Here is a 72,089-nt window from a genome sequence, read left to right as displayed (position 1 = left end):
AGCACTGCCAGCATTCCCCATGTTCCCAGTGATGCTCCCTTGCCCCATTTCCACTTTGAATGGGCTTGTCTGCAGCTACCACATCATTTGCAGCTTCAGTTTCCACCGAAAAAGGGATGACTATGACAGGAAGATGATGACTTTAGAGTTGTTTTTGTCCTTCTTGAACCTGTCCTTTGAACACAGTCCTGTATCTCCAGCTTTACAGCCATTATCCTTATCTGCACCAGCAATGTTGTGCCAGAGCCCCTTCTGGAAGCAAGTGGGTGATTGATTCCCTGCTACATGAAAGCTCAAGAAAATACAGGGTGAAAGTTTTCTCAGGAGAACCACCCTAATAATTTTCATTGATCATTTCATAATTTCCATTTAGTAAGAGCTCTTTCAAAACTCAGTATACGAGCAACAGGGGCTCTCCCATCTCTCACTACAGTCGGCACACACAAGTGGAGAGTCAACTTTTAGGTAAGGCTGAGCAGAAAAAGCTAATTCCTTGCTCCTTCCCAAGGACAGGCACTGTCCCATGGGTCAGCACCAAAACCAAGCTCTAAGCTCACCAAAACCTTCACCCAGTTTCTGTATCCTTTGAACTGGAGGTGGAAATAAAACGTGCTGCAATTTGATTTTCCAGCTCCAAGAGATCTACTCAACCTTCTCTTATCCTTCTTTCAAGTTGGTCAATTTTCAACAACATCCTGTTGTCCAGCTTAGTAGCAGTAAGAAATTAATACCTCTCATCTGGTTTTCTAAGTACTTGGTCCTCACTAAATCTCTGGCAGCCAGTGATTATGAATGGCTCAATACAGTTACCTTGGTCTAGTCCAGATTTCAAAGTCCTTGAGAAGGGAAACATCAGATAATCAAGGTATCAGCATCCATTTCATCACTATTTTGTCCCTATCACCATGGGCATACCAAGAATGTGAGCGTGAAATCATTGGCAAGGTACCATGGAGAAAATCCTCAGGGCTGAACCCCATAGACAGCTCAAGAAAGCAAAATACTTCAACTTTATTTTAATGCTTGATATGCTCTTGGTCATACATCTTCAACAGCTCAAAAATTGCTATTTAGCAGCAGTCAGTGTGATTGTTCTTAAAAATATTGTCAGGGTCTGAGAAGAAAAGGCTGGTGACAGCAGAAGGAATGTCTGAGTGTGTAACATTTCTTCATTGTGAAGCATTGCCTAGGGAGTTACAGCCTAAAAAAATGAAAGGCCCAAAGGCCAGGCTCCTTCACAATTTATTTTTAAAACTCAGTTTCTGCCCCAGTCCTTCAGCTTCCATTGTAAAACTGGAGTCATTCCAAAATGAATCATTTGAGTGATTCCCACAGGAATATTCGACATGCTAAGATTTGTTCCCTCTGTTTGACATGAACATGAACCAGAGCTGTGACCTAACCTATCCTTCATGCTCCAGGGAGTGCAAGCAGACTTTTTAAACAACACAAACTTTCCTAACCATCACTTTCTCCCAGAGGACACAGTCCATTGGAGAGGATGAGTTAATTTTGTTAGGTCTTCATGACAAAAGAGTCATTTCATCCCACACAGATGCTGCAGAAAATGGCTGGCAGTACATGATTTCTGACATTTGAAGCAGCACTCTGATTCTGCTCATGTGGACAGTTGGACTGCATTTTTTTGCCAAGGCCTGAATTTGGCTCTGCATAGACCAAGAAGCAGCAGCAGAGCCCCTTCCATCCCCTAACATCTGCCCTACCCACTCTTGGCAGGCTTTCCCCATCTGATCCTTTGCCTGGAAACAATCTCCATTTCTTCAAGATATCATCATGTTAAAGCACCACTCCTTCTCTTGATAACTGGCTGAGCTGGGTCAAGGAAAGGCCAGGAGAGCCCAAGAGGAGGTGCCTGATTTTATAGCTCTGCTCCCCACTGCAAACCACTCTGAATCCTGAATTCCTGAATTCTGAGGCACTTCATTAAGATCAACTTATTCATCTCAGCCTTTCACTCTACATTAAACTTGTACAAAAATATCCATCCTTATCCCACAAGTGATTGAATGTAAAAGCAAAGGATGGTTTACAATTCACAGACAATTGTTTTACAGCAGGGTGGCAACTCAAATTTTAGTTCAAATGCTGAGTTTTCTGCTACAGCCAGTGAAAAAAGGTAATTATGTCTTGGTCCTGTGAGTAGCAGAAACCTTTATGTTCAACTGAGAACAGATATAGACAAGAAAGTAAAATGTTGTCTCTACTGGTAACACAGTGGAGTAATTTTTTTGTTAATATATCTAAGTCTACACAAAATATTTGAGTTTTTAATTGCAACTTGATGGGAAGTTCATATCTGATTTAAAATGTATCTAATTTTAAAAAGTAAAGCACTCAAATGAAGCCTGAAGTCAAGGAATGCTGCATTTTAAACCTTCAGCACCATTGAAAAGAATATGCAAGACCAGCTTTTATTCCAGTGAATGTTAATTTGTAGCTCCCCTTTCTTCTTCTATCAAATGGAAACAACCTCAGAAAACAAGACTGCTTAAAAGATGTGAAATATTATTTTTGTGAGTGCTTCCATGATGTCATAGAAAGGCTGTAGAGAAACCCCCGTTTTCAGAACAAGTTTGGAAGTAAGAAAACTACAGAGTGCATATTTTGATAGCAATTTTAAATGGATAACTAATTCATAAGCAACATTTGACTGAAGAAAAGCCCTCTAAAGGCCATTTTTTTTTACTGCAAACTGAGTCCTCAAGTGTCCCCTACCCTCATGCCAGTGTACCCAGCCCCCAAAGCAGCCCAGGACAGCCTGTCAGCTTCCTTTACAGAACTGAAAGCTCATTTCTATTTTGCTGCTCTTCAATGCTAATCAAACAAGAATGTAAAATCCCACTTCCACATCAGCTTGTAGCTTCCATTCCTGGATATTATCAAAATGCAGTTTAGGGCAATGTAATTAATTATAGTCTCAAATAAAAAAATTAAAAAAAAAGGAAGTAGCAAGAGACATGCCTTCATTTTATCAGTCAACCACATTTGCTGAAAGACATAAAGCATTCTTTCTCTAAAAGCCTCTGTCTGGGTGGCTTTCTTCTCCCTCTGGGTGGCCTCTGCCCTAAGAAATAAAGGGACATTGACTCTGTGTAATAGTTTGCACAGGTACACTATCAAATCCAAAGATGGACATTAAATGGTTCCCTTAGCAACAACATGTATCAGCATTCTTTGAATAAAAGAGAAGATTTTTTTTTATCCTGTAGAAAATTTCCTTCTGCTTAACAACAGCAGCCAGAATAATGTTTTGAAATCCCTGCCTTACATAGCATTCTTTTTTTATTATTATTATTCCAGGCTAGATTAGACAGTAATGGCACAGTTCAAGTGGTCTGAAAGCAAAGATAGAAACTCAGCTACAGACCCTTGCTGCACTACTGTTCCCATTTGTGGGGATGTCTCAGGCCACAGCATTTCCCTCCCAGCACACAAGAGCTAAAGAATAAAGAACAGAGAGCAGAGGCAGGAATGGCTGTGTGGAAGGAGGGAACCTTTCATGCTGGCTTGTTGGGGACACTGCAGTGTCAAACTGCACCTGAATTATTTCTGCCTGGTGAAGTGGCAGGCATCAGTATTTGCATCAGACTGAAAGCCCAGATTTCACATCAAGCAGAAATACAAATTTTAAATCAAGACAGCGTGCATCCTCTCAGAATCAACCCAGCCTTAAAAAGAAAACCCAAAAATATGGATTCTTCCCAAGTAGTACTGCACAGGTGCCATTCATCTGTAAATTCTTGGCACACTGAAGCCTTTTTTTAGGGATTTGATCAAATAGCTCTCATCAGCAAGCCACTGCAGTGGCTTATAATTATACTTACTTCTGTTTCTTGAACTTAACTGCAATTGTGTCTTTTTGCTTCTAGTGCACCACAGCCAAGCACATGGACATGTCCTTTAAGCAGCTGGGTTATTGCTGCTTTCAAGTCCCTTTCACTCTTCCAAAATATCTCCCATTTATAACTCACAGAAATGTAAAAGATGCTCTTCTGAGCACAAAGCCCTCTTCAAAGTTCTAATGCCTAATGTTGTGCTACTAAGTAGAAACTTCTTGTGATAAAATAAAGACAGACTCTTAACTGCTGAATGCTGAGCCTCATGCTGGGTAGAATCACTCCATGCATCTGTCAGCATGGGTGCTTTGGGCACATTTTAATTCCAGAGCACTTCAGGTGAAAACCATTCTTGCAACTTCCCTGTCCCAGTGCCCAGAGCCCTCACCCCGAGGCTGTCCCACCTGAGCTGGGGGAGTGAACAAACTGCCCTGGCATCAGCACATCACTGCCATGCCTCCCTCTGCACATTCTGCTCCCTTCTCCTCCAGCAAGGGTGACAGCTGCTGCAAGGAATGGCAACGGCATTCTCCTGGACAGATGGACAAGAAGCCTGTTCTCTGACACTGGAAAATACTTTTCCCCCTATATTTAGTAGTTTTGCTGCTGACAAGAACAAAACATACAGGCAGAATAGAACAGAGTCTGTGTGAACTGATCATTGCCCAGAAACCAATAGAGCTGGCAGGTTTAATTATAGTGCACTAGCCCTGGCAGTGCCCTGTTAAACCACCCAGTGCCAAGGAAAATGGTGCAGAAAGGGCTTTTGCTAGAAGCTGGTAAGAGCTTTAAATTGGAATTTAAAAGGATGTAAAATGGTAGAAAGCTGGGTAAGCAGCTGGTGCTAACCTTGAGAGTATTGAGTTAACAAATACACAAACACCTCTTGAGTAGCTGGCCCTCAGCTGTGAGAGCATTCACAGAACCATTTTTCCACTGTGTGATGTCAGAAGTGAGAATTCTCTTCCACCCTCATCCCTGAACTTTAAGATTCAGATACAATACATACCATGCTTCATCAAAGCTTTACTACAGTACAGTAGCTACAGAGAAAAGCAGGATAGAAAACTCAATGTCACAAATTAAGAGCAGTGGCCACCTTTTAGTTTGATCCTTTGACGGGAGCTGTCTCCAGTCCCTGCTAACCTCACGTGCAGGACAGCAACCTGGCACAGATCCAGGGCTCCAACAGCAGCACCAGCCCCTTGACTGTACAAAAAGGCTGCTTTTGACAAAAGGCATCAAAAAGAAGATCTTGTAGTGCAGCAGAGTTCCTCAGAAATTCCTCAAACACAGGCAAGTACCAGAGCAATTTTTCCTACCAGCTTGAGCAGAATTGAGCGCTCATAAACAAGGGCAGCCACTCCTTCTTTCATTCCACCATAAAAGCACTAGAATTAGGACATTCCTGATGGATATTTGTCTAACTTGTCCTCAGAAATACCCATGATAGATCCTACAGCTTCCTTGAGCAAGACACTTCCTCGTGTATTTCTTCTAGCATGAGGGGTCATCTTCCATCAAGTTTTAAATAAATCTTAAATAAATCCCTTTAAATATCTTAAGTATCTTTAAATATCTTCAATAAATCCCTTAAATAAATCTTATACAGGACAACTACTTGACCCAGCTACCACAAAATAGACTTCTTCATGAATTTTGCAGCATAGATCACTCAATCTAGTTTCAGAACCCAGCCTTTTCCACGTTAAAAAGAGGTCTAACATACTTAATTAAACTAATCTGAAAACATGCTCACTGCAAACACGAGAGAAACATCTCCAGCTTCCCAACCTCAGCTGCTTCCAAGACCACAAGCACACCCCAGAAGCTGGCAGAGGATCATGGCACTTGCAGAGCCTTGGCCATCTACAGGGAACATAGACTGGTGATAATGGACAAGAAAATGCCCAGAGTAACCAACTGAGAATTTCAGAGATTTGGTGGCCTCACTCTCACTGTTGGCATGTTTGGCTTCACACAGGTCTTTAGAACAGAATCTGAGAATACCTGTGCACATCTTTAGACCTGTTAGTGATTTGATTTGATTTGATGCCTGAAGGACTGGCTGTCTCCATGTCACGTGGAATTTGCCCTCTGCAGTGATGTACCAGCTAGAGAGGGTGTGGGCAGGGGACACCAGCTCTCCTGATTCTCTTCAGCTTCAAATGCTCAAAGAGGGAGCACTCAGGGAAGTGCAATTCAGAAATCTGAGCTGAAGGCATGCTGCTGGCAATCTGAAGTACACAAAGAAGTTCAAGGCATGAGGCACTTACAGTCACTTGGATCTTGTCCCTTTTTTTGGTAAGAGAACTGAGGCAAAGTTGCATCTTGGAACATCTGAGATTTCTCCTGAGGCAAATTTGCATCTTGGAACATCTGAGATTTCTCCTAATCATGCCATGAAAGAGCACTTAAAGCTTCACCCTGAAAACCAGACATGCACCCAACAGATGGAAATTAACATTTAATTGTACAGGTATTTTGCCACTTTCTTTTTCAGGTAGCCTTTCACCAAGTGCAGAGTTTAGCAAGCTTATCTATTAAAAAAGTGCCCAACTCCCACAGAAATTTCAGGAATTATTGTATCTTTCAACTGATGTAAAATAAAACAGATTGACTTAGGGCTTGATTTTGTATTTTGCATAAAAATCTAATGGGTTTAAGGAAAGTCTGTATCATATTTATCGTTCCCAAAGAAAAAATTATTATAGTACAGTCTGATTTTAAGAAAAAAAAAATCCTTGCAGGATGGTGTATAAGTCTCATTGTTTGTGCTCATTAAGTTTCCATTGAAATTCAATTAGAACAGTGGATAATTATGTCCACTCACCAACTGTTAGTCTATGTGCAAAACTAATGTAATTATAAAATATTAAATCCTTATAGCAATCTAATCCAAAATATCTGCTTTAGAAATTACATTTTCCATTAGGAAAACCTAACACTAGAAAAGATGTTATTTTTGCAAGGGTATGTAAACAAAACAAAATTCCCTACAAAACTTCATGCCTCTTTACATGCATTGATTTTATTAGACCCCTTGGCAAGAAGAAAAATGCATTAGTAGGAATTAAATTTGCTCCACTTACAGTATAATTGATTTCAGAAAGCTATTGAGTTTTGTTTGATATGCTCTGACTTGTAGAAAAATGAGTCCAAACTTTCAAAAACTGTGCAGATCACCACTCTGGCAGTAGTGGGGGCTCAGCAGGACACAGGCAGGAGCAGCTCCACACAGAACTGCATTTCTTTAGTGAAAATTAAAACCCATGAAGCCCCATTTCCTTCATATCTCAGCAGAGTGGATTTCTTTATAAGTTACATATATCATCCTAAGTGCAGGTTGAAGACTTTCTCTCCCTGGCAAAACCTCTTGGTTCTAAAACTTCTTAAGTGGCTGTGACAGAGGGAACCTTGGTTTTTAAGGATGAGAAGCACAGAGCAATCCCCTTTAGGAAACCTGTTAGTCTGCTTCACTGTGAAGGTTCAACTAACCCTCAAAAGAGAAGCTACATGTGAAGTCTTTTAGACTGCACATTCCTGCACCTTCTACATATATTTTAATTACCTCTTAATTTGCTCCTAATATTAAAGGCTGGTAGCTCACTGTAAGAAAAAAAAAAAAAGAAAAATCACTGCACATATGAGTTTTCAACTCTAATTTTGCTGATTCTTTAATTTAATAGAGATGGAAAACAGAAATTAAAATGTTAAATTTGCTACAGTTTTATATTACAGCTTATAATGTGTAATATATAAATGTAATATATAAATACATAAGAAAAACCACTCAGATTTCCATAACTACTTGCCATTGTTACATTTAGTAATTTTATAATATTTAATAATAATATATTATAATATATTGCTTATTATATTAATATATTAATTAATTATAATAAATAATAATGTTAAATAATATTGCAACTTAACAGGAGCTACAAAACTCCTGCAGGTGACCTTCAGATGAATGCAGCACTCCATGTCTTTAGAGTGAAATTTGGAACCCACACCTAACAGTGGCTGTCATTCAGCAATAACTTTTTAAACAAAAATTGCATCCCACTCAGCCACACAAACCTCAGACTTTTGAGTCATCTTTTAAACTAAGCACCTTTCTTCATTTCTAATAAAATTCCCAGCACAAGTCCTGCATTTCTCAATTTCTGGGAAACACCAAAAAACTGTATGAGTGATTTACACTCTGCTGTTCACCATCAGCTAATTGTTTTCTAATTATCTTTTGTTGCTTTCTTTCAAGACCTGCAACCTGGATAATTTTTTATTTTTATTTTTTGGTTTATGTAATATGCCCAGCAAGTAATTCTCATTCTTTATATATTGAATTTTCACTCAAAATTGACCTGATAGAACTATTTCAGTTAATCTGTTCTTAGTATGGACTGAAAATGAAATTGTAACCAAATTTTTCTTTGCCTCATGCATTTTTTTTCCATGTGCTGCTGCTGAAAATCCCCAAGATACATAAAAGCCTTGCCCACATGCAAAAAGCATACTTATCCTTAGAATTAGCACTTATTCTAAAGAATCAAAAAGTTGCAGCCAGCCCATCAGAAGCCTCATGTTTAAATTCTTCAGTTTAGAGGCAGTATCCTAAACATGAGCTGAGGTACAGAGACATCAGTGTGTTTTCCTGGAAAGCATTCCACTCTGAATTTATTTGCATATACATTAAAACACTTCAGGAAATAAAAAAATATAAATAAAGGAAAAGAAAGGGAATAATGAGTTTAATGAGCATTAATTTTAATGCCCTCTTGGTTAGCAGCAGCAGGACATCACTGCTGTCATGGCTATTCCATTTCTCCAAATATTTCACTCTCACTGCATTGGAAAACAACAGCTTGAGTAAACTCCACTGCTGCTGCAAGCAGTGTGCAGTGTGTTCCAACCATCATATTTATATGGAAATCAGACTTCATTCCAAAAAGGCATGTTTCCATAAGCTCCAGTCACTGTCCACTCAACCTAGGCATTTCCCTTCAAATCAATGCATTTAAATTTGAGATAATATTTTTGGCTTTTGCTTTTCCTCACAGGTTGTTTGACAAAAGCAGGGGCTGGTTAGGGGTTGCAGATTGACCTTTTCCCTGAAGACAAACTGAAGGCAATGGAGTATTTTTTGATTTTGCCTCAGACTCGTTCTCCAGTGCAAGAAGCTGATCAGAGCAGGAGTGGAAGCGTCACAGGCTTGGCAGAGACTCAGCCAAGTGTCCCAGTAGGGGGGAACATTAAATTATTGTTTTGGTCAACAGCCTCCTGCTTTGGGGACCTACATGAGGCCACAGGAGTATTCTGACATTCACTACAGAAACAAAACAAAAACAAACAAGAAAACACTTGTATTATCAGTATTTTACAGTTACAAACTATTCTGTGTATCACACTCAGGGAAATTTTAACATCCAAGTAGAAATTACAGTGTACTTTGAGCCTCACTGAAATGATTTCCAGGATTCCTGCCATCTTTGTCATCCCTTTCATAACATCCCAAATTATCAGCATTTTCTACATACACAGAGCAACCACCCAAACTGGAGAGAAGTTTTAAAATTCATTTGCTGTGCTTTCCAACATGCTAAACTTCTCAGGACACATACTGGACATAGCAGTGCCACTTGTGCCAATACATGACATAATACAAACACTTGCCACAATGCATATGCAAATTAAAATAATGCCATTTGTAAAATTGCAATTTAAATTGAGGTAATTAGGCTGGGGAGAAACAATGGCAGAACATTATCAGAGGCATTTACAGCAGATTTAAATTATACCAAGACACACAAGCTGGTAAGGCACACACAGCAGTGACGAGGGCTCTCAAGCAGTGGGACAGCCCTTCCCAGTGCAGAGCCATAAATTACATTTCAGTGAGCCCCTGTGCAGAAAAAGGAGAAAATTTTCCCACTCTGGAAAATGGAAATCAAAGGGAAGAACAAAAATTGAAGGAGCCAGAATCCAGAGATGTGCACCCAACAGAAAAAGCCTGAACAAACAGCAAGAGTGGCTCTGGCAGGAGAGCATGGCAAGATACTCAAGGCAAAGCCAGAACAGGACTGACCTGCTAGGAAAAAGCTGAAAAGGTAGGAAAAAGGCTGGTATTTTTTCTAAATGGAAAGCCAAGGAAACAGTTGAACTGGGCTGGGAGCAGATGTCTAGAATTGGGAGGGAGTATGAGGCAGGAGACTTAAGGCTGAAAACAGCATGAGGGAAGAGGAAGCAAAAATGCAAAAATAAAGGTTCTGAGCAGGTAGAAATAGGAGTTAGCCTTGAGAGATATCACCACTGCTGGGTGATAGCTGCTCCAAAACCCAGCTTATCCAGCAAGGAAAGGCTCAGTCATCACACACAGCTATTCCCACGTGTGGATCTTACCCAGCCAGTCTGACAACAACAGCCTCATCTGCTGTGATTTTCTACCTCTGACTTCTCGGGACAGCAGGGGGGAAGGAGCAGCAGGGAGAGAAATCAATGAGCAGTTTTTCTTGTGATAATACAGAGGTCTTCTTGTCTTCACACAGTTCAGCCACTAGCTGCAGCTACTACTTGAGTTTCTGGCCTTGTTAAACTACTCAGAGAGACCATACAGTTAATCTGCATCAAAATACCCCCAAATCTTGATTTGTATGAAGGGCTGGATAAAACCCAGCTAAAGCAAACTTGTTCTTCTTAAGAACAGGGAGACTACTTCTGTTCTCAGGTCAGTGCCATTAGTCTGCTCTTTCTACCAAGAAATCACACTTCAAATCACAAGCAAACCATGAGGGAATAATCAGAAGGTGGGGCAGGAACATTTTTAAACTTCTGCCATTCTCATAAGCTCTTCATTATGCCTAAGTACTTTTTGTGACACTGACTTTAAGTGACCTTTCCAGAAGGCAGCAGCCACTGGCCAGTGACCCAACACTATCAAGCACATAAATGTTAACATTCAGCTAATTCTACTTTATTATTCTTCTAAGAATATTCTTCTAAGAATGCACCTTATCTTTTTAGAAACAAAAAGCTCAGAACTACCAGAACTTCAAGCTTCCAGATTATTCCAGCAATCGATGTTTCGTTATGGTAAACTTGTTTAATGTTTTAATCCTTTAAAGAAATATTTCATGAAAGGTTAAGAAAGTGTACACATGATAGTTTAAAACACTTCAACAGGCCTAATCCATAGGGTATAAGCAATAAATTTGTTCTCAAAGTGACTCAGGCTTTTAAGAGAAAGAGATGAATTGTACTGGTGCCCTTACCTGGACAATCACCTGTGAGGTGACTGCACTTGGCACATCCTGACACACCAGGGCTCACTGCCCACAAAACCCTCCCCTGGGGCACTCTGGTCTCCCATGCTCCAAAATTAATCAATTTAAAGCAGGAACTATTGGAAATGCCTTTCTCCTAGCAAGGTGTGATGACACTTCTCCTCCTGCAGAGCTTCTTAGATATTTAGAGCTAAATCTGCAGCTTGGTTCTGCCATTGCAGAGCTCAGTATTTTTATACATTACACAAGCCCTCCAGCTAGTTTCTCAGCCTCTTTTGCTGAAACCTGTGCCCTCTTACACTCAAAGAAAAATTCTTTCTTCAAGCTCAGAGGAAATGCATGCTTTACTTTTCTGCATTTTGGCAATAGCACCAGTAAACAGTGAAGTCTTTGAAGAAGCTAACTGAATTAGGAGGGAAAAGTGTTATAAAACCCCTGAGCCTTACATAAACATATAGAAATCACTATTTTTCTTCAAAGTAGTCACCCAAATCACCCCTCCTGCTTTATTCACTGGAGCACATTTTACAGAACAAAAAAACAGGGGGTAAAATATCTTTCCAATGTCAAGACTACCTTGATGCACACCCAGAATTGGTCCAAAATACCTCCTGTGAATCAGTATTGGTTTTATACTTAATAATTCAAAGAAAGAACTCTTGAGCCTTGTATCCTTTGCTAAAAATTTGGTAGTAAATGAGGTTGCAGTAACTCTAGACAGAAACAATTAATTTTCCTATTACTTAGACCAATGTTAATAGAGTACACACAGTCTCAGTCAGACATTTTATTTCCATCTGAAAAGCCACTATGGCAAATAAAATCAAGGATTCATCCCACAAGAATCAATGATCTCCATGTACAGACCCTAGACAAACAATTGAAGTGGTCTGGAAAGTAGAGAAATACGGTGTTTTCAGCTCAGCTATGGCCAAAGATCAGGGTTCTGCACAATTACCTGCATTCAAACAAGAAATGCACAATATGCAGATTTGGGTAAAACAAAAATAGTATTAATGATTACATGTTTTTCATATTTCATGTGTGAGCTGTGGAGCTTTCAAATCAACACCATCAAGTCACTTTAGAGTTCAGAGAGCAGATATGCAACAATTCAGATTTCAGACAAGGTGGGAAGCTTCAGTAGTAAGCAGCTCTATTTCCTTCCACCATCCCCATCTGAAAACTGGCTGCAGCTCTGCTCACTTCTTACCAATCAGTTTAGGCTGCCTGACTCTTGAAAATAATCCAGTTAGCAGTCACATAAAGAAAAATACTTTTTTTGGTTGTCCCTAGTATTTCCCTTGTCCCTTCAGTGTTTATTACTTTCTGATAACTGACAACAGCTACTACTAACTCTGATTTGGAAAAATTAATTTTCTCAGGCAGCTCTTGAGAGATTTAAATTGCCACTATGATACATCAAAGCTTTGATGTGGATACTAGGGTTGAGTGAAACTCAAGCTGTGATCATGACAGACTTAAAGCTTCTGTTATCTGAACTGCAATGTCCACTATAACGTGGTGTTGTTCTGCAGGCTTTTTTGGAATTTTTGTGGGTTTTTTCTTTTGTTTTTGGATGGGGTAAGCATTGGTAGAGGATGGGGAGGGTGGTTTGGTTGTTTTGAAAAAACCCACATGATTCCAGGAAATTTTTGCCATCATCCTAACACTATTTTTCTTTCATCAACTTGCCCATTGGATATGTCTGTTAACTCACCATCTTAATATTGTCAGTGACACTGAATTCTTAATATTGTCAGTGCTAACTTTGGACATCTACAAAACATTCTGCAGTATTCTAGTTTACCTCACAGCAATGTCGTCTCCTAATTTGGGCTTCAGAAATCTTCTGAGGAGGACAGAATGAGAACTGGACTGGAAGAGGACACTTGTCCCTGACCTCTGCTACACTGAGTGCATCATTTCCCTTCTTCCTTTCCTCCCTCTGACATTGCAAGTTCTTCCAAAGAAGCACCAAACCTTCACAAAATTGCTACATTAGTGTTAGCTCAGACTTCTGGAACCACAAGAAATGCCATTTGTCTGAGACCCTGTACTGCAACTGATGAGGGGTTATTAAAGCCAAAATGTCTTGATGGGGATAATTAAGACAATGTTAAAACCAAATCAGCCAGTGACCAGCTGCTGAATTTCCAGTGGAGGGAACAAATATATGTTACAGGATAGCTGGAAGAAAAAGCAGCCAAGTCAACAGCTGAAATCTTTCACAGCAGAACAGGATTACATCATGGCTCAGGATAGAAAGGGCAGTTTCACCAACTTGATAAGGACAAGAAAGAACATCACATCTCAGCATATCTTCAGGAAGCCCTTATCTCTCTGCTCAGAACTTAAAAACATTAATTTTCTGCACTCTCAGTAATCAGCTTATAGCTCTCCCTTTGCCATGTAGTAGCTCAAATGTCCCAGTGATTAGTCAACTCTAGGGTAAATTAAGTAGCAGGGCCTGCATTTTGCCTGAAATATCTTAATACAGCCAACTCCACTCAAAAAAAAACATGAAAAGAAAAACAACAGTGGCTGGTTTATCATCAGAGAAATAATTGAATGCAAGCTGGATTTAGCATTACAACAGAGAAATCAATTAGATCTTCTTGTTCTCTCCCAATTTACTTTATTACATGAGTGTTCCTGACTCCAGGACATCAAGGTGAAGTATTAAATGGCAATAAGCCTTCATTAGAGTGGTTTAGGTTAAATTTTTACTTTAACATAAAAGAAAGAAATATCAGACATGAGGTTGCTATTTGTTTTCTATCTCACCTTGTAGGGATGCAGTAGAGCAAACAGAAAAACAAGGCAAACATGATGAGTACCCCTCACAACTATTTCATCTTAAACTGTAAGAGAAGCCAAGAAAAGATGCTAAAGGCACTTCCAGAAGTATTCCAGTCTACCTGACCTTGGTATAGCACTTACCTCTCTCCCCCCTTCAGGAGGAAATGACAATTTTGAGATGTTTTAGAGGACTATCGTGTCAGGGGAACACAAATAATTAGTTTGAGACATCAATACAAAGCTTGATATAAAGATGACAGTAGGAAAGGGAGCAGAGCAGTCCCACTGCTTGGGTAACAATGTGCCCATATCACAATTCTTGGAGCATGGGGGAAAGGTGGAGAGGGAGAAAAACATTCCCCCAACTCTGCTGTCCTTCATTCCTCCTGAGCTTCAACATTGCACCATTCCTTAGCTGCTAGTTTCCTCATTCCTATTCTCCTCATTTTGACCTCTAGACTTTTCAGATCACACTAGATCTGCTTTTTTCCTTCCTTCTCTTAGAGCTGTGAAAATTCCAACCTGCATATCCCATGTTCTGATTACCTCCAAATATGTGCTGTTCACTACAGCCAGCTAAGCTCAGCCCTGGGCTTGTCTGCCCTCTCCAAAAGTTGGGACATTGCTTTTGGAAAAGAACTGATAAAATCTGGACTCTGGCAGCCCCTGCCAAAAAATCTGTGCAGTAGAGCAGTTGCACAAGGAACCAGATGTGATAGCTTTTAGAATCTTTTTAAACACTTCTTCCTCTTCTTGAGTCAGATCAAAGCTGTAATGAGCAAACAAGCTTTATTTTTAAGGAAAGGATGACTTTTATTCAGATGGAAACTAGATTCCATGGAGTTTTAAACAAAAATATTTATACTGAATGCATGGAACTTCATTTCTCCCCCTTTCAGGTCAGGCTATGTTAACAGAAGCATCCAAATATTCATCTCAGATGGCCAGTTTCTATTTGCCTCAGCAATGGCTACAGGCTTTTTTTGGTTGAAATTTTACACTATTTGCATTGTGTAACTCAAAATCAGCTTTATTTTCACCTCTAACCTTAGATTTTGCTGCTTTTCCATCTTTCAGTATTGGAAAAGAAACTTGATTTCCCATGGGAACAAAAATTTCCTGTAGTTTTTTGCATACTTACACAAAAGTTGATTTCATAAACGATATAGGACGGGTCTCCAGAGAGAAAATACCATCTTTGGTACTCTGCATGGCTCTGTCTTTGCCTGGAGACATGAGAATTACACACAGAGGCAAAGCCTAGAGCACCTTGACACATTTCAGCTAGCTAAAGCAATGGAAGGTCGTTAATCTCTTACTGGCAATGACAAAGACTTCCACACCTCAATGGAAGCTTCAGCTCGCCCATTCTCTGATCACAAGTGATCATGGACAGGGTTCCAGAAAAACCATTGGGTTAAAAAAATAAATTAACTAAAAAATACTGGGCTTTATTGACTTGCAAACCCTTAGAATGCACCTGAGCTGTGCATGGTAATTGGATGATGGGCACTTAAGGATTCGGATAAAATGTGCTTTAGGAACTAAATTCACTGTAAGATGCATAATTCTTCAATGGCTAGAATGATGTACAAGTTAAACCCTAGCTTTCTGTCCCCAGCATGTTCAGACAGCATTGTCAGGAGTGTTGCATGGTTACATAACTCCCAGGTTAATAACCCCACGGAGGAGGGATGAGCTTGATAAAGCCAGGGATGCCTTTGCATGTTTGGTAAAGCTATACTGAAAACAAAAGCTCTTATTTCCGAGGTCTTTCTCACTGCTTCGTTTTAACTAGGGCTGGGGGTGTTATTTCATGCTTCAGTAGTTGCACTAATTGAGCTGCTCTGTGCTGGCTGAATGAGATTTTCCTCCTTGTGAACACCAATGGCTTGAACAGTTGGGCTAATCTGAATTAACCTATACAGCATAAATACACTTGAGTCCACAAATACAAGATGGCATTAGCATAGATTCCCAGCAAGCTAACTCAAATTTAGACACTGTAAAAGCCTGGGGGGAGTAGGGAAGAGAGTTAATTCAAAAATTCAAACCTACATTTATATTGAGAGACAGTCATTAATTTGTGTGGATGAATGCTAGCTAATTGTCTGGTAGAATTCTCACAGGAAAATAAAAAAACCAAAACAAGGAAAATAAAATTAGCAATATAAGGATGCCAGCCTTCTTCAGGTGTAATTCTAGGTGAGAACTAAAATTTGCCAGAAGAAACTGAATTAAGTTTGCAGTAGGGTCTAAACTGGTTCATGTAATTGCTCAATATCCTAAGCTTGAACCTGAGGCAGGAACAAGAAGGACACTGCACTTGCTGCAAAGAACAGCAACAATCCCTTTACTTGCAGTGAATAAGAAAAACTACAAAATTCTGCTTTTACAGTGGCTTCAGTTGCCATCTGTTATTGTTTCACAATGTATAAACCAAGGTAGACCTGGTGATGTAATTAACTGCACTCTCAAAAAGCAACCAGAAAAGCACCAACTGTGAGCAAGGTAACAAGGAGCAGCACTCTGCTTCTTCCTTCAGAGCCTGTCTTACTGGGATTTCTGCCACAGCAGCTGACACATTGCTGCTTCCCAAACTGCACCTCTCTGGGAAAAGGGTAGTACAAACACTCCTCTGAGCTGTGTTTTTGGAGAAAAGCAACTCCTTCTTTAAACTGAGACCTTTCTTTCTCCTCTTAAGAAGAAATTCATTGTTTGTGATGACTGAAATAAGAGTCTAGGATCTCCAGGGTGACATCCTACCAAAAATCTGCACACTGATCTCTTAACCCCTTAAAGTGCCTTTCCTTCCATCCTTCTGTGCTCCCTTTGAGGAATGAACATTCATTTACTCAGCCCTCAGGTGATCTTTCTCCCTGGAACTGCACTTAAAATAATCAAAACCACCATTTTGGTAATTATATGCCTTTAAGTCTAATTGGTGTTTGAAAGATGCTTCCTCTTGTGCTGGAAAAGGAGGTGCAAAGTGTTCACCTTGTTCAAGGGGAACGTTTGGACACCCAGCTCTAAGTTGTCACTGAAGTTTTCACAGCAGAGAACATCCCAGAAACTGAATGGGTTACTACCCACAGCCCTGTCCTTAGGGCACATTTACAGCCTCATTAGCAGAGCCAAGCACCTTATGTATGCAATACTTCACAAATAATCATTCAGCTTGGTGCCCGTGTGAAGGATGGTCCATAGAGGTCATTCAGGCTATGAATGTTTAAGTTTCAGCTGCAACTGTTTCTATTGCAATCTATGGCCTGTGTGGCTTTTTTTAAAAAAAAAAATCTGCATTACTTACAGCAAACACAATTATTTTATCCTTCCTGGATGACTCCTGAATTTACTAGGATGATTCTTAAACTGAGATAACGCAGTACAGCACAAATCCTTGCAAACACAGTTGTTTATTTCAGCTGGTATGAAAATGAAAATCCGGTTTCTTTCCTTCAGGGCAGTAAAAGCTTTTAGAGCCTGAGTGATCACAACACCCAGAAATTTGATCATACCCCTAATATTAACCACGTAAGTGGAACCAAAGAGGATGGATAAAGGTAGCAGAGCTGCTGCCATGCTCTTTAGGTACCTTTCAGTAAATAAAATTATTTCACACAGGTGACATGAGCTTGGCAGCTTTACTGCAAGGAAGAACCGACGTGTGCATTTTTTTTCTCTTGCTTTAATTCAAGTCAGATCATCTGGTAAAAGTTATGCAAATGTAAAAGTTTAGATACCCATAAGTTGAAAACAAGCAACAAGAAAGGGTTACAAGAGGTTCCATGTAGCAATTATAAAAATATGTGCTTTAACTAAAGAGATTTTCTGGAAAGGAAGAACTCAATCACATTTAAGATACAAAATAAGAAACTGATTAAGATTTGACATTTACTTCCTTAGCCCAAGGTCACCAATTAGATTAAACAACAATGAAGAAAAGAACAAAGGGAAATTAAACCAAGCTGCAAAAGAGCAAAAAAGTTATAAAATGTAGAAATATGCAATTAAGCTACTGAAAAATGTGCTTGGATAACATTAAATCTATGCTGCAGTATGAGAACTTAAACCAAGAATTCAGAAGTCTGACAATATACACAGAGTTACAACTACAAATTGTAGTTTGTCTGTTTTTACTCAACAAGCTAATCCTTAATTAAGTAATTTTATAAAGTTTAGGGGTTTTTTTCCCCCTGAGTGAAGAATAGATATGAGCCTTAGACTGTGTTCCACCCTAGTTCTCCATGACTAGGAGAACTACACTCAGCTCCATCCCTTTCAAAACACAGATTCTCCCTACCTTAGCACTTTGGGGGGATAGTGATGCCATTTAGCTTTTACCTTTTTTTCCCTTTTATATTCTTCTCTGTAGTTATCATATGACTAGCTCTCCCAGTATTTTCCCATGGCCTTTCCTGAAGCAGAAAGACAAAACAAATTCCAGAGCTCCAAGCCCTGGGAGGTGCCAATCCTGTCCTGGTTCTTGCTGGGAAGCAAGGCTGAGAACTCTTTGAGATGCATTTCATGGCCAACTGCAGGCAGTGTGAGAGGGGACTCCAGAGAAGGGGCTTGACCTGGCTGGGGGCAATGCCATCCCCTCCTAATTGTCCTCCTAATTGGTGCTTTTTATCAGTTATGCTAATTTCCTAAAACCTATTAAATGTGTTCACCCCTGGAAAGTTTTTATTGTTCCATAACTGCTCCTGAAGGCCTTCAAATAAAGATCCCCTTTTATATTATCTCCTTACTAAAATTATCTCGAGGTTCATTTCCAGGTTGGGAAAAAGGCAACAATAGGATGTCCTGGCTTTTTCTGTATCACTGGGCAATAGTTTGCTGTACAGAGAATACAAACTGCAGCCCAGTTTATGCAATAGGCAGTCAAAACCCCCACAACTTCTGTGTTCATAATCAGCAGAAATTGAATTCAGGATTTTCTGCCACTGTGCTGAGCAGTGAATTAAACTCCAGGCAGTGCAGTGGGGTTTCTCATTCACTTCCAGTAAGGAATACTTTGAAGAAGGGGACATTTACCTTGTGTGTCAGGAAAGCATGAACCTCAAGGTCATTTCAACCATCCTCCACCATCAGAAATTAGATATTCAGCATCTTCCAGGAGGAAGACTTCTAACATTGGTTACACAGGTAAGAGAACAGAAGAGATACACTTGTTTCTGTCCATAAATTGAGCCACTATCAGCACAAAAGCCTTCAAATACACAGGAATGGAGCATTTATCAACCTAAAAAGAATACTGCTTCTCTGTTTTGTTGCAAACAATTTTTCCTTAAATTTCCATCTGCACTTTTAAGAAAGATTAACATTTATACTTCTGAAAAGACTGGGAAGAGGTACAATTGGAAATGTGATGGTGCATGGATGGAGAGGTGCAGTTCTCACTCTGATACTGATAAGGCTTCCCAGATTTCTATACAATGACAATCCTCTTCTACTTAAGGAGGTTCTGCACCTAAACAAAGAGCACTCAGCCTAATTTATTTACCTTATTTTGATATACCTTGTTTAAACCACAACTCTTCAAAGCAAAGGCTGTAATGTATCCCTGTGACACTGAAATCTGAACTGTAATCAACTTGAAGTCAAGGTATTATAGCCCAACAAGTTAATGTCTCCAGCCTTGCAGAGATGGAACACCACAGTAAAGCTCTTATTTGTATGAGAAAAAAGGGAAACTAGAAAGATGGCAAATCTTTGGCTTATTTAAAAGATATTGAGAAGGGAACTGATAAAACCTTGTCAGGACTTCAAACAATATGGAAGTAAAAATATTTTTAATAGCTAACAGACAGAGTGTTCAGGAAGACTGCCAGCACAGGTATTTAATCTTTTCTGTAACACTTTTACTAAAGTACCCAGTGATCATGTGAGCCTTGCCTCACAAATCACATACAGGAAAGGAAGAAATCATGAATTAAAAGCAGGTAAGTTATGATACCTCCTCTATTGATTCTTCACACAACTCACAGCTGACATCTTCAAGAATGCCTGGATCATGAGGCCATGAATCAGTCTCAGAGCAATTCAGGGATTTACATTTTGTCCATGACCATGTATGCCTGTCAGATTCCACACAGAATTTTTAATGCTGTATTAATTTGATATGGGCTCTTTGGAAGCAGTTTATTTAATCTGTATGAATCAGGGGGACCCAAAGGTAAAATCCCTGATCAGTATTCTTCAGCAGAGTTAAAGGACTCTTAGCCAAAGTAAATTGCTTGGCAGCTGAGTCACAATCCTTCTTCAAAACAGATCATTGGGAAAGCTTAGGACAACACATTCCCCAGATAAAAAGATGTCACCTCAAAAGTAAATGAAAAGTAGTCACCTTCCTTCAATAAAATACACATTTAAATTATGTAATATAATATAATTTTCATTATATTTGATACCAAAATACAGAAGCTCCTGCTATCAAAAGAACATTCCTTTTGTTCCATGCAAAGTACAGTACACACCAAGAAATTAATTTTTAAGAAGACTGCATACAGAAAAAACTCCTGAAGTGCTTCCCATCTCAGCAGGCAGGTATGAGACTGGAGAATTTTGGTTTGAGTTGGCAATTGTGAGGTACATGTGTGCTCAAGATTTAAATTCAAAATGAGACACCTAAGCCAGGTTTATATTCCAAGCAGCCAGTGTTCAAATGCCACCATTTATCTCCCCAAGCTTTTCATCCAGGCACTTTTTGAGCCTTGACTTGTACAACATCAAGTGTTTTATACTCACAGGTGCAGTGTTCAAGCCTTAATTTATAACTCAGGATCTTATACTCCCTAGTGCACTGCTCAAGCCTTGATTTATGGCTGGGCTGAGGGAATCAATTCAGATAAAATACTATTCAGACAAACCTTCACTCTTTTGGGTGAGCCAGCACAAAGACTGACCTCTGCTCTGTCATCACAGAGAGCTTTGCCCAACTCTTTGCTCCACTTTTGTGGAAGGCATTTCATTCACCAAAATACCAGTTTTGCTCTAGTCTCCTCTCAAGAATCTGCACAAAAGAGTTGATTTGGCTCCTTAAAGTTTCAGCAAGTTCATTGAACTTAGGTTGTTTGCTTTCTTCTTCACACCCAAAGGAGATCAGTGAATAAAGTATCATCTCTGTAATTCCCTATTCCTTAAGAAACATCATTAATGGCAATGTCTTCCAACAGCAATAGTTACACCTATCTTATGGTAAGACCATCTGGGCTTTCCAAGAAAATCTCAAAGCTTTGGAACATGATGGCATTTAATTTTTTAAAATACTTAATGAAAAAGTGCATTATACTCATCCTTAAGCCTTTGAACCAGAAATTTTACCCTCAGCCAAAAACTGAGAATCAGATGAAAACACAAAGAGTTGTGACCCAGATTTGTTGTATTTTTCTAACCATGAAACCTTAACCATATAACCATTAGACCTAGAAGGAAGTCATTTTGGTTTCCAGGAGAGCATTGGCACAGGTATCAAAAGCCCCATGGCCACACACACAATCTACACTTACTCCCAGCAGTTTCTCCCCTCAAAACTCAGGCAAGGCAGGCTTCCAAGGCTGTGCAGGAGGTACCTGAAAATCTAAAATTGGCAAGGATTGAGTTTCACAGACACCAGTTCCTGCTTATGGAAACTGCTCATCTGAAGCCTCAAAATGCTTATTTGAAATGATGGGGTACTGAGGGGAGTGGTGTTAGCCAGCAAGCCCAGTTGTTTTCTCAGGTTTTTTAAATATTCTTCTCCAGATAGAGAGCCTTAAGAGATTCTCACTGCTGTAAGGTGGTTACAACATCCTGAAACCTTGACACTACTTTTGCCCTTTTTGTTGCTTTAAGTAAAAAAAAGTAGTTCTATATCCTGAGCAGAGCCTCATGTAAAGAAATGAGCAGAAAGAAAACAAACTCCTGGAAAAATAAAGAGGGACTTGAGTCTGAAAAGAGGAAGGTCTAGCACAAACTTCCCTAGCTCTAAAATACAGCATAAAACCATCCCAGCAATCCTGAAACAGAATTGCAGATAGGCCTCTTTGATCTTTCAGTTTTTCAGGAGCACTTGTCTTACACAACCATTCCATGGCAGCTCCTCACTGCTGACTTCCATCCCCACTGGGCAATTCCAGTTTGACAGAAGAGGAAAGGTCACCGAGAGATGATGCTCCTGCAAGCCTCAAGCCTGATGTACATGAAAGGGCAGATATCCCTGCTGAAGGGAAATCTGCAGCCTCAGCCATCTCTTCACCCTGCACCAATTGTCTTTTTCAGGACAAAAAACCAAGCAGGTTTTTCATGAAGCAGGATACAATCATGAGAACAAAGCCACAGGTAACATTTCACTAGCCCTTGCTGAAAACAGGTCTTAAATGAGCTCCAGAAGACTGGGCAGTGAGGATGAAAGGTGTGGTGCCCACAAGAAACTCAGAGGAGTTTTCTTCCAAGTAGTGTTTCCACACAAAGCACTGAGTTGTCTCAGCCTTGGTGGAACTGAGAGGATAGAAGCCATCCTACACTAACTGGCCCCACTAAAACTCATGCTTCATCTCAGAGCTGCTTTCAGGGCTTTCCATCCCTGTGCTCTGCCATGCATCACATATCAAAACAGAATTGCATTCCTCAGTAGCAGAAAGGGAGGAATGACAGCAGAGACTCTGCCTGTGTTGCCTCAGTCACAAGAGACTGATGGCCTGGGACATGAACAATGCCCTCAAAATTCCTAAAACAAAATCCTAACTGGAAGGCCAGTTTATTGCTATCCTGATTCCTCTCCAGCAGTTCAGTTCCCCAATTATAAAAGCACCTTTTATGTTACAGCCTCCTCAGTATTTTCTCCTCAAAGTGCTTCTGAAGTTATTTAAGTCTATATTCCATAAAAAACCTCTGAATGAAATCCAGGTTATCACCATAGAATAGCACTCCACTCAGATAGCACTGTTTCCTCCAAGGTAATTTTCATACTTTAATTATCTCATTGCTTGAATCATCTTCCATAAGAAGCCCACAACAGAAGCACAACTCAAAGTGGTGCACTTAAAATAGAGAATAATGCAAACTATATTCACAGGAGTGTCCTTCACAAAACCTCATTTACAGACTTGAAGGATGGAAAAAATCTAAATTTTGCTTTTGTCTTCCCTAGTCACATTAGTTCCTTTTAGACATTTATAAAACTATTTATAATAACATATTTGAAAGATCCCTGCAGGCCATTTTATCTCAGTTGAAACATCTTAAAATATTTTTACTTACTGAACTTCTAAAAGTTGCATTTTGTTGGGGACATTTGTTGCAAAGTGCATGGCCTGATGGGTTTGCACATTCTTCCTCTTCTTGGAGCACACATTAACAGGGCCAGAGAAGGACACCACATACTAAGAACACAAGCCAGGAGTTAGAAAGTCTACACAGGAAAATAAAAATTAAAATCTGCTTCCAAGCAGCTGATTGTCACTCACTGAAGGTAACCTGCAAGTGGTTGATGCAGAGCTACAGCAGCAAATAGAAAGGAAACAAGTGCATCACCTTCCAGCCTGTCTGTTTCAATTAATAAGGGAAAGTATCAGCCTAATTCCCAATTGTCATGAGGATGGTTTATATCCCATATGCATTTTTGTTTTGTGTCAGGGATCACCAGTACAAGGGACATGGTGGCTCCCAGCCAGTCCTGGGGGAATGGAACTGGAAATCTGGAAATCCAAAAGCCTGATTTCCTCCAACATCCACAGAGATCTAACTAAGCCCCACGTTGTGAAGTGCTCTGTGTCTGGGGTGCAGCAGGGACCCTCTGCAGCTCCAGCATCCCAGATGGGAACATTGCCTGCCTATGGAGACCTGCAAAGTATTTCTAAATGTAGTTTGCTGAGCCCAGTGCTTCTCTTCCCTGGAGGCAGATGGGAAATGCACAGGTGGCAGTGGCTCCAGCAGAGCCAGGACACTGCTGCAGATCTGTCCCAAGGGAGGAGCAGGGGGACAGAGGAGCAGGGTGACATCCACAGGGGGACGGGGTCGTTCTTCTCACAGCACGAGTTGGCTGTGCTCACAGCACCAGCAGCTTCCAAAGCTCCCTGGGCACAGGGCTGTCATCAGGAGTTTATTTATCTGCTTCAAGTGCCACAGGTGATCTCAGTGTCTGGCAGGTACCACGTTTCTCTCTGGTGCTGCAGTTTACCACCAGGCAGAAAAGGGCTGGGCCAAATTCTGACCAGTGCCCCTGGCATGGGAATGCACTGGTCATCCACTGGCAGCTGTGTGGGCTGGAGGCACACACAGAGTGTGAGCAGCAGTCATGGCTCTTCAGAATTACACAGAATTTTGCACAGGATTTTCTAGATTCTGGATATTTTGACACATTTTTGCTACAGACAGTTTCAAAATTCCCCAGACCAGACAGTCAGCGTGTCATAACATCAACAGAAAGGACTGAACCTTGCTGACACCAATTTTAATGTCAGGAGAGTGTCCTCAACTTCTCTGCCATATAAGTAGAAAAAAGTTCTACTAAAAATTCTGTATAGTATTCTATACAGTATTTTAGGTAGAACAACTCATTTTCTAAGCTTGCAACAGAAGCAGAGGCAGGAAAGAATAAACAGAATTCAATATCAAGAAAATTAATAACCTAATTTGTTTTTTTTTTACTTTGATGTTATCAAACAGAGCATTTACACTTTGTTTTGCACATAGATCTCTGAGAACAACCATTTTCATGACAATGAATAAACACATCTTCTGCAGAGCAAACTGAAAATTGAAGATAAACCAAAACATAGCATCAGAGAAATAAAATTCTGTGATGCATTATTTAATAGCAGGAAACTATTTCACCCAGTGGCTTATCTTTAGTTTTTCTGTATAAATTGACCAGATACTAAAACATCAGAAAGGAAGCTCCAGGGCCAAAAACTTGCAGATCAGAGCTGCAATGGAATACTCCAGGGATCCCATCTTGCTAAGAACGATGGGATTTGGAAGAGCAGCTAATAGCCTGGGTTTGAAGAGGCTGATAGCTGAATATTTATCTGTATGAAGGCACAAAGTGAAGCAAACTGGGCTGCAGCCTATTTGTACCATACCAGAAGTGCAAGGCAATAGTGATAGCCTCTTTACAAAGCTGAACCCAAGAAAAAGTTTAGCCTGCTTGGCATCTTTAGGCTGTTCACTGGACATCTGATGAAGCATGGTGCAAGTGATAGAAGGTAGACTTGTGTGTGTGTGTGTGTGTGCACGGGGAAAAATATTGTACAAAGTGGTCCAACACTGAAAAAACAAGGCTTGTATGGATTCACATCCATATATTCTCCCACCTGCACCAAACTTCACCCTCAAACTTCTTGCTCCTCTTCTAGTCCAGGGAAGAAGCCAGTAACAACACACAGATGTCACCATGAAGAAATAACAAGTTTCATAACTCCCATCTTAGTGTCCCTCTGCTGTCTGAGATCCATCCTTGATCGTGCCCCACATTTCTGCTCATGCACACATTTAGAGCCCCTTCCAAAGCAATCCCCATGAACACTGAACAAGCTATTGTTCAGCAGGCAGCTTCAAATTAAGCCTCAACCTTCACCAAGCTAAGGAAGCATTTTGTCTGGAGCAGAGCCCAGTGTCCCTGGTGGGGCTCAGTCACTAATGTTCTTCACCTAGCTCATCTCTAGCAGCTTTCTCTGCTGCAGGAACCTCTCACATTAAAAGGCAGAGTAGAATGCCATGGCAAACTTCAGTCTCCCCTGTTCCTTCCTCTTCCTTTAGATGACTCCCTCTAATACACAGCTGATGCAGTCAGAGCATGGATTGGGAGCCAAGAATCCAAGTCAAAAGCAGGCTGGCTGGCCAGTCACTTCTGGCACAAGTCCTTGCCACACCAGGTTCCCTGTGCTCTGTGCCTGTCATATCCCAAACTGCCTGCACTAAAGCAATCTAACATTTTCTGTGTTTAACACCTCATTTCATCACCTTCCCCTGTCCTAAGTCACTTTGGATGACATTCCCCACAAAGATTTTCTCAGACTTGGTATTTTTCTTCCAGCCATGCAGGAAGAGTTTATTTGCTCAATGCAAAAACACTGTTTTGTCAACATTTTTAAACAACTGTTAAGTCTAAAAGCTTTTATATCCATCTGCTTTTGAGCACAGTCTGAAAATTATCAAGCTGTCAGGAATGTTTCTTATTTAGCCCTATAAAATCTTTCAAATTTGGCAGTGTTAAGCCTCTATAAAGCTGCAGCATGCCCATGCTCTGAAGTGACAGGTTAGAATCTGGCAGCTCCATTTCCTGAAGTTACCATCTGCCCTGATCATTCTGCAATCCAAGACTGAGTAGCACTTCCTTCACAGTTGCTGCTTTCAGAGCCTATCAAGCTGGACAAAGGAAAGCAGACTGGATTCCTGTATTTTTATACTCATATCAAAGTTCTGGCTGTTTCTGCACTGGAGAAAAAGGGCAAGTCCTTTCAAAAACACACTTTATGAACCATAAATCAGAGTCAGAGTACAAAGCTAACTTTCTCAACTGCACCTTCCTATTCCTTTGTACATTCAAATCACTTTGAAATTCCTCCATGGACCAGCTGTTACCTGCAGCTTCACTGTAACTCGTTCTCCTGCCCTTGTGGAATGGACACTGACTCACAAGGCTGTAAGTCAGCAAGTAAATGATAAAATATCTGCTTTAAGTGTCCTTGGTACACAGATGCCAGAGCTTTGAAATCATGGGAGAGTTCTACATCAAAAAGAGCAATTTTTTTTTTTTTCCAGTGCATGCAATTAAACCCAATTACATGTGCACATAGTTTCATAGTGCAGAATTACTGATAAAAATAACACACATTCCAAATGACACAATTATTTTAATTGGCTCTTTTCAGCTTATGTTTCTATTGTTCAGCAAGTCTGATGGCTTTAGTAGAACTTCAGAATAACATTCTCTATCATTTGTGACTGTCTTTACTGGAGGGAAAAGGAAGGGATAGGCCAGATATTCAAATTCCTGTACTTATCAGGAGTTTGGAAAGTATTCCTTGCTAGTCATTCACCTGACCTCCTTTCTCCCAGGGCTGTTTTGTGTCCAGGACTCCCTAGACTGTGGTGTGACCAGACAGCTTCACCTCTAAGTTCAGAAAACTCACTAACAGGATGGGGTTTTTTCCCCTCCAAACTTTCAACAAGGTGTTTAGGGTGGATAATTTGCAAGTTCCTTCTTGTTTAATCACATTTACTGACAAAATCAGCAAGGTCTCACTGTGTAAAATGGAGCACAGCACTTCACCATTCCAGAGCAAGTCTTTGGAAAATGCAGTATTTGAAAGGAGTTTGGTTATTTTATCTCAGCTCAAGTCTCAAATGTGTCTTCTTCACACCCTTTATATGGCTGGTCACATCCTGTCCTTGGACACCTCTGAGAACATGGGTTTCAGTTTCAGAAAGAAAAAGGCAGCAGAGGAGAATAATAAAAAGTACATAATCTACTGGAATGGAAGGACAAAACCTAAAGCAAAAGCCTGAATTTCAGATGCAGAATCTATTGGTCTTTAGTAGAGATTATGAGTGCCCCCATTCCTTCTTACTGCTATAGCATTCCTCTATAGTCAATACTGAATCCAGGTAGAATACACCAAAAAAACCCCAAAAGTCATTTTTCCAAGTCATTTGTTCTTGTGACTTCACTGCTAGAACCCTTCAGCTCCTTCAAAATGAGAGCTCAGTGGCTGCACATCAGTTATCTGCCACCAGGAGAACATTGCACATAATTGAGCAGTTTGAGGAACATCTGCTCAGCAAAGAAACATCTATCTCAGCTAATCAAAGTGCTCCAATAAAATGTTTCAAGGTTATCGTCTCTGAATAAGTTGGATTTTCTATCACACGTCTTCCCTCTCCCACAAGGATTCAGGAACACAAAATGCTCATGAAATCTATCCAACCTACAGTCTGGATCAGCATCCAGAACTGAAAGGTTCTCTTGGCATCATTCTGTGTGTACTCTTAAATAGATACTTATGTCTTGACAAAAGAGCTTTTAACAACACTTACTCATATCTGCCCACAACAGGAAAGAACTCGGGGAATGTAGAAGGTTTAACCTTTGATAAGGTTTAACCTTTAGTAAGGTTTAACCTTTATTAAGGTTTAACCTTTAGTAAGGTTTAACAGCATTTAACACCTTTTGGCCTTTGCTTATGACCAGACCAAGGAACGGTTTGAATTCAGTGTTGTCCACTGAAGACAAATTCCCTGTTGTTCTTCTGAACTCAGAAGCTAAATCCATGATCCCACAGCCATAATATTTAATCTAAGATCTTTCCTTCTCCATGATAATTTATCCAAAGAGTAATCAGCAAATGCTGATTAAAGGCTCCCCAGCACTGAAGGCCACAGTGAATGTGCTGGGAGCTGCAGAAGGACAAACACAAATGCCAGCACAGATTCCTGCCTGGCTGGAGTGCTAGCACTGATGGTAAGAGCAGTTTGGTGACCCACACATATGGAGAAACTTCACACTTCTCATTTGTCTTTTCTGAAAATAAATTAAAAAAAAGTGATAAAACGCCAAACCCCCAAATTTTCTGAACATGTCTCAGCTTGATCATTTGTGGATTGGAGCTCGAGAAATGCCAGGCTTGGCATGGAAACCAATGACTTCTGTGACCTCTGACAAAGTCAATCCTCTTTTACAGCTCTGTCTCACTCACAGGCCTTTTTTTAACTGCTCTGTTCTTCAGACAGAATTTCTCTTCTAATATGCCTGTATACAATGTCCCAGTAAAGTAAAGTCAGGACATCATCAAGCTCTAAAACAGGCTTGAGCCTTAAGGCATTCTAACACTATTTTTATTGAGACAAATTCATTTTTACTTTGAGAGTACTGAAGACTGCTGAGACTCATTGAACTGTGAGAAAATGCAAACTTGCTTTAGAGAGAAACACCTGAAGTTTTATGAGCTGAGTACAGAGTGGTAAGAAATCCCCCCAGCTACAGTGAGTTGTAAAATTAAATGTTTATTTCATTTGTACATATGCTTAACTGTGTTGTCTGTTAGTTGTTGCAGTTTGAACTGTTCCATAAAATAACAAATTCTTTTTATTATCCCTTTGGAATGTTCCATAATTATTCTATAAAGGCAAAAGCATTTATCAATCCTATGTTTAAATTACTTTTAATGTAAAGATGTATTGGTGAAAATTAAGATTTACTGTTCAGAGAATGTATTTCTTCTATTCCCTTGCTATCACACTTACAGAGCAATCATACACAGAATAAACAAATCCATTTGGAAAACTTGGATAGGTTGTCACAGGCACCTCATGTTTTCATGTCAAAAATCCTTAGGCTTTTATTGGATCTCTGTCCTAAATCTTTCTGAAGAGAAAATGCTGTTTGGTCAGTTTTAAAGGCCAGAATTTGAGGCAAATAAACTAAATTAGCACATCCTACTCTGGCCATCCCAGTCTGATGCCCTAAAAACTATGGAAAATCCCCTCCTGCTTTTTAGCCAGTATACACTGGCACAGAACACTAAGTCTGCTTGCCAAATTTCATTTGCAAATCAGTGCCTTCAGCTGACATAATGAAAAAAACACATATATTTAGAGTTTATGTATACTTCCATACACACACTCTTCCTACAGTGGTAATTTCTGCTCCTGGTTCTGACTGATTGCACACCCAAGGATCAAATAATTCCATTTTTCTCTGGGTTTTCTATTTATTATTTTATTACTTCATAAGTTCAGGGTGAACCTCAAAATATATAAAATATATAAAGCAAGAATATAGGGGAGAAACAGCACATTAATAAAAAAAGAAAAAATAATAAATAATAAAAATAAAACTGCTGCTATCTATTTATCACAAAGTCTGCAGTAAGCATGGCTTTTACCAAGGTGTTTAGTGCTGGTACCACAGCTCATGTGCCCAACAGCTCATTCTGGAATTTCCAAGAGCCCACTGTCCATTAACTCCACTTTGCAGAGTAAGGCAACACGTGCAGGACTGGCCTTGAGATACCCACTCAAGGTCAAACAAGATTTCAAAGAAATCAGCTCAGATCTCCTCTGATTTCAGGATCAGGGCTTGGGATTCAGAGGGAACTTCTTGAAAATCTGACTGTCAAGGAATATCTTCTCAACAGCCAGGAAGGAATCCAATTAAAATTCCTGAAGTATTTTAGAAGCACCATGGGCAAGGAGCCTTTGCCTCATAACCCAGGGTGTTAGACCTCATGTAGTCAGGAGAAAAAAGACAGTGCAGAGAACCAATTAAGGTGTTGAAAACCATTCTCTGAAGAATCTCTCCTTGAGGTTTACACATACCCCAGGGCAGGAGTCTCATTCCAGCAGCTAGGAAAATGAGTGCACAGAGAAAGCATGCCTGCAGTCTGCAGCAAACACAGGGGGGGCAAGCAGCATAATCACTCCCACAATTTCAGTGCCAGGAATATTCTATTTCATTTTGCTTAACTGGCAAAAATCAGCACCGATTCAAAAAAAGTAGATTTGAGCATGAAGTTTGATTTCCATTGAAAGGGACAAGGTGGTGAGGAATGAAAAAGCTGAGAAGCAGCACAGACTGGAAACACAAACAGGGAAGTGTTTTATCTCTGTGTCTTCTCACTGCCTTCAAATAGCACAGTGCAGAGCACCTCAAGGTGTTGATCATGGTCACACAAGTGAAGAAATTTCATCAGTGATCTTCTTCCCTAAGGCTTAGAACTCATGGCCATCCTAATCACTTGCCCTCCTCCTTCTTCCTCTTTCTTTTGGGGGTGTGAACAGCAGTGCAAAATTCCTGTGCCTCTTTACCAGTGCAATATTGTTCTTGCTTTTTATAAAAAACCAGACAATAAATGTCAGCATGAGACAGCAAGTCCTCAGTGAATTGGTGACTTTTAGCAAATGCTTGTGTTGCATAGATTCATGTATCTAATTTGAAACAGCTTTGTGCCTGACTGGGAGAGTATTACCTGGTAGAAGATAAAGCAAAAAAGTCTCACCCACCTCCAAGTCAGATTCCAGCTCCAAATAAAAAGCTGCAGTTCCTTTAGAAGCAGAGGCCAGCACTTGGCACCTCCAGCACCAGGACCTGAAGCATTTCACATGCCCCTGTCTGCTGGCTTGCAAACATTCCCTGGGAAGAAGAGCATCACATTGCTCTGTTCACCATTTCTGTACCAGCTCAGACTTTTTGAGCTTGTCTGGGGTCAATTATAACAAAAGCAAAACCCCTTAGTTGCAGCAGGAGTTTCCAGACCACTTTACAGAACAAGTCTGAAGAGTTTCACTGGTAATTTTGATCAGCCTAGTCTATATAATTTGAAGAGTGAAAGCCTGAAGAGCCTCAGAGCTTGGCTCAGAGCTCACTGGTAAAGGTAATTCAACAAGATATCACAATCTGGGTATCATTTTGACCAGGATAGTTTTTATAGCTTAATTTTTTTATTTATTTACTATTATTTCTCCTCCTAGCAATAGCAGCAAGGATGATTTTTTTGTTGTTGTTTTATTTATAAGCAACAGACATATTTCAGTGCCTTCTATTTTCTCATCAGGAACAAATGTTTATCACTTCAGAAATTTGAATACTATTAGTAGCACCATTTAGTATTCAGACCAAAATCTAAAAATTAAACAAAAGAGCAGCTAGAATCAGGCTTACAGCAAAAGTAAGGCCCCTTTTCCATGCAGCCAGGAAGGCATTCAAGGGGAATAAAAGACAAGCTATAAAAGCCCAACTTCCATTAGAACTTGCAAGAGATGAATCTTCAGCAGTGGTTATTCAGAGGCTGATTTAGCCAGTGTTGTTTCATTTCTAAAATAGAATGTAGCTGTGAGTTACCAAATGGGACTCTGACATTAGTACAGTGTTAATGAAATTCCACTTTTCCAAATGCTAGCTAGGAAAGGCATTGTAGAGAAGTGATAAAATCCAAACCACAGCTTAGTTTTTCAATCGTTTAGAGATACATATCTCAGAAACAACCAACATTCGTAGAACTTCCTCAAAAGTCAAGATGTAGGATTCACTTCACACATCCTTCCCCACATCCAAAAGTTTCCTATTGGTTTCATAGCATCACAATGAGAAGTCAGACTTAAATTAAATTATTCTGTTTGCTAGAACATCATTGTCTTACAGCTTTGAGACTGCTAAAAAGGCAAGAACACTAAGAACAGACTGCAGCAGGTTGTTATAGCTACATATTATATTGCTGGCTTTTTGCAAATATTAAAATGAATGTTATGTGGATAAGAATGGGAAATTTTGTTGTATTAATATAGTTTTCTTTATTTCTGTTAGAAATAATGGTATAATACATATATGTTAAGCTATGACATAGCATTAAAACAAAAACTACTTTTGTCTGTATAACCCAAAGACTGAAAGAGATAGCTGGAGACTTTTTTTTTCTTTTGTAAACTCTCTTATCCAGATGAAGCCAGCAGTGACCAGAGCTCTGGGGGGAGGAATTTATTGCATTTCTGGTATCAGGGAATGTAAATCTCAATGACACCAAGAGGATTGATCTATTGGGAAGGGGGCAAGAGAAAACTAAATAGAAGAACCCCAAAGATCCTAAGAAGAATGTCTGAATATGTGTGAGAATTTATGGATATGTAGTAGGGTTCTGTTTTTAAGGGACAATCCTTTGTCAGTAAGGTGTGCTCTCTTGGCTGAATGCAGAGACACCTGGCTGTATCTGTGTACTTTACTTTATTTTTCTCTCCTAATTGTTTTTTATTAAACTTTTAAATTCTATAAAAATTATGTGAACCTCGTTTTTCACAAGGTAGAACATTCTGCAGTTTTAATGATCAACACACTTGTGCATAAATGCTTCACTCTTAGCTTTAGTCCAACGAGACTATTGGCTGGTGCATTAAATGCTTTCATTTTTGTGTCTAGCTAAAAGCTGGAGGACCATTGCTGTGAATTGAAAAACACACAACCACTTTGCTCTCCGTTACTTGTACTTTAAATGATGCCTCTTCTGCCTCTGAATCTCCATGCCAACAATCACAGCTCACTTGGAGGAGGAGGGAGTGTGAATTGTTAGGAGCAGAGCAAAGTGAGGACTAAACCTGCTTGTCTCAGTAGCTCCTGCAGCTTCTGTTTGCCTGCTGAGCCATAAACTCCAGACCTGACTTTTCTCTCTGCAAGGTGATGTTTATAAACAGCCAACCCCTTACAGTGCTATCAGCTTCCCATACGCTTTTTTTGACTTTACCATTCTTATCTTCAATTTTTTTTTCTAAATTTTAAGGTAGCAGGGGTTTCACATATCAGACAATATTCTATTTTACATCTTTCCTCTCCTTCCTCCCCTTGTACTGTGGGGTAACCTGGATGCCAGGGCTGTTGACTTGTTCTGGAATCTGTTGGGGTCAAAATAAGGGGAAACTACACAACTTAAATAATGTAAGTAAACCAGCAAAGAAAGTTTGACTTTGGTGATCTGTAGACTTGATTTTGTCTGAGCTTGAGAGAATTACAGCTTATCAGTGGTTGATCTGTTCTCAAGGGAAAGTTTTTGGGGGGCTCTCTCATTCAAAGATGATATTTGTAAAGCATTTTACTTTCTCAAAACAGTTCTGCATAAGTGCAGATAGTGTGTTTTTCTCTTGTCCCACCAAGGGGACAAGAGGTGGTGTTCCCTTCACCAATCCTGTTAAACTTGTAGTGTTTAAACCTATAAAATCTGAAAAGTTCAGAAAATCAAGACCCCTTTTCCTAACAACTCATTGAACCCACACTTCTACATCGTGTCCAACACTGACAGCGATCCAAGAAGGGTTTGTACCAGAACTTACCACTGCTCCCCATCCTTTTTGGTTAGAAGAAAAAGGACCTGCATCACAAACATAATCCTTTCTTCTCAGGGAGGCTGACAGCAGCTTGTAAACGTTAGCCTGAAATAATGTCACATTGCTGATAAGCCTTAAGGCAGGGAACTCCCAAAGACAAATTCTAAAACAAGGCTATGGATGAGTGGTCACATATTGTACTAGATAGTTTTCCTTCATAATAAAACTTTATCCTTCTCAAGTCCTCCTTTTCAACAGCTCTGTCAGATGTCAGACATCTCATCTCAGACAGTTTTAGCAACCCTTTGTAGTCCTGGATTGCAAACACTCATCGAGGGCTGCCCAGTCATCGCTGACAAAACACTCTTTTCTTCAGAAAGGAAAGAAAGTAGACAAGTTTATATCTGCCCTCAGGACTGGGGCTTCTGTGCTATCGTGGGACAGCCAACAAGTGAACCCCTCTGAGAGAGCCTGAATTCCACTCATCAGATTTATTTCAAAAAACAATCGGAAGCATTTGGAATGCCAATGCTGCCCCTCTGGTATGGATGCTAAATCTGAACCAGAGTGCCTGTAGTTATTACAGGCCACAGAGCTCAGTCTTGCCTGAGAGCTGGCCTGGGAAATTCATGGGAGGATTTGAAAACAATCCTCAGGGACAGAAAACAGCCCTTGCAGGTGCTGTTTGTCTGTCCCTTGTCTTCTTTGCAGGAGAAGGTCAGGAGATGGTGAACCCCACTGACCAGTGATGGTGATGTAGTGATTTACTAACCAATAAGAGCTTCCTTTCTGTACTTTCCATGAACCAGTCTATAAAACAAGGCTGAAGCAATAAACTAAGGAATGCTCCTGTTCTGACTCCATGAGAGTCTGTGTGGTTCTCTCCTTGCTGTTCCCAATAGAGCTTCCCTCTGCTCCATCACAACGCTGCAGGAAGTGTCCCATCCAAATGCTCACACGTGCAGACACTCAGCCCTTTCCTGCTGGCCTGCCAGCCCTCAGCAGAGCACTGAGCACAAGCAGAAGGCTCAGGCTCCCTCCCTTGCTGTTATTTGCACATGAGTGGCCATTCTAGCTGGCCCTGCATCAATGCAGAACCTTCAGTAGCACCATGCTGCTGCTTGCCAAGCTTTGCCCAAGTATTGGAAACATTAATTTTCATTCCAGAACAAAACCCTGCAGTTTTCAATTCCTATGGAAAATCTCCTGTATGTTTCCCTTGAAACTGCACACAAAATAAACCAGAAGACAATGAAATCTAGCAAGAGATCAAACTCCAGTTTTTTATCCCTTTGCCACCACTTCCCTAGAAAATCAAAAGGAAGTCTTCAACTCCACACTAATCAAACTAGTTGAAAAGCATGAGAAAAACACTTTTTTTGCCTGAAAAGAACTATTTTTAACCAGTTTTGATTCTAAATGCCATGGGAGCAGAAGGCTAAAGCTAGGATTAGGTTCAAGCATGTACATCACATTCCTTTGGTGCCAAAACTCTGCAGTCCTACAGCCAGCCAGGTTATCCTCACAACAATATTGTTTCCTTGGGGGAGTCAAGGCCAACAGATTCAGCAGCAGCTACATTCCACATTTAAACAACTATCCCTCCCAACTCCTGGCTAGCTGTGGAAAGAACTACTGCCTTCTGAAGATTTTTCTATAAAGGAATAATGTGTTTGAATACACAGGTGAAATACCCTAAAATTGTGATTGCAGTGGCAGAACTGTGGCAGATTCCAGATCACTCAGCTTGCTTCTCTTGATGCCAGTGGATATCAAGTTAACCTCACCTTTGACATGCAGCCTTACTAGCTCAGCACAGGAGCCTGGGCTCCAGGCAAAATTATGTTCTTATGTAGAAAGAATGACCTGAGAATTTATGAGACTCTTTGTCTAGTTGTTAAGAGGAAGTTGCTAAAGATTTAATATCACAAGGATATTCTGAAATGGTAAACTACGTTGCCAAATGAAAAGGGTGACATTTCAGAGCTGTGGTAAGCTCTGTCCCCAGGCTTTCATCACTTCTCAGCTAAAACAGAGGTTTGGCTTCACACACATGAAAATGAACAAACTTCCTCTACAAGCACACACAAGCTGTACCAACAATCATCACAGTTTTCACAGCAGGCAGATCAGAAAGTGGAGCTGTGGAACCCTGACTTACAGCAGCAGCCCAGGTAGAAGCCTGCAGCATGGTCCTGACTGCAGAGCTCCAAAAAACTCCTCTGGAGCTTAAAGCAAGAGTTTCCTTTAACTACACAGGTATGGTGGCTCAGGTGCAGGCCTGACAACTGCAAAAGCCAAAGCCCAGATTCACTAAGGGCTCTAAACATCCTGAACGATGCCTGCCTTTACAGAATCATCATTAAATAAAAGATTCTCCATTCCAAGATTAAATAAATCATCTTGTCAAAATCTCTTCACTCTGTACAGCAAGACCCTACTTTGTGTGGCATAAAATTCCTGATTCAGCACAATTACATCTCACAGACATAAAGAATAGATTTTTACAAAGTTCTTCATTTTTTTCAAAGCTGATTAGGTCCACTGCATCCCAAATAATTTACCATACACAATTACCACAGCACAGCATGCTTCTCAAATCATCCCTCAAGTCACAAATGTTTTCCAAAGAACAAAGTTTGGCCCTAGTCCAGTGAAGCCAGCCTAATTCAGCTCATCAGAATTAGCACTGTAAATCCGCTTTCTGATTTGCCACAGAGCTGTTCCTAGCAATTTGACACCTGGTAACAGAATCATGCACATGCTTGAACACAATTTGAGCTTTGCTCCAGCTGCTGCCAAAAATGAAGTTAACATATCTGAATCCAGCTCGTGCAGCAGCAGCACAGAGGGAACCAGCAAGTTTCATTATTCTGTGAACAGCCCAGGTTGCTGTGAATAACACTCTCCCTGGACATCTGCTGGAGATTTGATCTGCAGGCCTAGGAGACAACTAAGGGGTTAGAGCATGACAGAATCACAGGATATTTCAAGTGTTCAGATGTTACACAGGCTTTCATGCAGCCTGGAAAGCACACCTGGTAACTGTACTAAGGCTCCCCTTTTCAAGGGGAAGGGTAGAAGTGGCCTGGACCTTAAAAATATTTGCTAGAGTTACATAATAGTACAAAGTCTGGTGTAAAAGTGAGAATCTTCCATTCATTTAGAACATAATGCTCATTCCTGGATTATTTTTTGCTGTAGCTCGTGTATCATCTGCTAACTATGCCCTTCCCACCTCATCTGGTTACAGCAAAACCACAGCAGATTAATTAGCTTCAGATTAATCAGATTCAGAGCTCTGAAATTTGACCCAGGACACAGGCATCATGCACATCTTATAGGAACAATGACTGATTTTTAGATGTGATATCTGCTTACTCAGAGCTAACTGTTTAGATTTCTCCTTGAAGCTAAACTTTGCATTCAGTGAAAGCATCTCCAGCTTCTTTCTGTCCCTTTCTGAAAGGGAAGAATGCAGAAATACTTGCAGGAAAAACAAAACAAAACAACAAAAAAGAACAAGCTCTTCAAAACAACAGCATGGTCTAATCAACTTGGTGAAATGGGCACTGGACAGTTCTCACCCATGTGAATTTCTAAGCACTTTTCCACATGGTCAAAATGAATAATTCTGGGGACAGACCTAAACTGTAGTACCCAAAAAAGTTGCTGACTAAAATGAAGCCAAATAATTTAATTAAGTTACTTGAACTGATGTAATAGAGATCAGAGTAGATGAGTTAATGCTTTCCCTGCCTTTGATCCAGGTAAGGTAAGATCTTAATTAAGATGCTCCACTCCTTCAGTCTAAGAAATTACTGGCAGACCAGTTTATCTAGAAAACAGGTGGCAAGGCTAATAACAGATAACATAGGATCACAATTACTAAAACCAATAAAGGTTTTATTTCAATGATCATCAAGTTCTACACCTGTAGCCACCTGAACCATCTGTGACTGAGGACACAAGAAGGCAGAGTTGAGAATGCTTGAAAGTTCAATAACCATGAAAGTTTAAGAATGGTGTCAGGGTACAAACATAGGATGTTGATGTTTCTGTTTAATTCTGAAGACAGTTTGACTTAGATTTTGGAAGAAAGCTCATGGTGCTGAGGAAATCTCAGCTCAATGATGAAATTGTGACCTCCTCCACAGGTGTTAGTTGCTCTGTAGCCATCTTAGTCACAGCTATCAGAGTCTTGTTTAATCAGAATATCCTTGACAGATGGCTGAAGAGGGTATATAGTGCAGCTGTATTTGAAATAGCAAAACAAATACAGGTTAACTGCATTATTATTATTATTATCATTATTATTATTATTATTATTATTATTATTATTATTATTATTATCGTTATTATCATTATCATTGTTATTATTATTAACAAAAGTTAATGAAGGAAGAGAGTCTGTCAATAAAAGGAAAAAAAATCCTGCAAGGTATTTACAACATTTCATCAAAATGTTTCAACATGACCTGTGCAGGATAAAAAGTGGCAAAGGCCAGCACATTCCATGCAGTCTGAGTGGAGAAGGGAGGTCCAAACTCAATAAAAGCATAGACAGAGAAGGCAGAAACTGCTGTGACTCCTGGGGCTGAAGGATGAGCAAAGAAAGCCCTACCAGGAGGTGGTAGAAAAGCAAGGGTTAGCCAAGTACATCTTTTATTACTGCATCAGGTGCAAGGATCTAGCAGACCCCACAGGAAGGAGAGAGGAGCTGCTGCAGAAATTTGGTTTCTACTGGGCTGCAAGTTCCCCTTGCTCACAAAAGCAGATCAACATAATACCAGGTGAGTGCCCAATGTTCATGTCACACCACCCTCCTCTGGTCCTTATTTCCATCCTGAGACTAGAAGATAAAGAAGATAAAGAACTTCACCCTCTCCTTAGCTTCACTTCTAGTGGAAAGAAGTCAGGGGAAACAGAAACTTGTAAACTCTTCCTTTCCAAAAGGAGAAAAGTACAATGCAACTACTGAATTAGCTTTTCCTGCAGAATTTGAGAGGTGTGTTAACCCTTGATATGAGGGGATCAATCTCCTTGTGTCTTAAATATTATGCTTAGTACAAGATGCACTAAACTATTCCCTGTTTTACTGCTTCTACAACAAACCTGTCAGGTACTCTAGACAACAGACAGCTACAATTTTTAAGTTGTTGAAGTAAAACTCCTACTCAAGAGCCGCTGATAAAGTGAAACAACTGTGAGTGCCTCCTGGTCCTGTTGTTTCAGGCAACCTTGCTTCTGTAAATGTTCCATGGCACAGCCAGGTACCATTGTGCTGTGCAGAAAACATTACAAAAGCACACATTAAGCAGGAGTCTTCTAATTTGGCACCAGATGCTTCTTCACTTCACTTATTTGCTCCTGTATGCTCTTGGGCCATCTCTTTACCAGTTCCCTTCATTTTCTTCCTTTCTCAGTTATTCTTAATGGTTTGCAGTCACAATCCAGCACTCATTGCACTAAACTAAATGTTTTTAACAAGACTAGTTTCTCTTCACTAATCAGATCTGTTCCCTAGGATACCTTAACAGCTTTTCTCATCATTTATTCTTACTCTGTTTGAACACTTGGAAATAATTTACCTCAAGTTATATCCCATATTCCAGACAACAATCTCAGATGTAAATAAAACTGCACTAATTCTTTCTACACTTCTCTAAAAGCATCACTTCCATTCAATGACCACATCAACTCCTTCCCAGAGCTTTCATTGAAAAATTGCATGGTGGGAGATGCTCCCATCCCAGTAATTCATCAGATCACTGGGATCATTCAGCAAAATGCTCTACACTTGTGCCTACAGACCTCCAGCTCAAAAAGGTCTTTTCTGTCTCCCTCAGTGTGCAGCCAGCTGGCATTTTCAGTGGGCTGAATGAAGACAGAATTTGGTGCTGTGGGACAGGAGGATGTGCTGGCTGAGGTGCTACAATATGAGAACTGCAGCATGCTGGACACAGAGGGAGAAAAACACACAGCTTTCTTTCCTGCACAGTCAGTACCAGATAATTAGTCAGAATGAAGACAAAGGGCCAGTGGCACAGCAGTAGTTTCTGCCTGTGATCAAGAATCTCTGTCCTGAAAAATAATCATCATTGCTCTCCAGCAGCAAGGAAAATGTTTATTTAATTCATGTAAGAACAGTAACTTATCACAATCAATAAGCCTTTTTTACAAAAAAAAAAAAAAAAAGAGATAAATGTGACTCCATGCCTACAGCCATTTCTCCTGTTCTTTTTTCATTTTTTTACATCTCAGCTTGGTTTCACAGAGACAAAACCCCACCATATTACCAGAACTTCTTTCTATCCCACGTAGCTGTGCCATGATTAAGTGTCCTGATTTTGGTTAGGGTAGAATTAGTGGTTTTTCAGATTAAGTATGAGAATAATGTTGATAACACAGTGATGTTTTGGTTGTTTGTAAGCAGTGCTTACCCTGAGTCAGGGATTTCTCAGTTTCCCAAGCTCTGCTGGAGAAAAAGAGCACAAGGATCTGGGGAAAAGCACAGACTGGCCAAAGACATATTCCACACCATAATCTCATGCTCACTATATAAACTGGGGGGAGCTGTCCAGAAGGAGTGAATTGCAGAAGAATCCAAAAAGGAGAGCATCAACCAGCAGGTGGTAAACATTTGTATTGTCCATCACTTCTTTTTCCTGTGTTTTATCTCCTTTTTCTCATTTTCATTGTAATTGTTATCAGTGTTAGTATCAGTATTATATTTACTTTATTTCAATTACCAAACTTTTCCTATCAACCCACAGATTTTACCATTTTCTCCTGATTCTCCTCCCCATCCCAAAGAGCACTGAGGGTACAAGCATTCCTATCCATTGTGTGTGCAAGGAAATGGTTCTGTAGCTCAGAGTCCCAGAGCAAAGGCACAACCATCTCATCAAAAATTAACCCAGTGACTTCAATTCCTGCCAGCAAGAGACCATGACCACAACCAGAGCCAGCTTGGGAAGTACAAATTTCAACCAACAGCAGCAAAGTTTACCTTAAGTGGACATGATGAGAGCACACTTTGAATTCCTCTGATGGCAGAACTGGGGGAAGCAGGGAGTAAAGTGCTCTGTGTGCTTGAGAACCGTGTTTCTGCAAACAGCAAGATAAACTAGACATGGTGGGGGCAGAAAAGGATACCCACACATGTATCCTTTTTGGGGGAAAAAGACACTTTCAGTGCATCAGAAGGCAGTTTTAGATTTTCCAGTTACAGTTTCAACAAATTGAGGAGGCCACAGAACACTAACTAGAGTATCTGGAATACAATTTCCTGAGGAAACACAGGTATTTACTACCTTGTGGAAGCAGATTCCACATTATCCAGCCAGGCTGGTAGTGGGTATGCAGCACTTGATAAAAAGTGACAAAGGAGCCTATTCCCATGGTATATATCCACTTTCTACAAGAGCATCAGAAGCAGCTACCAGCTGTTTCCTCAGCCAGACATACCTGCATTCAGTTCAGGTTAATGCTGGAAGTCAAGGCAGCTATTGAATGCAAATAAAACACCCACTTCACACAGGGAAGACTCAAAGAATGCTGTCTTAAAAATTATCAGCCACTTCAGAATGTCTTTGCCCAAAAACAGGCTCTAGAGAGCTTTACATGGTCATGGTCTAATCTGGGTAGGATTTTTGGGTTGAACTGGTTTAAAATCCAGTGCGATGAACTTACAAAAACATTAAAGGTCTGTTCATATTTCACACACATAGATGTGATATCTGTAAAGACAAAATTGCTTCATCCCTCTGAAGTCTTTATACAAGTTTAGAGTAAAATATTTCTGCACAGTTAATCATTTGGTTAAGCTCCCAAAGTGGAGGGACACAAAACAAGCCAGCTGCAGACACTGCTCATTTGCCACTTGGTGTGGCAAGTGAAACTCTAAAATCCAAGAGTTTTACCAAACATTTCTAAACTTTAACAGGAGGCAGGTTTCTCCTCTAAATCTGCAAGAACACACTTTCAACAAAGCAGCAGCAAATACAGTTTAGGAGATACAGTAAATAATTGAGTCCTCACAGAATGACTAGCTGTTCACTCCTGCAAGTACAGACTCTGCTTTGGTTCTGATCCAGACAGGAAGAGACTGGGATGGATTGACTTTGACAAATGTAAGCTATTCAACATATGCTGGCAGGAAATGTTTACATCAGTCAACCACAATTCTGCCAGGACCACTAAACATCTTGTCAGTCTACACCACGAATGCAGTTAACACAAGGCAAAACAGAATACTGAGGAACAAATTTGAATAGATGGCTCTAATTGGAACAGTATTTTCAAAACCTAGGCAACAAATGCTCAGGCAGTTGACGTTCCCTCAGTGCTCACACCTTCCTGTCTGTACCACCACCCTCTCTCACATTGAGTCAGTAATGTGGATGTCAGCCTCTAAGCAAATCTTTCTAAATAAAAGTGACCTAAGCTTTTATACCTTAAAAAACTATCCAACCAGTTCCATTAGCCTCACACAGCAGGACATAAGGCCTCAACACAGCTCTTGCCTAGCCTGCAGAGATGATTTTGGTTCCACTGTCCAGTGGCAAGTAGGCTGCACTAGTCAGGAGCACTGTGACCTCTGTGCCAAGGGCACTCTGCCTGAGGGGTGCAAACCTATTCCCACCACCACCTGAACTACTGCTTTTTCTCCAAGTCCCATCTTCCTGTCCCTTGTTCAAAGAGGCAATACTGAAACACTCGCTGCAGCCCTGAGAACAGGAAGGTCCTGGCTGGCCTGGATTCACCACAGCTGCCAAGGGCAGGGGCCTGGGGTCACTGTCCTGTCCCACCCACCAGAGGTCTGGTGTCAGGGGAGGGAAAGTTGAGCACACACAGAAGTGGCACCATTTCATTGCTGTTTTTGTTTGGGGATGATGACAGTGGCCAGCTCCATGGATTCTGCCCCTCTGACACCACTGCCCATCCCTTCCCATCCCTCGTGGGAGTTTGTCCATCATTCTTCTTCATTTGCTCAGGCAAGTGGAGCACCAGCTGCAGGAACATCCACAGCTTGCCTTCATCCTGGGAAAAACTGCATGTCCCCACCAGGCTGGGGAACCACCTTGTCTTCTTCTCATCAGCCATGCTGAACTGGGTTGAGGTGTTGAGCACCTTCTTGTGTGTAAATTGTAAATTTTGCTATCCTTTCATTATTAATGTTGTTGTTGTTTGTTTCTTATGCCTTTGCTGTTTGTTTTCATTAAATTGTTATTTCAACCAGTAATCTCTGTCCCTCTCTCACCAGAGGGAGTGGGGACAAAGGGGAGAAGATTTTTTAGTTTAATTCCCAGCTGGTTTTACAGCACCACACTGACCAAAGCAGATTCCAGATAGACAGAGCTGTAATCTCCCAAACAGGACAGGATCCAAAATGCTGAAAATGCCATTTGAGGATCAGGTCTCTGCCATCATCAGCAAGTGACCTAAGGCCTCTGTCCCACACAATTGAGTGAACTGAGTACAGGTGCTATCTTTAAATAGGAAGTACTTGAGGTTAATGGCTGGCTGTATCTGCTGACAGCATTTTTTTAAAAAACATGCATAATGCATGATAAGCAGTGTTCAGAGGAAGACAAAAATAACTGTGTATCAAAGAGGCTGGTTCCTTATTTGCCTCCAAGGGCAAATGAACATGCTGGTCTTGCATGTAAGCAAATCACTTTTTCTTCTGAAAAGATGTTTCATCAAGTCTCCTACAGACAAACATCTGCCAACATCAACATTCACTGCAAAACAAGAAAACCTCCTTAACCAGAAGGTGTAATATAACTTATTTCCAATTAAAGGTCTCTCTTCAAAGCAATGATGCATTTCCTGGGAAGATGGAACTGTTTGCTGAGACTCCAAGAAGTCTTGGAGAAGCTTTAAGAAGACTTTAAAGATTGCCATCCAGCTGTTCTACATTTGATGAGGTGTATGTGACAAGGTGATGGCACAGTGTGACGTGTCCTCATGAGATGAGTAAGGGAAGTCATCAGGGCTCTGGCCAGTGATGTGACAGAAAACTCAAGAAATACAGCAAGAAGGTAAGCTCATTTGTCTGGCTGCTGTCTCTTAGGGAAGAATGATGAGACTCAGGATCTGAAGGTGGTTTGGTAATTAGGATAAACACTATTAAGAATTTGACCAGAAAACAAGACTTTATCCAATCCAAGACAGACAAGGACAGAGTCACCTTCTGGAGTCTCCAGGGAAATGGTGCATTATGCCAAAAATACAAAGACATGACCTGTGTGGCAAGTCTGATAAGGAAATAGATACACTACTAGGCCAGTACACCAGGAAGTGATGGATAAAAATCCACAGAGCAATCAATCTGAGTTAAAACCATTTGAAAATGAGCCTCAAATACCTTGCTTTCTGCATCCAGACATTTAGACTGAATGTAAACTTCCATCTGAAGGCTGATGCTGTTGAGGATCAGATCCATGCTTCAACAGCCAGCCTAAAATGACAAGCTATAAAGGATTAGGGACACAACCAGGTGCTGCTTCGAGGAGTGACGAGTTTTCAGGTCTTGGGATTCTGTTGGTATAACAAATTGAGTATGTCACTCAATAAAGGGAGTGATTTTTTTGTTAAGGCTAAGTGTAACCACTACCCATGGCTTCACATTCTGGTGGCAGCACCCAAGACAAGACTTTCTCTAATTAACCCTTGAATTAACTCTGGTTTTTTATTCAGTTTGTGTGGAACATACCATTATGAGAGCAGGTGTTTCTTTAGCATGACAGCATTCCTCAAAAGCTCTTTGGGGGCTACCCCAGGAACAAGGAGCAAGGCAGCTGGTAGATGACAAGAATTTGGGTAACTATAGAGAAGCCCATAAAAAAATACCTTCCTTGAATGGCTCAGCTGCCTCACAGATGGAAGGAAAAAGCAGGATATGGCTAGCAAGATGTCCAAAGTGCTAGCAGAACCAAAGCTGCAAATCACAGTGATAAGGGGTAAAAGGAAAGTGGATCAGTTGTGTTCTGGTTACTTTTGTACAGGCTTTTAGCAGATATGTTGTTCTAAGGGTAACACTCCCCACCCTGTTACCTATGCCAAAAGATGACACAACACTGCAAACCTTTATGTAGTAATTCTGCATTATGTCAGATCTCTTGGCTAAAACAACTGTGGAGAGAAAAAAACACATAACTCTGCCAAAGGATGAAAACAAAGTTTATTGGGATTTTTTTTTTAGGGAGCAGGACACCTGTGGACAGGGATGGAAGGAAACTCAACTTTTTGAAGAGTTTATCAAGATATCTCAAAGGCTCTAAAAGAAGTACAGCTGCTACAAATAAAAGGCAGCAGCCTTCAAGCATTAATAATCCACTAAAAGATAAACAACAAAGTAGGAAGGAAAGCATCTTTTCATGACAAAAGGAGTTCACTAGTGTTGGAACATGCATTATTCAAAGTACTCAGAAGTGATCTGAAAAATGCTACTAGGAATAAAGAACTGCTAAGAATACAGCTTTATATTTTCTGTATAAATTCATGGAGCAAATCTTATCTTGAGCCTTTCCAGCTCTCCTTATTTCAAAATGAGTGTAACAGAACTAAGCCAGCACAGGAAAGGCAACAAGAATGAAAGATATGTATCAATTCCTGTATGAGGCTAGATTATAGACTAGAAACATATCATCTAGAGAGAAAAGGATATGAGAATTTTACACTATCAACAGCTTCAGCAAGGCACAACTAGTCTTTTCTAATTTTCCTGTATGCATTTTATCTATTATTACAGAAGGCTTAAAAATTCAGAAAGTGCTTTTTGACACTATTTATAACTACACTAGAATGCATTGTCAGAAAAGGTTGTGAATATCAAAGACTTACTTTTTTTCCCCTCTTCCATGGCTGCCTAAATACCATCTCTGCATATTCAGTCCTGACAAGCAGATTAAAGAAATTAGTCTCTTTCCATGGTCCTATATAGCTTGGTCTAAATCACCAGAGTTAGCATCCATAAACTGATATTGCTGGAAGCTTTCTACATTAAATCTAGCAGTGAAAAGTGAGGTTCTCAAAGAACCTCCCTAAGATGTCAGCACAGCTTCACCAGAGCCTCACCTCCAGGCATTTCTCTGAGGTGGGAATGGGGGCTGCAGCAAAGTCACCTGGGCTCTGCCTTGGCCATTACACACAAACACAAAGGCTCACTGAACCAGAGAGGCCTACATCCAACAATCATTTCTCCTATTTCCCCCTAATCTTTAGTGACTGCTTCAGGATCTATCTGCAGTTAGATGAGAGATTATTTGAGGAGGAAATGTGGGTGATTAACAGAGAAAAGAATGTACTTAGCCTCAAAACAACTTCACCTCAAAATCCTCCAGGAACTCTACGCAGTTCCAAGATGTACTTGCTTCTGCTGCTGCAAATATTAATAAACCAGGGACCAAAAGTATTTGCACTCCTTCATTCATGGAGCATGGTAGAGGTATGATAAATGGAACAGGAGAAAACAGTGCTTTTATCTTTTCCAGCTGAGCAGGATGCAGTATCTCTATTCAGCAAAATAGGAAACTCATGGGATTGATGCAGATGAGCCTCTTATCTCAAGAGCTTTTCTCCAGAAAAGTGAGACAGTCCAAGAAGAAAAGTCTCCTGTATTCTGTTCTCAAAGACAGAAGGAAAGAGGTAGAAAGTCACACAGCTCCTAGGTCAACAACAAGATACTTGGATATCACCACTTACCTCTTGAATGAGAAGCATTAAACATTATGGGGTTTTTTTAACTTCTTTCACTATCCAAGGTTTTACACGAATATGTAGAAATATTTCAGTCCACCTGGGGTCCACCTCTGCCCTTGATTCTTAATTGTTCAATTTAGGTCAGTATTTCCTCTTTTTTCAGCAATAAATCAACTTGCCCTGGTGCAACGTAGAATTTGGTAAAACATTACATAGTCCAATATCCTTTCCAGCACAAAGTGTGTTGAGAAGGCTTCACAAATTTGACATGCTACCTTCAGAACACTGCCAGCCAGCCCTTTAGGATTAGGGTTAGTATATCTAGCTCCTTACCACACTTGCCACACAGATCATGACTTTGTATTTTTGGCATAATGCACCATTTCCCCAGTTCACCATTTCAAAGTTGGCTCTGTCCTTGTCTGCTTTGGATTGGGTAAGTCTGGTTTTCTGGTCAGGTTCTTACTAGCATTTATCTTAATTTCCAAACCACCTTCAGATCCTGAGTCATTCTCTCCTAAGAGCCAGCCACTAACACAACTCTGTTAGTAAATGTGATTTCTATAGTGGATAAAAAGTTGCTTTTCTAGAACTTGACGTCCTTCTCACTGCCATTTTTCAAGCTGCTTTTCTCCAAGTTTAATTTTTTTCTGTATGTACACACACTGCAGTCCTTCACCCAATTTCAAAGAAGCCCCATGGGGTTTTTGTGCAGACTTCCAAGAAGGATACTGTGCCTTATTTCCAGTGTCCTTCCTGTTACAAGTCCTGTACAGTCAGAGAAAGCCACTTACAGATCTTGTTACTAAATTCCAGCAGCATTAACACATTAACCTAAGGACACACATGGATATAGGCTTCTCTCACACAAAATCCCTCAGATAAAATCTAAAGCAGCACAACACAAGATAAGGATTGCAAGCTGGTGGGCCCTGATGGCTTTGTATGACCACGTCAAATGTGGCACTTGTCATTGCAAGACACATCAAACCACACTAACAGAGAAATGTTTCTTTTGTATCTCTGCCACTCTACTGGGAATGGTGAGAAGGACACAGACTCTCTTGTGTGTTGAACAGGAGAGTAAAGTTTATTATTCTTGGTCTTCTTTTACAGACATGTTGGAGAAAGTCCCAGAGGTGAAACTCTCATTGGTCATTAAAGCAGCACATCACCATCACTGGTTAAGTGGAACATCACCCCTGGACTGTTTTCCTAAACTCCACCTGCAAGGATTGTTGTCCTTTACCAAGGACTGCTTGGATTCTTTCTCGTGCCTTCTCAGAATGAGGAACCTGTAATTTTGTTTCACACAGGTTCTGTTCCCTTCTTTTTGCATTTAGCATCCACATCTCTTACCTAATATCTCTTTTACCCAGAGGTGTCCTGACCAAAGCAATTCAGCACACATCTGAATGCCACTGCTGGAAACAAAGATCTTCTAGATCTGGCTACATTTAGACAAGACTCCTGTTGAGTTATGGGCTACAAGGCCACTCTGAACAGTCTGTTATCTGCTGTGATGCAAAGGGCACATCACACCTTCCCTCCTGGAACAGTCACCTGAAAGCATCAATGTCCACACCTAAGGCAGTGCTGGTGTTCTCTACAGCACTCTCACAACTGTAAATATCACAAAACAACTTCAGGAGAAGACCATTGATTGTAAAGCCCTTCTTTTTTCATCTAAATAAACATATTTTTCCTTTAAATACATTGAAGAAAATCAGGAATGCTGCAAGAGGAATTCTATAGTACATTCTGTAGTATCACAGCAGCTTACCCAACAGTGTTGTACCAACATATAACTGCACAAGGCATTGAACAGCATGGTCACCTCTAGAGCTTAGAGCCCTGCTGTCAGCAAATCTGGCTGTAAGCCTGACTTCATATCATCATTTCATTGAATGACTAACCCAGAAACTTCTGTTGGATTTGCCTGCAATCAGCCAGTTAACACCAACAACGAAAAACATTCTTTTATTTTTGCTTCTTCCATCTAGCACAGTATCAGAAAAGCCTGCAAGCCCAGCACAGCTGTAGAATCTTTCTAATTGCCTTGACTAGCTACTCAGGTTAGAAACATAACATTAGGCTAGTTAGGAAATGTATCTTTTTCCTTTGAATTTGCCCCTCAACCTGGCCTGCTCCAGGCTGGCCAGGGTCCTCCCACCACTCCCACTCAATCAAGCTTGCTCTAGAGGGGAGCACAAGCTCTTTTACAAAATTATCAGCACAAAGCTTCTATTTCACCAATTACTCTTCCCTGCTGCCCTAATCAGTGCTTCATGGGTCTGACACTTAGGAGGATAATTATTTTCTCTGTAAATACCTTTCTGTGGCCTCTAAAGAGACAAAACAAGCCCTGCAAAAACTTCCCACAAAGGCCAATCAGTGCTGGCTCCTATTTCCTGCCACCAGCTCAGCACAATTAACTCCTGACACCTGATAGGATTCATTGCCTTGTTCTTTAAAACACCACAGTTTCAGCTTGATGCCATGAAACAATATTTTCAAATTACAGCAGCAGCCACTCATGCAGTGGAAACGATAAAATTTCCACTCAATGCATGTTAATTGGATTATTATTTTAAAGTCATGCTCACCGCCCCCACATTAATAACAAATGAGCTCCCTCTAATTATTATTAGAGTAACTCCCATGCAAATTAATGATTAGGCCATAAACACCGTGCAGCTGACTTGCCATTATTCTCACATTTGAGCAAATCAGCTAATAAAGTGACAATAAAAAGGGAAATTCTTTTATGCATTACTGAATTCCTTTACTCATACCACAGGCATACAACAAAGGGCTGTTAACCACTTTTTCCTTTCACAAAATGTTCAACTGAAATTATTCATCATTGTCTGGTAAAAAATGACTGCAAAAAGCTGCATTTGTCAGTCTTGTGTGTTTGTAAACAATGTTTTAACCACTGCTCACAGGGTACAGTGTAACCAGACAGTCAAGGATATAACATGATCAGGATAACCCAAAGTTTTAGAAATAGTTGTTCTACATGCAACAGCACCAAATAATAGCTGATAACCATTGAAGGATTTTTTACATGTGTAGGACTTCTAAACCAACACAAACTATGCTTTCCAAAGGGATTTAAACTAATCACTCTTTATAATATATTGGTACTATACTACTTCACACTGATGAGCAGAGGAATTGAGTTTCTAAAATTGCATGAATACATTATAATAAAAGTAGAAAACCTGTTCCTTGCTAGCCCCCCCACACCTTTCTGACTCATTTACCAATCAGTTTCCCATTCTGTAGTCATCCCATAAAACTCAAGCATAGCTCACAGCCATCTGATAAACCTTCAAGCTCCTCAGACTTGCTGTGGTCTGAGCTCTCCAAGCTCCTGAATCACAGTCATTTGAAACTCTCAGATAAGGGAGACCTTTCCCTCCACCCTCACCTTCAACCCATTTCTTACTAATCTCAGGTTTAGATCATAATTTTTGTATTTTGAATATAGTTGCATTCATTACCAAACACACACTATTATCTTTATATTTCTACATTATGAAAATTGGAATTTGCTGGGAAAATGCAAGTTGTACTGCAGAAACCAATATCCATTAGTTTTCCAGACAGAATACCCACGAACAAGAACACATAAAAGATGCAGAGCTCTGGATATGATTACAATGCTCTTTGGTGCAGAAGGAGTAAAGATCTCCCTGATTAACTTAAATGATCATATTGCTCACAGTAGCAAAACTACATCATTTGATATTAATGCCCTTGATGCTGATATTAAAATCACCCAACTGATGTAAGAGAAAATGTTCAGTACCTCCTTCAGGAATGATGAGTAGCAGTGGTCAACATTTTCTACTGATTTTCTGAGAGCTGTGTTTCTATGTGGATTACCCAGTACTGCAATTTCAGTTCAGCACACTCTACAAATGCACACAAAACCGTGGCCAGATGGGTAAATCAGTGAACTCTCTGCATGCTTTATTAGATTGAGCTTTCTCAGCAGTTTGCAAGACCAGGAATAAAACATTCCAGCTTCCTAACCAGTCACCACACCAGCAGAATAATACACATGCTCTGTAGATTCCATCTGCATCCAAAATTAAAAAATAGCAGGAAAACTACCCCCCCAACATTAAGGGGAAATACATAAATGTCTTATTTGTGTGACATACTGGAATACATTCAAATCATACAGTGGCAACTGTGGCTCAGTCCATTTATCCCATGTTTAATAAAGGCACTTCAGAAGACTCCAACTTAGCCCTCGAGGAGTTTAGATTAGTGCTAAATAAAAACACCCTTGTTATCTGGTTTGTGTGTCATTGCTCAGTTAGGGTTTGATCTCTTCCCTTTCCACAGGGCATTGACTGAGATATCCTGCAAGTGCCACACCCTCTTAGTCACACAGCTGCAACTCTGTCTTCTGCTCTTCTTCATGACCTGAGCAAAACAAGGTTAGGAGCTCTGCTCCAAGCACAACTTGAATACTCAAACCTGCAAGTCAAAGCAAGGCCAGCTCTTCATCATTGCAACTTCCTTTCTCCACCTGGGAAAACGTCACTGTGACATTGTCACACATTGCTAGGTGTAAAACACTGCTTCACCAGGGTGGGAAAGCTGGAAAGCATCAAGCACTGTACTTGGGAAGCACCAAACAACACAGAGCTCCAGCCACAGCTCCTTGTTATCCTGCCTGTAACAAAGATGCTCAGGGTACAGAACACATCACCTGTTTAGCTCTGTCCCATCACCCAAGCAGAGCTTCCCCTTGCCCTGGGACCAGCCAAACCAGCCCTGCAGGAGAACTCACCTCAAACACAACAAAAGGGTCCTCCACACCTCAGCCCTGCCCTCTCCCCCACAGGGACAGCTTAACGAGAGCCTGGAGACAGCTGATGCTTCCCTCTGCCTCACCACCAGAAGTGAGATGTTTTAGAGTTTTCAGCCTCACAGCTGTGGCCATGTGAGGACATGAGCTCCTCAGGGCACACAGCCCCCACTGATACCAAGATCAGCCAGGCTAAAAGACATTTACAGCTGTCTTTATGTAGAAGTTCTGTAAAGTCCATTTGTTGTTCTGTAAAGTCCATTTGTTGCTATTCTTCCAGGGAGTCATCAGATTTGTTAGCCCCTAGTACCACTTTATTTCCAGTATTTGAGTTATTTCTTTTACATGTGCCACGATTTTAAGTCTTTGAATATACAGTCTCAGTCATCTTGGAGCTAATTACTGCCTTTCTTAAGTGTTTTAACAATTTGTCTGCACTCCAGTGTGCAGACTGGTGTTCTCTGTCTACTATTTCTCTCATAATTGCTTCAGGAACTATTACTTGTCCATTAAGGGTGACTGCCCATCCACAGGGGTGAAATCTCCCTTCTAATGCTTCAATTAATTGACAATCTTTTGCACTATCTTCTGGCTTAATATCTGGTAGGCTAATCTCTCATTGTGGAAGCAGAGCATGGAAGTCTTTGTGTGCAGCCTCTTTAGAGACCCTGCCAGCAAAGTCATTTTCTCATCCTGGCCCTGTTTTGTCTGGTGTGCTCCACAGTGCAGAACTGCAGCTCCAGCTGGTTCCATCCTGCTCCCAGTAAATGTGGTATTTGTGTCCCACGTTTGATCAAGGACCCACATGCCAATAACAAACATCCCTCCTTCCAGCCTGCCCCACGGGATGCACACTGTGCCAAAAGCACATTTAGAATCTGTCCAGATGTTGATTTTCTTCCTTTCACTCCCTTCCAATGCCCGCGTGAGAGCAACCAGTTTGGGCTCTGACTTTAGAGCCTTGGATTCAATGACCTCGCTCTGGGAAGTTAAAGCACATATCCTGACGTGTGTTTGCCACTGCAGACAAAGCCACTCCTGTCTGTGAATAGCTCCCAAGCTGGGTTCTCTGTCAGGCTGTCCTTTAAATCCAGTCAGCTGCAATAAACTTCTCTGATCCTTTGTGGCCAGCCACCTTCTGATTACTTCCCACTTTGGTGGCCAACAGAAACATGGCAAGATCAGCAGTAAGAGGTGGTTTTGAGGGCAATCCTGTCCCATTAGCACCACTGGGTACTTCAGCACTGGGCTGTGGGACAGCCCCTTCTGTTCCGAGCCTGTCTGCACCATGTGCAGTACAGAGATCGTCGTGCTTGGTCCCAGACTCGATTCTGGAGCTTGCTGAGTCACCAGCACCATGGCAGGGACTGATCACAAACAGCTCAGCCAACCTTGGCTTGCACCATCCAGCTGGTCAAGGCCCTGGCTCGTCTGTGTGTCCCTGGGAATTGTGCTGGCACTCCCCAAGGCAGCATTTTGTCGCTTGTAAGTGAATAATTCAAAAGATCTCCTGAAATCTGGCAAGTCTAAAGCTGGAGCCCTAATTAGTGCTTTCTTAAGTTGTCTGAATGCAGCCTGAGTGTGATCAATCTATTGAATGAAATATTTTTGGGCAGTTTTTAAAAGTCCACATGAAGGTCGGACTGGGAATCCGTAATTACTGATCCTCACCTGAACATTCCAATAGAGACACACACAATTCCCTGACAGTTTTTTTGGCAGACAGCTTTTTCTTCTTTCTGTGCTTGGTTTCATTTGACCTCAGAGAATTTCAAGACACAAAAAGGTCACAGTCTTCTTCATCACTTGGCATTCTTCCTTGATATGTAACCATTTCATCCTAAAAAGTTGAACAATTCCAGTTAGGCCTCAGCACTGTTCTTTAGTTTTGGTGGCTATCAGGATGTCACCAACATACTGTAACCAAGCCCATTGCAGGTTAAATTACTTCCATTCCTCTAATTCCTTTTCCAGCTGATTCCCAAAATTGGTGGGGCTATTTTCAAATCCTTTGATAGTACAGTCCAAGTCAGTTGAGTCTTTCTTTGTTCTGTAGCTTTTCCCATTCAAACACAAACCATTCCTGGCTGTCATGGCTTAGAGGCATGCATAAAAAGGACACAGGATCTTTCCATTGAACTTCTTATGCAGAATTTGCACTCAAAAATACAGTCTCTCAGATCAGAGAGAGAGAGAGAGAAATTAAACTCTCTTGGCTGAGAAGTGCCATCTCATCCAGCTCCATTTTTCTTAAAACAAGTTCTGATGCAGCCAGTAGTTAATTGGTGGTTTGAGTTTAGCTAAGTGAGTAACATCACATCATCTTGCTGATTTTCACTGCACTGTCCATCTCAAACCTGGTCTAGCTTTCAGAAATTATTGGTGGTTGTCTGCACAAGTGATAATCACTGAATTAACTTTTTTTATGGTCAAGGCAAACCTGCACAGTCCAGGACCTCTGTTCTGCAGGTATTTCTTGCTTTGCAGGTGATAACTTTTCCTACTACTGAACATATTTTCCTATTTATTTATTAATTTATTGATTTCTGTTCATACAAATATAAAATCTCCCCACAGCCAAGCAGTTGTATTAACCTGGCATCCAACTTTTAAGATTCCTACATCTCAGGAGTAAATTTACTCTGGCAATGTCAGCTTAACTGCTTTGGATATTCTGGTATGTTTTAGACCTCTTTGGCTGCTTGATTCTTTTGAGAGAAAACCCACAGCTTTCTCTGAGTCTGAAATAAGTGAAGGAAAAATAAAGTTTTCTATCCCTCTGTAAGATTAAGAGCAAATTTCCTACCCAGATCTGGCATACCACAGTGCCTTTCTACTCAAAATTCAACATTGCTTGCAATAAAGTGATGCCATGAAAGATAACTGAGCCCATTTAACCATGACTTTCATCTAGATAAATGCCCCAATGTCAAAGTCTTCTTCAAACAGGGGGTAGAAGAGGTTTCCTGGGAAATGCTGGTTTCCTCCTGATGAGCACTTGGCTCTGCAGCAAACAGTTCATGGCTGCAGAATTGGAGATGATTTTCCCCAAAATTCCTTCTGAAGCTCATCTCTGGTATTTTGCAGCTGATGTTTGTATGTGGATCTGCTCTGTACAGCCAGTGGAGAAATTCAGAATCCTTCTGGGAAGAACATGTTGTGGGGCAAAGAAGGCTTCAAAGCAACCCTGAGGAAAACTTTTTGGGTTTTCCATTCATTAAAAAGGAAACACAGAGAGATTATTTTATCTTCTTAAAACTGAGCTCTAATTTAGTACCAAGAGCATAAGATCAATCTTTAGAATCCCTTCCTCAATAAAGGCTTGTATTTGGTATACTTGTTATTTTTGGTAAATTGTTTGTTTCCTTCTCACCCCTCCTAATCAAAGTCAGCATCCAGTTACAACACAGCTGAGGAAATAATCAAAAGCTTCTGTAAGTCAGGATTAGTTGAGCCCCTGCTACTAAAACCTGCATGGCTCACAGCAACTAGAAATTCTGCAGTATTTTTTGTGACTGTCTTGATAGAGAATTTCACGATCTGATGGTATTTTTCCTATTGTGTTACCATGCCTGAGGTGCACCTGAAAGAAGGAAAAATGGAAACCCCATCAGTGAGGACAGAAGTGTAGGACTTCAAGAAGTAAATAGTTCTGTACAAAGTAGTAAATGTGCTTTATTTTGGATTTCAGGAAGCCAGAGTGGTGGGGCCATAGCAGGGATTCTGCTGGAGGGCTGGAGATTTATGCATCACCCAGAATGTTTCTCCACAGCAATGGAAGAGAGAGAAGGCTGTGGTCCTTCTAAATATGTAGATATCAGTAGATATGCAGTGGTCCTACTAAAAGACAGGAAATTTGCTGTACTCTACCCCAATACTACTTTTCCCAAAGTTTAGATTTCCTCCTGTTTTGCTGCTGAATGAAGTGATTTGTAGGTCTGTAGGGGAAAAAAAACCCAAAGCAGCAAACAATAGCAAAAAAAACTGTTTTCATCTTTTGATTGGTAGACCCAGCTTGAAAATTCATTGCTATTGAAACATTAATTCAGCTGAAATTACAGCATTTTAGTCTTAAGTAAATGCTTGGCTTTGTTAAGGTATTTTTCAAAAGGAATTCAAAAATTTGGGTTGGTGAATCTATACCTAGCTGCATTTCATCTTTTTTAAAACAGTTGTCTCAGTTAAAGAACATGTCTTTTACATGTGGGACAATGTGGGATATATTACTTAATATATGGGATGATTATTTTAAACTCAGACAGAAACAATTAGGAATAGGAGCCTGATTTCTCATCCCTAATGGGATCTGAATTGCTGAATCACTTGTCTTCAGACTGCAGTTGGTGTACAACCTCAGTGACTATTTCATCTTCCTTGTATAACCACTTTTAATGTAAAAAACACCTCTTGTTAAACTTTTCTGAGAACCTTACATGCTTGAAAAAATATGTATAAGGTCTTTTCTTAACCATTTACATGGGAAAGTTCAAGGAAAAAATACTTAGAAGTATTTTGGCATGGACCTAATAGTGATTTTCCATAATAGATTAATGGGAGGAGATTTTAGTACAGCATTTTAATATGGAAAAACTTGTACTAAGGACAAGGAAAATTATTGGTAGTTGACAGTTATCAATAATCAAGGCATTTTTTTCCTTGAACTCCTGTCTAAATCAAATCAGCTTCACAGTCAAATGGTGATCTGTGGCAAGAAAAGTCAAATGAATGCTGAAGCAGCTTTCTGGGTGGATGATGCCTTCTCTGGGTTTTGGCTTCCAGAAATCTTGGCCAAGTTTTTAGTCTTTCAATAAAGATTATTTGGAGGTTGGCATGTGGCAGAGCTGGGTCCAGTGATCCCAAACTGAATACAATAAAACCCCTTTTAAATATATTTCTTAATTGTTCATTAAATATTGGGCAAGGGTGTTCCCATATTTATAGAAATATATTTTATATATATATTTATACTCAGTAAAAATAAGATGTAACTTGACTGGCACCTTTATTTGCACATATTGTATAAGTATTGCCAAACTCTTTTTCTGATCCAAAAGTAAGAATTAAAACTAAATTTTAAAAGATATGCAAGAATATATCTTAAAGAATGGTAAAATTGAAAAATAGGAGAGTGGGATTATTTTAAATTGTGGAGTAGAACATTAAATATCAGCTGCCTTTAATCTGAGAACTGCATTAAAACCTGGTCTGCTCTTGCAAAAAATCCACCTTAGCTGCTGCACTCCTGGAATTTTTAAGAGATCAGAATTTTCAAGTTGTCTTATATTCCTTGCATGCCTTTGTTGTGTTGGTGAGAAAAGATGATTCTCGAGAAAGGAGTGCTCAGGAGGTTCATTTACAACAGTATTAACTACTGTTAATAGTAATAAATTAACTTAGTTAATAAATTAACTAAGCCTTTGCCAGTACCAGAGCACAAATTACCAATAAGAAATTCCATTTAACTGGCTTGTAGTGTTCTGTATTATAGAATTCATACCTTTATTCTAAGAGTACAAGCAAATCTTTTGTTTAAGACAGATGTTTCTGTAAAGAGAGCTTTCCTGAGAAACAAGGGACAGTGTGTTTGGGGGAAAAAATGGTCAGCTAAAAAGAGTTCTGAATGCCAGGAATGGATATTGATTTTGTTTGGTTTTTTAAATGTAAAATCATTCCTAATGTGTTCTTTCCAACCACTGACAAGGCTTATTCTAATCACTGTCTGAAGAAAATGAATGAGAGGCTACCAAAAACCTGTAATATGGAAAAAAACTCATTCAGGGAAGAAAAGGTTTTGATTGTCATTAAAGGTGCTTTTACTGACTGACTCTTCAAGTAGGTGCAATTTCTAATTACTTTAATTATCTCATCAGCATTATAAAGCTGGAGCTATTTTAATCATGTGTATAACTGATAACATTATTTTTAAGATTCATTATTAAGCTTATATCCAGAAACACAAAGCTATAGTTCTTCTTTAGTTACTGTATTTAGTTATCCATGTTAAGCTTAGTTTCTATCTATGTTTAGTTATTTATCTATGAAGTTTACTTCAATGACTCCTTAAAGAACACTGAAAACACAGGCTTATCAGATGAAGAAATCTTTGGGGTTTTTCTTTGGTTTTTACTTAATGTGTGTGATTTGTGGTCTTTTAAGACCATGAAGAGACCATTCTCATTTTGCTGACACAGTGCTGCCATTCACCCAGTGGCTCCTGACCCAAACAAGTACTACTGGGTCTTGAACTTTGCAGTTATTTGCTTTAATTATTAAAAAAATAATTAAAAAAAAAAGCTACAGCCAGGATGGAGCCTTCATGTAACTGAGAATATTCCATTCATAGTGAAAAAGCCATGTGTAAGGCCTTTTCTTAACCATTTCCATGGCAAAGTTCTGAATGTTCTGTAGAAGAACATGGACCATTTATGTGGGTAATTAAAGGATTGATCATGATCAATAAAGAGCAGCCAGTTTCATGGGTTAGGCTGAGCCATTGGTGGGCTGCAAGAGGAATTATTGGGGTTTTGAATAGGTCTGGAGCACTCTGCCATGCAAAGGAACAGGTGAATCCCTGTTCTAATGGAATCCATCGTGTCTGGAAGCTGTCAGAATCCTGCTGAGCTCTGTTTGCAACAGGAGGAAGTGAATCTGAATGTTACATCAATTCTAGTGCTGGCAGCCAGAATCTGTGCAACTTCTCAGTAGGTGTGGAAATCTACATGGCAAATGAAGATTTAGGAATTTAATAATTAATAATAAATGATTTAATAATTGTTACGGAGCTATCACAAGTGAATTAAGCTGCTCCTAAAAGCATTTTAATTCTTAATTGGCTTCTGCTTTCTGCATAGAAATTTGCTTTCTCCAAACACCCATTTATGCCTCCCCTTTATTACAGATGGTTCATAGCCATTATAAATGTCCCAAATATTTCTTTAAATTATTTTTCATGAATACCTGTGGCTTTGGGAAGGAAAGAAATCTGAAATTACGAGATAAAGCAAATGCAAATAATTAAATATCCACTGTAAAATGATGTTTTGAAATGACCACAAAACTTGAATAATCAATGCTTCTCTACATTTCTGTAGCCACACTGAAATATCTGTGGCTTCTTGAAAGAATCAGATCTAGCCTTACAGTCTTAAAAACAGAAATGGAAAAATTATACTGAAAAGAATGTGCAAGTGATTGATGGAACATAAATAGATATTGGCAGACATCCCTTGTATGATCTTGGAGACAATGGGATTTTTCTACACCACTCTTTCTTACAAATGAAACAGAGGTAGAAGCACTCATTGATTTCTTACATTTCATCTTTAGAGGTGAAATATCAAGAGATGCAGAATTTTGCTGCTGACAGAGTCGTGGGGTTGGCACCTGAGTCACCTTTGTTATGTAAAATAAATGATATTAACGGTTTAGGTGAACCAATTTGGAGGTCCCAATAAAACTCAGAAACTTTATTTTTTCTAAGGATTGAAGAGTAGAGCCTTCTGTGCCTTTGTAAATGTACATTCTTCTGCATCTTATTTTCATACTAGTTAAGATTTATTCCAGCAAATATAAATACTACGCTTAATAGTGTGCATTCTACTAACTAATGTCAGAGAATTACTCATTTCTTCAAATCTGCTCATTTCCTCTTTCTACTTTGCCACTCTTTTCTAACAAAAGCCCTCTAACTGTGCATGTTTATAAACTGAATATTTTGGACAACGAACATTCTTATTGACTTGCAGCAAATTCAGTATTTGGTTAACATTGAAATGATTGGGTTGTAGGAGAGCTCTGAGAAGTTACTGAGCCCTCTAAAAGGGGCAGATAAATATTTACAAAGTCAGAAATGTGGAGAGAACAACACAATGAAGTTTAGTCTGCTGTGTCCTGACTGTGCTTTAGCCCCTGATGTAACACATCTCTCTCCCCTGCTCTTTTAGCAGATGGATAAGGACTTTTAATTCAGAATTTTTCAGTCATTAACGCTTCTGGAGTGACTTCAGGTGGGACAATTTGTGGTATTTTGAGCATTAATTTGTAAAGATATTAATCTGGGTTACTTTGGGAGACTGAAGTATGAACTCTCTCAAATAAGACTGTTCTCTGGAAACAGCAATGATCTGGGATTTAAGCTCTGGGAAAACTACTGAAGCAAATGTTCCATGAGAACATTTCCAGCAGTGAAAATATGAAGTCCTTTCTGCAGAGTGTGGTATTTTCAGAAAGTATAAGAAACTAAACTAGAATTTCTAGTGTCATGATAATACATTTTTTCAGCTTAAACTCATGAAGAAAACTGACTGGTTAAAAAAACAGTTCAGAAAATGTACAGCAGATTTGGAAAAGAAAATTTTATATTTTTTTTTTCCCTATCTTGCCTGCTTTTGTTCAGTACAGTGGCATGGTCAAAAATATCCTGTTAAATATTCAGATTTGGAACCCATGAAGAGCAAATGCTACTTCTTGGAATTCATGCCCTGGAATCCTTGAGTTGGCTTGCAACTTACAAATTTTCCTTGAACCTAATAAATCAGGTGTATTCTTTGACTTTCTGTAAAGTGCCCAAAGCATCCTGAGTCTAGGCCTCTGCCATTTGGTAAAGTATTAATAGACCAAATTCAGCATTTACCACTTAAAGTACAACTAATCCAAAAACCCTATGCATCATTCTGAATATTCTTAATAGGATATTTTTCCTCATGGGATTTGCAGTGCTTATAAAATAGTTTTATTTGTGAGTCATGAGTTGTTGTTTCGAATTCTCTGTCAGGGCACTTTTTTGCTAAATCTTTGGAACGAAATAGCTGAAGAAAATTACTTCATTTCTAGACCTCATTTTTTAAAAAAAAATGTTGACAGTCAGGCAGCAGGAGAAATGAACCCCACACAAATAACTGGGGAGAACAAACACAGCCTCGTGTGCTGAGGCTCTGTGACCACGACAGGCCTAAAGGCCTGCAATTAAAATCTTTTCTAGCCATTATCCTAATGACTTGTTTCATGGGGGTGTTTCTCACACAGAGTGCAGCCCTGGAGTGGAGGTTTCCCACCTGGCTGCTTTACATTTGTACTCCCCAGCTGCTAAAAATGCAATTTTCCAGCTAGAAGGAGGTGGCTGAGTCTGCTCTCAGCAGGTTTCCTCCTGCAAGCTGCCTTGTTAACAAAGGACTGAATTTAGATGGTGGAAGTTAAAGAAACTCTTGATGGTTCTTGCAGAATCACAGGATTCTCCCAAAGAATAAACTTAGCCTAGCTAAAAATCTTACCTGCATGAAGGCTTCTCTTGCCATTGCCCAGCTGCCTGAGTCTGAGCAGAGAATATTGTTGGGTGGTGTCACAGACAGGGAAAAGCAAGAGCAGGGCTTGGAAAGAAAATTACCTTGTAAAAAGCCACTGTACCAAGAGTGGTCACACTCTGTGCTTGAAGTACAGATTTAATTTAAACTTAATGAGTTTTCTGCATGCTGGTTACAACTAAATTGATTAGAAATATATGTTTTGGTTTAACAACTGTGCTGCAGAAGAAGCATTTATTACATAGCTGTTGGAGTAGCTGTATTCTTGATCATCTGATATTTCATGTCCAATAATAAAAATGGATGTAATCTAAATGCAGAATCCATCCTACTTAGGGCTCATAATTAAATGGTTTCCCAAAATGTTTATCATAACTTCCCACTGTGGCTTGTGGCTAATTTAATCACATGGCAAGATCCTTCTCCTCTCACCTGTGTCTGCAGCAAATAAAATTGTGGGAGGGATATGTTACCTAATTAACCCTGTAATTCTTACATTTGGGTTAATTAGCATCTAAATTAAGGTTTCTTCTGTATCATATGCTCGGTGCTGTAGTCTATTCTACACAATTTATTCCTCTGCAGCTAAGATATTTCTGCTTGCTTACACGGTTTGATTGCTTTTATATGAAAGTTTTTAATTTTTCTGGTGCTTTATGTGCACCTCCTCAGATACCAGTTACAAAATACATCCCTTGTTAACTAAAATAACAGACTGCTGGAAGAATGAGCACTTGATATGTGAAAAACTTTGGAATCCTTGATTTAGTCACCATATACATTTTGGGGAATGTGACCACATTCAGTTGCAGTAGGTAGGATTTAAATGTGTCCAAATGTTGCATTAATTTGGATGCCTTTGCTGAATACATTCAGCTGTTCAAACCTGCTATCTCTACTTGTGAGGTATCAGTTTGTTTAGGATTTGCTGACTGGGAAATGGCTGAATTATTCAGGAACATCTGTATTGATAACAGAGGTGGCAAGAAACAAAGACAATCAAAAAATTAAGTTGTAGCTTTCCCATCATATTAGAGCAGGAAAGCTACAGATTGCAGTTTCTTACTCTGAGACCCTCATAAAGAGGTGCAGCCTCTGTCCTCCTTCATTCATTCATTCATTCATTCATTCATTCATTCATTCATTCATTCATTCATTCTGAGCTTCCTACCACCCCTCAGATGGACAGCCTGGGGATGTCCAAGCTAAAATGGTTAAATAAAAATCAGAGTGAGGTCTGGAACATAACTGTATTATGTAGTTTGAATTTTTCTCTGAAGGAAAACAGCACTCTGCAAGGCTCTGCACTGTGAACCTTACACTGTTGGTAGTGGGATGGCTGCAAAGAATTCACTGTTTGTAGAAACACAGAAAGTCTCTGCCTGATCCAGAGCCAGTCTGGATAAACTGCTTTATTCAAAGTACTTGTAAATTAAATGCTCATTACGACTCCAAGGAGTGCCTAAAAATGGCCAGCCCACACACCTTGCAAACTCTAGCTCTCCATAAGTAGATATGAAAAGAGTAGGAATTAAAATATTAAGCATAAGCTGAGAAATGTGGGGTTTAATCTTTCTTCATTCTGAACAATGGGCCAGTTTCAGGTCAAACCTAAATGTGATGAAGAGTTTCCCTGTAAAGGAAAAACCCTTATCAGAAAGGCTCCTTAAAACAGCTTATGAATTATTTCAGGAGGAAAACAGCTCTTTTCAGAGCATGCTGCAGAAACAGGAAGGCCAAATAAGTGTCCTGGGTATAACTTTTTAAATTCTGGGTTTCTTTTCTCTTGATTCTGCTGTGCTTCTTCTGCACTTCACTCTTGGATTTCTCAGTTTCTCTGAGCTGAGCTCCTTGGGGATATTTCTTCACAGAGAGTCCCACTTATTTCAGTCCTCCAGGTCAGGACACAAACTCCAAAGCTCGTTAGGATCTTGTTTCTCCTGTTTATTAGGATGTTATCACAAAACTTGGCAGGTCTCTCCAGACTTTCTGCACAAGTTTAATTCACTGCAACCTGGCACATTTTGACTCTGATGGCACAAACTGGCCCTGAACTGTGCAGCCTTTTTATCTTTATACTTATTCCTATCCAATTAACAGTAGACACGTATATTATTTTTCTTAATGACCCAATGACCCATCACCTGTGTGCTGCATTGCAGCATTTTCTATCCAATCACTTACTACTACCAAAAAGCCTCTAGAAGAACATGAAGAAGAAAGAAGAGACAACACCCTAAATCCTCCACTTTGTCTTCAGCTTTCTATACTAGCTTAAACTCTAAACTTTAACTTTTTCACCCACTGACTTAAGAAAACTCTCTACACACTCAGACTTTTAGCTTTTCTAACAGTTGTTTTCATGTAACACCATGAAAACATGCCCATAAATTTCATGTTATATGAAATTCAGTGTTCTCCTGGATCTCAGAGCCAGGCACCAGAGCCAAGGGCACACACTCTGTGTCTCAGACTCCAGCACTGGCTTTGCAGCAATAACAAGGCACAGCCATTCTTTGCATCAGCAGAGTGATTTTATGAGTTACAGAATTTCATGCACAGAGTCCACGACTAGAACCCTCTACAGTCAATTCTTAGCAGCTTAGCAGGAGTCTACAGTTTTCATTTCACAAACTTTTAGACTGATTAAGTTGAGCTCAGTGTGTTGTCATCTTGCAACACAGATTTTTTTCTGTTGGCTTGATCGTGCTGTAATAGCGCAAAAAAAAATAAGCAGACAACCAACAATATAAAAACTTGACTCAGAAATTATACTGAAAAGTCTGAAACAGTGCTGATATGGAGTTAAAATTACTTCCTTGTTTTATCTGTGAAAAATACCCTTTCTTAATGTGTTATTCATTGTGGACACAAACACTCTGGATGACATCAGACCAGTTGAGAAGCAATTTGAAGAAAATGTTTTCTAGGAAACTGTGTGCTATTCCCCTTAACCACTGAAATGAAATAAGCTGGCAAATAAATAGTCAACACTGGTGTTTTATCCACTTTTTCTTAACCAATCCAAACCAAGCTGTGAAGATGGGAAAACTGGTATTAGTCTATTGTGCAGGAAATCTGAGCACAGTATGAAATAGGTGTGAATGTGTGCACTAATGTTGCCCTTACTGAGGTTGGCAGAACTGCTCATTACTGCTGAAACTTCCTGTTGTGAACAATTGAAGAAAAGGCCTTTGCCAAGTGTAACTGAACTGGATTTTCAGTACCTGAGAATCTGCTGGAGTCTGTGGTTTTGGTTTGTTTGGAGTTTTTGTTGTTGTTGTTTCTGAGGCTGAGCTTGGTAACCTTGCTGTTCCTGTAAAGTGGTGCTGGGAAGGGGGGAGAGATGCAGGTGAAAGAAGGAGGGAAGAGGAAGAGTTAATTGAGCAGTGTCTAGATAAAGTCACTCATCCAGACTTGGAGGAGCAAGCTGTGGATCCAAAACACAGCAGATCTATCCTGACTTCTGCACCTTAGCTGTGTCTTAGCTTGTGCTTGTCTGTTCAGAGGGTCACAAAGGCACCTGAAACACAGAGCTCGGAGCTCCTGTCAGTGTGAGGGAAGTCCCAGATGGTGAGCAGCTGCTTGTGATGATGCCCCAGGTTTCTCTTCCTTTTCAGAGAGGAAAAGAGCTAAAGGATTGTTACCAGCTGTTGTTACTGGGAGCAGCTGACAAAGTGTTTTTCCAGTGCATATTTTTAGTTTTGCCCTGAATACAGCTTGGATGCCAAGAATCAGGCTGAACACCTCTCTCAGCATCTTTCTTGTAACTGTGATTCACAACATGTTGTATTTATTACAGGATGAGAAAACACACATTGTTGATTCCTGATACAGAAGTTATTGTGTCAGAGCTTTAGCAGGGATAAATTTCTGTGGTACCAGGGAGCCAGGCTGCATCAGCACATGCACATAACTGCTTGAGTCAGGTGAATTATCCCAAGTGAAGGGCAGTGGGATGCAGAGAGCATATTGAGTATTCCTGCACAAAGCCAGCTGTCCCACACTCTGGTCCACCACATTTTGGTGTGGCTCCAGTGCCAGCAGCCAAGACTGCTGTAAGTTACCAGCACAATTAGCTCGTCTGTCTTATGCTCCTGGAAATCAGAGTCTGGTGATAAATGATTCCCTTAAGCAGATTGTACCTACAGTCAATAATGATGAGCCAAAAAAATTATCTTATGCCTGAAGCTTGAATTAGAAAAGCAGGTTTTTCTGCAGGGGAGCTTCTGTAAGGCTGAACCACAGGCTACTGTACTTGGTATTGAATGTTTGGAAAGATAAGAAGTATAATGCTTTTTAAGATTGATTCTGGGTATTGTGGTTTCTAGGAACACAGGATTTTCTGAAGAGTCAAGGGCAATAAACAAAAAAGGCTGATAAATGGTGTTAAAATGTGCTAAAATGTGCTTGTTAAACACTTGCATCCTGCAGCATTTGGTAGCCCTCACGTTGATAATGTTATTGCAAAGTTGAAGTGAATATGGAAATTACAGTGCATATTATAAAAAGCATGGACCAGTATAGGGATGAAGCACAGAATAACATAGCATAGCTGGAATGAAAATGGTCACAAAAACCTGGCAAAGCTTGCCCAGGAGGTAATAAGAAAACTGAAATCACTATTACTATGCAGAACGGTGCCTTATCTCATAAAGCAGCAGGTAAAATTCACTGTCAGGCTTTACATATTTGTTTCCAATATGAGATTGGGCATTCAGACCAGGCAGCATTAAATGGCAGCTTAGTTTTCTACTGAGTGAGGATATTCCCCTCAGAGCATCAGTTTAGACCCAGCACTTTCACAGAGTGGGTAATCAAAGGTGGGGTACCAGGAACTGACTGATTTTCTAATAATATCAACAGATCTGGTCAAAGCAAAAAACAAGACTGTTCACACTGGCCACCTGTGTGTCTTTACTGTGTAATTGCTGTGATTTGCAGCACATTCAGCATGTTTGGAGGAAGCAGGTAAGGTGGTTAGCCTTGGGGTTTAGGTGTTGAAATATTACCCAAGGAAAACTTGGATCTACTGGCAATTCTTTTGTGCTGAATTTGTAGCTGTAGAAAGATTCTTGGGGAATCCTCCAAGGTGAAGCCAAATGTGCCTGTGGTGCCTCCCTTGACCTCTTCTTAATGCATTAATGAAAGTGATTCAATATCCTCTTAATTACACCCATCCCACATCCTCACACACAACTGGTGGCTGTGCACCTGAAAACCTCAGAGAGGGTTCCAGCAATGGCTGGAAGGAATGAGATGTTCAGATCTTAATGGATATCACTACCACCCTGGAATTTTGCCCCCTCTTGCTTTTACTTCCATTGTTTTGTAATGTAAACGTGGAAAAAGACCTGGAGAAAAGATGCAGGGATTTGAACAGGACAAGGTCACTCACATTTGAAACAATGCTGGGGGACTCCAAGTGATGCAGAACTGAGGAACTGGCCAAGCTTTGTTTGTCAATCCAGTAATACAAACTTGATTACTGAATCTGATGCCATTGTACCAATACCATTGTATTGGTACAGATTTGAGAATTACCACTTTTCAAGTAATAGTTGCCAAGAAATGAGTGTCACTGGTTTAAATTTTAATTTCAAAATTAAACATTGTTATCTTACAGTGAAACTATTGAGAAAATCACAGAATTGGTGTTTTGTGAAGGGATTCATTTTATGTATTCTTGACAAAACATAAACAGCCCTATTTACTAGAGATATTTTTTTTTTTTTATTTTATCTTTATACTCAGGGTAGAATAATTTAAAAGCTTTGATGTATTGGGAATAGATGCAAATTCCTCCATCTGATAGGAAAACTTCATAGCAAAGGAGATTCCTTGATTTTAATTTTGGCAAGTTAGGTATGTATCATTTACTCAAAATCATTTTATTTGCTGACTTTTCTTATAGATTAGTTAAATTCTGAAGATTTGGAGATATTGAAGATTATTTTTGAATCTTGTTGAAGAAGTTTAAAATATTCCACATATCTAGGTAATACCAGCAGGCTCTCATTTATTTTGAACTTTATATGTAAAGTATTCCAATAGGCTTTGATTATTAAACCAAAACTATTAGAAATTACCTGCACAAACAGATTGGCTTTTTGATTTAAGTTCAGATGAGAGAATGTGCTTTTTGGGGTTAGATTCTGGGATGAGTTCTAATGATTAATACCTAGGAAACACAAATTCTGAATGTACTTACATAAATAGATGCAAGACCTGATATCAAGTTCTGATACAGCTTCACTGCAGTATTCAAGTATCCAAAAGGGCTGATAAAATACCCTAAACTAGACACAGGATCTACCCCTCCAGCAACCCTCTTCTGCCTAACACTCTGCAAAGAAAGGGGGAAAGGAAGCAGAGTTTCCCAGGGAAGGTGGAGCAGGAGGTACTGCTGGAAATTCACTTTACCTTGGTAAGAAATGTGGCAGAAATGTTCCAATTTGAAATGAGACATTTACCAGTCCTAGCTAGTTCAATGTTAAAAGCAGTCCTGTGGAGTGCACCTAAATCAGGAGTTGACCTCTGCTGGGGCTGGGGGAGTGTTTAACCTCAGGCAGGATTCCTGAGGAAAAAACCCCAAATGGACAGGTCAGTGGAAGTGCTCAAAAGTAAAAAGTTCTCAAAAGCTCCTTCCCCTCACCATTCAATGGCTGCACCACACTCAGGGTCTGAAAAAGCCTTGCCTCGTTTTGCATGGAAGAGTTATTTCAGTGCAGTTTTGTCACCAGGACAAATATAAATAGAGGCCCATATGAAAGGGATGCTATCCAGTACCTGCAGACAGGAGGGAAATGGAAATCACCGAGTAGGGGCTGTCTCACTGCAACAGGAGGCAGTAGCAGAGAGTCAGCCCCATTTTGCCCATGGCCTTGTGCTGTCAGCTTCAGCAGAATTTACCTGCTAGCAGCATCGTGCTCACAGCTCATTTTCCCTTTGGCAGCAGCAGGAGGGCCAGCACTTACCCTCATGTTGGTATCACTAGGAGATACTTGAGTAAGACACGACATCCCTTGCAGGATTTCACTCCTTTGCCCTTTCTTGCTTTTTCTGTGGTGGCATAAGCAGATCTGTGTCCAGGAAAGTGCTTAGAGACGTGCCCAGCCAGCCATCAGAGTTAAGAGGGATGCTTGGAATCATGGCTGAAATACCTTCCTGAAGTAGGATATTAAACAGCCCTGCTCAGGATGCAAAAGGTAAATTTAGGGAGCAGTGATAAAGGTAGCTGGGTACCTGTTTACTTTTGAGGGAAGTTAAAGTGAATTATTTCAGTACTGTGTTGGTGACATAGCCAGTCCTGCTGCCCAAACTTCCACTGTGGCACTGAAACAAAATGCAATATGTTCTGCATACGCATTTGCAAAATACTAGGTACACAGCTCTAAACAAAACAAAGACATAATTGCCACAGTGTGTTTGGTCTTTTTCTTAACAAGCACAGATATATTTTTAAATGCCAGGTGAACACTGTGCAAATATTGCAATGCTGCTTCATCCTTATAAGCAGTAGCAGGTAAACTGGCTGAATTTATCCCCTAAGAGAAGTCACAGCATCAGGATTCATTTTGTGCATTTCTTTTAGAGAATAATGGAATTTTAAGAAAGTGATTAAGTTTCCTACCTCCTGAATAGTCTTAGGGGACAGACAACCAAAAATCAAAGTATCAGCTGTTTTGGTATTTGTGCTGGCACAAAGATCCAGTTAATTAGATCTAGTGTTACTGTTATGACTCAGTAGCATTCCCTAAAAGGAAATAGTGGAAATGGATTTTAAGACAATTCAGATTTCATTCCTGCAATGGGATGTCTAAATGGAGATCAATGAATTTGAGAGTTAATAAAGAGATGTATTTAGTAGTGATCTCCATTTGTCCAGGGCCTTCAGAGAGAAGTACACCAAATTTATTGCACTGTTTACTATATCAGTTTAGCTGATTGCTTTTCAAAAATATTGCAACTAAATAAATGTGGCTGGGCAATTTTCATGTGGTTTGGATTTCACTCGTGTTATCAGTTCTTCATTCTGACATACTGCAACAAGTTTTAGTTGCATTCCACCACCCTGGGGGACAAAAAATAAAAAAAATAAGAGGAGTGGGTATTGAACAGACTCAGAACTACTGAATGAACAGCCATTAGCAGGTTTCCCAGCTTTCTGTGGCTCATTAAGACATTGCTTTGTTGTGCTGCTGTTTTTCCTGGTGGTGAATCTGTCCCACAAGGAACGCCTCCCCCTTGGGTTCTGCCACTGTCCCAGTAAAACATTTCCACCACATTTTCCAGCCACCTGCAGCCTGAGACCCTCCTGGCCATTTTGAAAATGAAGTTGTGTTGTGTCCAGTCACTCAGGAAATAGCTGGAGGGCACAAAGATGATTTTCAGGCCTTTTCTGGTTCTGACAGTGGCAGAAGAGAGCTGCTCCACACTGGCCCTGATGTCACAGATCTCAGGTTCTTTGCTCTGAAGCCCTGCCATAATTTGGCCATTTTTTGTGCTGCATACCCTTGGCCATGCCCATACCTACATCTGTGGTGACAAAGGTTGGAAGCAGCCAGAGAAAAGGGCTACCAGAGCCCAAGCCCCCAGCCAAGCCCCTTGGAAATTCATCTTTAAACAATGTGGCTTCACCATCTGCCAAAGTCTTGGATGGAGATTTAGTATTTTCCCAAATTTAACAGGGGCTACATAGCTTAACCACGCAGTAGCTTTGAAAACATCAACTACTTTTCCAGGAATTAGGTGGTTCTTTGATTATGCAAAGCAAGTAGAGCAGACAATCCTTTTCCCATCCTGCCCCTCCAAATCAGCTTGAAGTGTACTGCTATCCACAGTTTAAGAAACAGATTACAACTCAGCAGTGCTTAAGGGCTTTTGGACACATTTTTGTGGAATGCAGTCTTGGGATTTGTAAAACATATTTTTGTAGCAAACTGCGGATTGAGAAGAATTATGGATTTTCTCATTTCAGTGTCTCCACAGCACAGTGTTTTAAATTATTGCTATCCAGGAATGGGCAGCAGTAGTTTCCCTGAAGTAGCAGGGAATTCTTGAGCAGCAAAAGCACAGCTGCCTAGCACACCATTTCCTCATGGTGAGAACTCTTGAGTACATTTTTAAGTGATAAAGTTTTCTGTAATAGTGAATACCCAAACCCCTCCATTTCTGGAGCTGACAGGGCTGGTGGTCACCAATTCAACACAGTGTGTTGTTTTGTTGAGAGTGCCTGGTTATTGTCACAGATTAATCAAATGGACACAGAATTTCTCCCCATATATTCCTTATTATTACTTCTACAGAATTAGAGTCTTTGGCAGCCTGGGAGGATTCCTACCTGAAAATGCTTAAACATTGTTCAAAATCTGGCTGCCATACCAAATAGGATACATTTCCACTGAAAATGGACGTGGGGAATTTCTCAATCACCAAAATGGTACAAAAGGCACAGATTTGGTACTGGGGTTCTCATTTTGAAATACTTTTGTGAATCCTCATCCAGTGAACGCACTTTAAAGTTCATGTTAGTTCAAGTTTCTAAATGCAGCTGTCAGTATTTACAGTAAGTCAGTAAGAGTGATTAACAGTGGTATTTTCTTTCTTGTAAAAACAGAGCTTTCTGAATACATTTAGTGCAATTCTTGTCCAACAGCCAGATTTGCCCTTAGTGCAAAAGCAAATTAGTCTTGTCATTCTTTAAGGTTTAATTGTTTGGGTTTATCCTGGTTTTGTAGATTTTATTTCTGTGTGTGTATGTGGTTTTGGGGATTTTTTCTGTTTCTCTTAGTTTACAAGAATACTTTTATATTTATGAATGACTTTTGTCTGCTAGACTGTTCTAGATCATGCTGTGAGCAACACTCATGCCCTTTCCTCTACATCCAGAGTATAACCTGAAGAAGATTGAAGAGGATTGAAATGTTTTTACCAAAACTTGGAAAGCACAGAACAGAGCTGCCTAGTTTATTTGAAACCCTGTTTGACTGGAAAACAAACGTGCTAGCAGGTTATAAATATTCCTGCTGTTAAATGAAAATATTTTCTGAATAAGGTGACTAAAACTGGGTCACCTGGGAGTAATTCAACTGTGTACATGCCATCAGAGTACGTACCAGAAATCCCCTGAGCAGTTGCTTCTGTAGCTCTAAGTCCTCTAAAAATAATCACTTTTACAGCTGCCCCCCCAACAGAGCTTCCTCCCTGTACTGCAAAGCAAGGTTGAATTTTGGCATTTAATTAATAGATGGTCTTAGGATCCTTTACATAATAACTGAAGCCTAAAATGCTTACATTTTTATTCGTTCTGCTGAACACAGATCTCTGGGACTTGCTATTTTATAAATAACTTCAGCTTTCACTTGTTTCTGCACTGTAATGCATAGACTGGATAGAAATAAAATAACTCTCACTAAGTAATTACTGTTTGAAAATGATAGAGATCCACCATGTAACTCCAAAATCTATGTTTTTCCTAATTTTTAGCCTAAAATCTCCGACAGAGAAAATGCACTCTACCAAACTGACTGGCCAGCATCAGTGTCTTCTCAAGCTGTGCACATAGCATATTCCAAAATGCTGCTGCCCCGTGGGACCTGCAGCAATATTCTTACTGTGCTGTGCTGAAATGTGAGATTTCTCTCCATTCCCAGGCTCTGTGCTGAAGGGCTGAGCAGCAGAGGTCGTGCAGCTGTGACAGGGACAGCAGCCAAGCCTCACTCTGTGCTCCTGCTAATTAAACTCTGCTGCCCCCAGAGCGCACACACCCCTGCTCTCAGACCTATTTGTTCAAGTGGCTGCTTCTGAGACCTTTAAAGGCCTTTTAGTTGCATGGATGGAGAAGAAGCATTAAGAAAGTAATGCATCAGAACAGCTGGAAGCTAACCAGTGCTGGAGTGAGCCTCCTTTGGTCTTGGCACCTCTCCTCCACGAGCAAAGCAAAAGCTGCTCCTCAGCAGTCTCCAGTGAGGGCCACCACTGGGAGATATCCTTCTTATCCTCTAGGACACAGAAAGTAAAAATGGAAAACAGGCTTCCATTGCTTTTCAGGTTCCTCATTTTTCTGGAACTGAAGAGAAACACAATGCGTTCCTTGATCTGGGGTCACGTGCCCAACCTGGAAGTTTCTGGATGCAAAGACCTTTCTCCACTTTTACTAAACATCAAGAAGTCTCTCCATCTGGCCTGCAATTGTAGCTGTTATAAGAACTCTGCAAAGTAGAAACTTTGGGAGAGATATAAGCAAGAAAAGAACTTATTTTTTATATCTCTTTGTTAGAAACACCTTGAAGAATCTCTTTTCCTTTTCATGGAGTGCATAAAAGATTTTTGCCCTAACTTCATGAAATTGTTTCAGTGATGTATATAGTCTTTTGGAAACCATTAAATGCAGACATGACACAAAATTTACATTCAGGAGATGCAGTGAGAGAAGAATCAGTTTTGTGTGCATGTTGTTGTTGAATGCAGACTTGCTGACAGATAGGTGGGGACAACAATTGGCAGAGCAAAT

General features: G+C 40.1%; 1 long non-coding RNA gene across 1 annotated transcript; it reads left to right on the top strand.

The window, feature by feature from the left end:
- The first annotated feature begins 38,312 nt into the window (after positions 1-38,312).
- Positions 38,313-50,279, top strand: LOC117244886. The gene is made up of 3 exons (XR_004498785.1): positions 38,313-38,526; positions 43,543-43,782; positions 47,561-50,279. It is a non-coding gene; the product is annotated as an uncharacterized LOC117244886 (long non-coding RNA).
- Positions 50,280-72,089: the final 21,810 nt, after the last annotated feature.

The sequence above is a fragment of the Parus major genome, chromosome 9, assembly GCF_001522545.3.
Source record: "Parus major isolate Abel chromosome 9, Parus_major1.1, whole genome shotgun sequence".
NCBI classification, from domain to species: domain Eukaryota; kingdom Metazoa; phylum Chordata; class Aves; order Passeriformes; family Paridae; genus Parus; species Parus major.
This window is presented reverse-complemented; position numbering and strand designations above follow the sequence as displayed.